We start from the raw sequence: 68242 nt of genomic DNA on the forward strand, positions 1-68242 counted from the left end.
GTTCCCCATGTGATATGTGGTCTAGTTGTTTGGAAAATTTACAAATATGAATTTCGATATTATTTGCAAAATCTCTTTGGAATTTAGTAAAATGGGCATAACTTTTGCATACGAACTCGGATTAAAAAGTTTTTATATAAAAAATCATCTACTCGAAAAGTTACATCTGAATTGAACCGGAGGAGCCCCCGTTCAAGATTTTAAGAATCCCCAAAAATCTAACAGAAGGAAAGATATGGGCCTTTTAAGATCTAGAGGGGGGGAAATGGAAAAAAATTCAAACTTAGTAGTGGCGCACCATTTGCTAGGTGCGCCACTAGTAACAGAAAAAAATGTGGTTTCAATTTTATGTTTTTATTTTTATTTTTTTCAAAATATGATACGTAATATGACCAGGAAGTTTGAAATATTTTTTCAAAATTTCATCACACTCATGAACATGAACCAAGTCCTAGACATCAATAAGGTTTAATGGGATTGATATGATAGATATATCAATAAGTGCCTGTTAAGTGAGTTGGTGCTGGGGTTGGATAGAACTGCAAAGTTAAGCGTGCTTGGGCTGGAGTAGTGTGAGGATTGGTGACCTTCCGAGAAGTTTGACTACGGAGTGCGATTTGACTTGAGATTAAGCATATTGACCTGAGATTAAGCCATAGTGACTCGAGATTAAGAAAAAAACAAAAAAATTGAATTTTTTTTGAAAATTTCTTGAAAAAAAAATCGAAACTTTTTTTTGGAAAAAATTGTTAGTAATGGCACACTTCTATGTGGTGCATCATTACTAAGTCAGATAGTAATGGCGCACTTCTAGGCATTGTAATGGCGCACCTATAGTGTGCCATTACTATTTGTTACTAGTGGTGTGGTAATAGTGGCGCACCTATAGTGCGCCATTAAGGGCAAAAATAGGTGCGCCACTAATTAGTCTTTTCCTAGTAGTGCCTCAGCCCATTCTCATCTCTCTCGCAGGTCCTTGGTAGCCCTAACCGCGCCGATGGCAGAGTCGACGACTCTGGGTCATGTCGCCACTGCCACATGTAAGCCACATCTCCGCCCGCTCCCATCTCTCTTTCGTTCGTAGTAGAAGAACCCTAGCCCACCCCCCTCCACCCCTTTGCTCGATTCTTCATTTTCGTGGGAGCTATAACAGCGCGAAAGGCAGTGTCGTGTCGGCAAGGCAAGAACTCAGCCACGCCAGGATATACCTCAGCCACACTTTTCTAGGGACGCAAAGGGTAAAGATTTTTTTTATTTTCTTTATTAATTCTTCATTTCTAATTTGATGTTGCTATTTTGATTCCTTGAAGTGAGTCATGTTGACATCCTCACATTCATTGGAACAGGTGAACAGAGATCAAAAACACCCGTGCCAATCGTGACCATCAGTCAATGTCAAATCACATTCATCATGTAGCCCAAAGGAGAGCCACATAATTGAGCATGAGGTATCACTAATGGAATCAGCTACTTTGCCATCTGCCAGCTCTTTGCCGTCAGCTAGCGGACGGCAAAGAAGCTCTTTGCCGTCCGTGGGCTCTTTGCCGTCTGCTGGCAGACGGCAAAGAATCTTTGCCGTCCGCTGGCAGACGGCAAAGAGAGAGGTGGCCCCCACCCCCCGCCCGTTTGGAAAAAACTTAACGGCCCACCTCTTTGCCGTCTGCCAGCAGACAGCAAAGAGGCAAAAGGGCGGACGGCAAAGATAGGCGGACGGCAAAGAGGACACTACCTAACGGCCCGTACCCCCCCCCGCCCGTTACTCTCTGTTCTCTCCTCGCCGACGCGCCCCGCCACCACTTCCCACCCCACCGCCGCCGCCGCCGCCCGCCGCGCGCCGCCGCCCCCACCACTCGCCGCCGCCCGGTCGCCCCACCACCCGCCGCCCCACCGGCCCCCCGCCCCGTCGCCACTGCCGCCCGGCGCCGTCGCCCCACCACCCGTCCCCCCCCCGCCCCGTCGCCCCCGCCGCCCCGTTGCCCCACCGCCCCGGCCCCCGCCACCCAACCGCCCCGTCGCCCCCCCCCCCGCCCCGGCCCCCGCCGCCCCCCCCCCCCCCCCCGCGCCCCGGCCCCCTGCCGCCCCGCGCCCCACCGCCCCGGGCCCGGCCCCCGCCGCCCCAGGCCGCCCCCGCGCCCCGGCCAGCTCCTCCACCGGGGCCTCCTCCACCGCCCTGCCCCCTCCTCCACCGGCCCTGCCCCAGGTGAGCCCCCCTCCTTTTTTTCTGTTTTTTTCCTTTTTAGTTTTAGTTTAGATTTAGTTTTAGTTTTAGGTTTAGTTTTATTTAGTTTTAGGTTTAGATTTAGTTTTTTCCTTTTTTTCTGTTTTATTAGTTTTAGGTTAATGTTTAGTTTAGATTTAGTTTTAGTTTTAGGTTTAGTTTAGTTTGAGGAAAGATGAAGAAGAAGAGAAAAAGAAGAGAGGAGGAGAAGAAGAAGAGGGAAAAGGAAAGGAAGAAGAAGAGGAGGAGGAGGAGAAGAAAAAAGAAGAAGAGGAAGAAGAAGAAGAAAAAAGAGGAGAGGAGGAGAAGAAGAAGAGGAAAAAGGAAAGGAGGAAGACGAAGAAGAAGAAGAAGAAGAAGAAGAAGAAGAAGAAGAAGAAGAAGAAGAAGAAGAAGAAGAAGAAGAAGAAGAAGAAGAAGGAAAAAAAAGGAAGAAAAGGGAAAGGAGGAAGAAGAAGAAAAGGAAAAAAACCGACCCGGCACGGTACCCGACACCCCGAGACGACACCCCGACCCCGAGACCCCGACCCCGACCCCGAGACCCCGACCCCGACATCCCGACCCCGACCCCGACCCCGACACCCCGACCCCGACACCCCGACCCTGACCCCGACACCCCGACCCCCCAAGCCTGACCCGACACCCCGACCCCGACCCCGACACCCCGACCCCGACCCGACACGGTACCCAGACCCCGACCCGGCACCCCGACATGACACCCCGACCCCGAGACCCCGACCCCGACCCCGAGACCCCGACCCCGACACCCGACCCCGACACCCCGACCCCGACACCCCGACCCCGACCCCGACACCCCGACCCCCAAGCCTGACCCGACACCCCGACCCCGACCCCGACACCCCGACCCCCCGAGCCTGACCCGACACCCCGACCCCGAGCCTGACCCGACACCCTGACCCCGACACCACACCCCGACCCCGAAACAACACCCCGACCCCGAGCCTGACCCGACACCCTGACCCCGACACCACACCCCGACCCCGAAACAACACCCCGACACCGACACCGCACTACCCCGACATCGACACGACACCCCGACCCCCGACCCCGAAACAGCACCCCGACCCCGACACGGCACCCCGACACCGACAGGACACCCCGACCACCGACACCTCCCGAAAAGGTGTTCTTTGGCCTTCCAGAGGCCGACGGGGTCATATATTTGTGAATTATTAGTTAGGTCATATATTTTTCGATTTTGTTATGAAAAACATCATATATAATTGTGTTGATCGTGTAGTTTTAAATGTGCAGTTGTTTCATCGCTGCGAGGTTTGATGATGATACACTTAAGTGATACACATATTATTATTCATGTCGGTCTTTTTTTATGTTGTACTAATTTCGTTTACTGTTTGTCATGGCAGGTGTTGAAAGATGGTGGGCGCTGGTCGGGAGCGTGGTCTGAGGTCTTCCATTCCAGACGCACCTCTCCGCCGAGCATTGCTGGACAGTATGGCCACACCGCCGGGCCCTTCTTCGTCGACCGCGGTGCCCAACAGGGGACGAGGTAGGAAGAGAGGAGGTGGGGCACGTGGTCATGGGAGAGGAGGTAGGGTGACTGCTACGGCGCCTTCCTCGCCGCCACCCCCAGCTGTTTCACCCGAGCACGTGACTGCTAGGGTGGACTCGTCCGAGGAGGAGCCTACACGGACTCCGGTCCACGAGCCTTCGGTCCACGGGTCTTGGGCCCACGAGCCTCGGGTCGACTGGCCTTCGGCCCACGAGAGTTCGGCCCACGTGACCCCGGAGGAGCACACGTCCGGATGGGGTACCTGGCCGGATCAGCCCGAGGAGCCGAGTGGCCATGCTAATGATGGCGGGGAGCCGACTGATCTTGAGGAGGAGGGGGGCACCGTCTACCAGCGTGGTGCTACACGGCTCCCGTCCGTGCCGGTGACCCGCGAGCAGAGGTGGTTGATTTTCCCTGATGGGGAGAGGTACGTAAGTGCATTTAATATTTTTGTACCTTGTGCATTCATGTTTTTTCAAATAACTAATGTGTTGGCCTTGTCATGCTGCAGGGGTTGGGACCACCATCATAGTGTCCGCCGGCCCAACTCCGTCCTTGGAGTTCTTTGCCGGCAAAACTTCCCGGGGTTTGTCACGTTGCCTGGTGAGGGTCGGCTTCCAGAGCTTGGATTGAGCTGGGAGCACTACGTGGCTGCCCCGGCCCCGCCGGATGAGATTATCGACGGTGTCGTCTGCGACACGAGGGCAGACATGGTGATCAGAAAGTTCTGGGTAATTTCTCCTTTACACATTTAAAAATCTTCAACTAGCTAGTTATTAATTGTACTAATCAATATTGTCTCATTTGATTGCAGACATTCTACAGGTGTGAGGAGGGATACGAGGAGGACGCGGCACATGTTATCGAGAACGTCTGCAAGCGCCTACTCCAGAACTTACGGCACGAGGCTCGGGTGTAGGCTGTTCGAGACTACTACGCCTTGCGTGTTATCAAGAAGACCAAGCCGGCGTGCCGCGATAAGTTCCTGAGTAAGGAGCAGTACATGAAGGTAATTCTTAAGGCCTTCTCTACTTAAGTTCCTTCATTTAGTAATTCTTAGCCGTAGCGCTCAAGTTTCTATTTGCTAACTTGGGCGCCTCCGATATGGTGTGCGGATCGGATGGATTGTTGGGAGGTGTTGGTCGATGAGTGGTGCTCAAAACAATGGCTAGCCCTCCACAACGAGGCCAAGGACAAACGTGCCCAAATGGAAGGTGTGCCACACCATCAAGGCAACTCCAACTTATATCAGTTCGGGCGCAACTGGGTATGTGGTTTGCTTCATGATTCATGCAATTCATTCATCATGCTAGCTTGGGCCCTTTAATTACTAATTTTCATTGTTTCTCTCTTTCAGGCACGCTACAATAAGGCGGATAAGGTGCCAGAGGTGTACGACCTGTATGCCATGGCCCACACTGCCTCTTTCAAGAAAGTTAAGGCTTTCTCTCAGTCTGACCTCGATGATGCAAACAACTTCACCAACATCTCCTCCCACAACAAGCTCGTGAGATATAGAGATGAGGGGAAGGCGAGGAAAGGGGAGGACTTTAACCCGAGCAAGGGTCCCATTGATCCAGAGCTGTTGATGATATCTGGTGGTGGGAGGTCCCATGGCTCCATAGCCATTGGAGATGGACTTATCCGTTGTCCTAGCACTCTCCCGGAGATCAAGGCGCGCCAGTCGAGCTCCGCTCCTGAGATAAGGCCTCGTGAACGGCCAGTGCAACTCGCCATCAAGGTTAGTGATACGTACTCAGTTATCTTTCTCCATTACATTGTGTGCGCTTCCATCAATGATTACAAATGGTCATGTGAGTGGTGTTGCAGGCTGCTATACAGAGTGAGAGAGATAGAACGGAGAAACTTCTGGCGGAGGCGGCGGAGAGGTAGCGGGAGTTGGAGGAGAGGACGACAAAGATGATGGAGGAGGAGAGGGCACGGAATGACATGCAGGCAAGGGCCATGTACGAGCTCCTTGTGGTAAGTTTCTTCTGCAGATTAGCCAAAACATTCATGTAGTGTTTGTCTCATTACTAACTAGTATGACCGAGTCATCAAAACCAAATGTGCAGTCTGTGTGCGAGAAGACAGGTCAGACCGCTCCGCCAATGCCAGTGATTGCTCCTGGGACCACGGTGAGTTTTATTTGAATGGACATTACTTGCTAGTCTTAACATTTGAGTGTCATCATGCTAACAAGACATTGGAAATGATCTTTGGTGCAGCGTAACTCCAGACAAGCATCGCACGATCCTTCTCCAGCTACCGACACGAGCCACCCCGCTCCTACACCTCCTGGATCTTGGTAAGTTTATCTAGTGTTTTGCTTAACACATGCATAAAGACCTAGACTTAGCTTTATTTCCTCCAATGCTTACCATAATGACCTAGACTTAGCTTCTTCTCCTCCAAAATGACTTAATAAGCTTACTGACCTCCAAAACCATCCATTTTACCTAAGTTAGCTCTAAAACGATCTGTACTTAGCTTACTTATGTCAAAAATTGCATAATTAGCTTACTTAGCTCATAGACGATCCATTTTACCTAAGTTAGCTCTAAAATGACCCATTTTACCTAGGTTAGCTTATAAATGATCCAGTTCATCCAAGTTAGCTCAAAAATGACCCATTTTACCTAGATTAGCTCCTAAATGATCCATTTTACCTATGTTAGCTTTAAAATGACCCATTTCACCTAGGTTAACTCCAAAATGACCCATCTTACCTAGGTTATCTCATAAACGATCCATTTCAACTAATTTAGCTCATAAACAATCCATTTCACCAAGTTAGCTAAAAAACGATCCATTTCACCTAAATTAGCTCTTAAATGATCCATTTCACCTAAGTTAGCTCAAAAAGATCCATTTCAACTAAATTAGCTCATAAATGATCCATTTCACCTAAGTTAGCTCAAAAACGATCCATTTCAACTAAGTTAGCTCATAAATGATCCATTTCACCTAAGTTAGCTAAAAACGATCCATTTCACCTTAGTTACCTCAAAAACGATCCATTTGACCTTAGTTAGCTCATAAACGACCCATTTCAACTAAGTTAGCTCATAAATGATCCATTTCACCTTAGTTAGCTCATAAATGACCCATTTCAACTTAGTTAGCTCATATATGATCCATTTCATGTAATTTAGCTCATAAATGATATACTCTTCTTGTTCTAGTCTTCTTCTTGTTCTACTCTTGTTGTTCTAGTCTTCTTCTTGTTCTACTCTTCTTGTTCTAGTCTTCTTCTTGTTCTACTCTTCTTCTTGTTCTACTCTTCTTGTTCTAACTTTCTTATTTTTCATTTTGTAGATTTCATTCACTTGACGAAAGCTTGCATAGATGGAGTGCTCCTTATCCCTTTCTCTGTTTCTTTTGTATCGTTGAACTATGCATGTATCGTTGGATGAAACTGTTGTAATATATATGGTTGGATGCCTCTATGTTGAACTTGTTATGTATGATGGAACTATGCATGTAATATATATGGTTGGATGATGAAGTTATGTGTTGGATATCTTATATGTTTGCTCTGTAATGGCCTTTTGAAATATATCTATATATGTCATATATATTTGTGATGAAAATTGTTGGATTTAATAAAAAACAGATAAAAGAGCCAATATGCAGGCTCTTTGCCGTCTGCCACCGACGGCAACGGGCTCTTTGCCGTCTGCCGCGGACGGCAAAGAAGACACGTGGCATCTAGCTATGCTTCCTGGGAGCTGACCCATTGTGACGCCCGGATAGTCAAGCTATAGTAACCTCTGCTAATGATGCCATGTCACCACTCTTACGGTTGTAAATCTCACGATGATTCAATCCCGTTCGAATTCAAAATTTAAAATCAAGTCAAACGGTAAAGTTTTCAAACATTAAAATTAAAATGTTTTAGAGGTGGCAAATAATGCTTAGGTAATTATGGTGGAGGATCACATTTTTTAAAAAATAATTAAAAGCACTAAACTAAATAAAACAGTGGCTTAAACAAATAATTAAATGCATTTTATAAAACATTAAACTATTTTATTAGGTATGAGAAATTCATGTGGCAATAGAGTATTTATAAATACTAATTTAGGGGCTAGTGGTATACTTAATAAAACTAAAATAAATAGAAACTAAGTTAGAAAGGAAAAATAGATAAAAGGAAAAAGCTCAAAACAAAAACAACACAAAAAAACAGACCCCCCCCCCCAACTGGGCCAGACGGCCCAGCTGGCCGACCCACTTGGCCCAGTCGGCCCCTCCCTCTGGCCTATAGGGCAAACCCTAGGCCGCCCCGATTCCCCACGCCCCACTCGCCCACTCCCCCCCCCCCCGCACGACGCCCACTCCCCTCGCTCCTCTCCTCCCCCTGATTCGGGATCTGGATCGGGCGACGCCCCGACCCCGCCACTCGCCCCGATCCCCTCCTCCCGCTCCCTCGCTTGATCTGACGCGCGCCCGCGGCCAAGGTGCCCGACCCCGCTGCCTCTCCCCGGCGACCGCGCCTTCCCACCCCACGACGCCGGCGCCCACCCCGGCGACGCCGGACTCCGTCAACACCGACGCCTCCTCGCCCTCGCGCCGAACTGCCCCGACGTCGCGCCGTTGCCACTCGCCGTCACCTTGTCGGCGTCGCCTTCCTGCCTCTCCCCCGACCGGCTGCCCCGAGCACGCCTTTGCACATCTACAGGGACCCTGTGAGCCCTCATCCCCTTCCTCTCCCCCTCCCGTCGCCGTAGGACGCCACCACCTATGCGCCTGAAACTCTCCGTCCGCTCCCGCGCGTGTGGCCTCGCCTGTCGTCCTCACCCCGCTCGCGCTGTTCGCCACAGCGGCTCCGCGCCTGCGCCCCAGGCCTCGTCTTCGGCCACCTCCCCGCCCGCGCTACCCAACGCGCCCCGCCGCGCCGGCTTTCATCGCCGGAAACGGCCGGCCGGCGAGCCCCGCCGTGGCCACTGCCTCGCCCCCTGCGTGATGTGCGCCTGGGTGCGCCCCGCCCCAGCGCCCGTTAGCGCACCCGCTCCAGTGGCTAGATGGGCCACTAACAGCGGGCCCCACAACCCCTTCCTTTTTACAAAAAATAGGTGTTAAAAAAGAATTAAAAAATAAATAATTAATCAATATAATTAATTAATTAACTTAATTAATTTGGTTAGTTAAACTAATTAAAGTTAATTAGCTTAATTGCCTAATTAGACCAAATTAACTAGTTAGTTAACGAAATAGTCAATGACAGGGGGACCCCACCCCCTGTTGACCAGTCAAACATTGACTGGTCAACTAGGACCCCTCGGGACCCATTGGTCAGCCCCTGGGTGCTCTATGGGTGCACTACACCGGGTGCACTTAGCATTTTTGCTATTGTAATTCGAATTAATAATAAATCCAAAATATTGTTTAAACTTTGAAAAATCATAGTAAATTAACCATAGGCCGGATCGAAAAACTTTGTACATGAAAGTTGCTCAGAACGACGAGACGAACCCGGATACGCAGCCCGTTCGTCCACCGCACACCCCTAACATATCAAACTTGCAACTTTCCCCCTCCGGCTCCTCTGCCCGAAAACACGGAACCCCGGGGATACTTTCCCGGATGTTTTCCCCCTTCGCCGGCATCACCTCATACTGCGTTAGGACACACCTAGCACCGCTCTTTGTCATGTCTTGCGTCGTCTTGCTTATGTTTGCACTGTATTTATTGTTTCTTCCCCCTCTTCTCTTCGGTAGACTACAAGACCGACGCTGCTGCTGCTGCCCAGTTCGACTACGGAGTTGACGACCCCTCTCTTTTGCCAGAACAACGCAGGCAAGCCCCCCTTGATCACCAGATATCGCCTATTCTTCTCTATACTGCTTGCATTAGAGTAGTATAGCATGTTACCGGTTCGGTTACTCCTATTCTGTTGCATAGCCTGTCATTGTTGCTACAGTCATTGATACCTTACTCGCAATCCTAAATGCTTAGTATAGGATGCTAGTTTATCATCATTGGCCCTACATTCTTGTCAGTCTGCCTCGCTATACTATGGGCCGTGATCACTCGGGAGGTGATCACGGGTATATACTATACATACATACATACTATACAGATGGTGACTAAAGTCAGGTCAGCTCGATGAGTACCCGCAAGTGATTCTGATGAGGGGGCTGAAAGGACAGGTGGCTCCATCCCGGTAGAGGTGGGCCTGGGTTCCCGACGGCCCCCGACTGTTACTTTGTGGCGGAGCGACAGGGCAGGTTGAGACCACCTAGGAGACAGGTGGGCCTGGCCCTGTTCGGGCGTTCGCGGATACTTAACACGCTTAACGAGATCTTGGTATTTGATCTGAGTCTGGCCATTTGGTCTATACGCACTAACCATCTATGTGGGAGTAGTTTATTGGTATCCTGACGTCGTGGTATCAGCCGAAGCCTTCTTGACGTCAGCGACTGAGCGGCGCGCGCCGGATTGGACTGGAACGCCACTAGGCTAGGTCTGCTTCCGGCCGCCCAGCAACGTGCAGGTGTGCTCAGGGCGATGGGCCCAGACCCCTGCGCGCATAGGTTTAGACCGGCGTGCTGACCTCTCTATTGTGCCTAGGTGGGGCTGCGACGTGTTGATCTTCCGAGGCCGGGCATGACCCAGGAAAGTGTGTCCGGCCAAATGGGATCAAGCGTGTTGGGTTATCTGGTGCACCCCTGCAGGGAAGTTAATCTATTCGAATAGCCGTGATCTCGGTAACAGGACGACTTGGAGTTGTACCTTGACCTTATGACAACTAGAACCGGATACTTAATAAAACACACCCTTCCAAGTTCCACCGACAACCCGGTGATCGCTTTTCCACAGGGCGACGAGGGGAGGATCGTCGGGTAGGATTATGCTATGATGCTACTGGAGATGCTACTTGGAGATGCTACTGGGGCTACTTGGAGATGCTACTTGGAGATGCTACTTGGAGATTTCAATCTACTCTCTTCTACATGCTGCAAGACGGAGGCTGCCAGAAGCGTAGTCTTCGATAGGACTAGCTATCCCCCTCTTATTCTGGCATTCTGCAGTTCAGTCCACTAATATGGCCTCCTTACACATATACCCATGCATATGTAGGGTAGTTCCTTGCTTGCGAGTACTTTGGATGAGTACTCACGGTTGCTTTCTTCCCCCCTTTTCCCCTTTCCTTTCTTTCTGGTTGTCGCAACCAGATGCTGGAGTCCAGGAGCCAGACGCCACCGTCGACGACGACCCTACTACACCGGAGGTGCCTACTACTACGTGCAGCCCGCTGACGACGACCAGGAGTAGTTAGGAGGATCCCAGGCAGGAGGCCTGCGCCTCTTTCGATCTGTATCCCAGTTTGTGCTAGCCTTCTTAAGGCAAACTTGTTTAACTTATGTCTGTACTCAGATATTGTTGCTTCCGCTGACTCGTCTATGATCGAGCACTTGTATTCGAGCCCTCGAGGCCCCTGGCTTGTATTATGATGCTTGTATGACTTATTTATGTTTTAGAGTTGTGTTGTGATATCTTCCCGTGAGTCCCTGATCTTGATCGTACACATTTGCGTGCATGATTAGTGTACGATTGAATCGGGGGCGTCACAAGTTGGTATCAGAGCCGACTGCCTGTAGGAACCCCCTTCCACACTCCTTGGCCGAAGTCGAGTCTAGACTTTTCAAAACTTTTACTAACATGGCTGTGCGGCCCATGGGCCCACGTCGCCATTGGGTGGTATTAGGATCTTTTACTCCTCGACCTTTACTCTGGGACTCTGATCTCTCTTCTATTCGGGTTAAATGAATTTTGCTAAATCTAACATTAGGATCTCGTTATCACTTTCACCCGGAGAGCCCCTTATTACTGATGATCGTCTGCTGCACCAGAAGACCCTGAAGATACTCTCCGCTGTTAACCCGAGAACTTGTGTTCATCGCGTTTGCAATTCCCCTTCCACCGCAACCCTTATGGATAACTACTTGCAGTTTTTATTCTTACATTCATCCCCAGTTGGTCTTGTTATTACAGGATACCCTGAAAAAAACTCGTCGTTGTTTCGATAATCCTTTGAGCTTACTGCCTCGCTGTTCTTTGTCACCTGAATACCCCTACGGTTAATTCTCGCACTTATCGAGTATCCGCTCATCCCCCAGTTGATCATGTGTTACACAAAAGTCTTCGAAATACCATTCGGTATTCCGAAAATCCTCAGCAACCTATTGCTCTGGAATTTCTTGTTTGCTTTCATTATGATTAATCCCATAAGTATAGTAGTCATATTGGAATCCTTTGTCACCATCATTTTTGCGTCCGTTGATTCAATACGTTGTGAATGTTCACAATCATCGGTTGATCCTTTTAAATTATCCTTCCGGCTCAGATGTCATTTTGAACATGAGCTGGATCTCGACCAATCAAATTACCATCGATGGTATCCCTAAGCCTACTCAACTTATCCATCCTTAAATCAGAGCGTTTTCTTCTGATCCCTTGATTTGAAAATCATAATCCCTTTGTTATTTAAACATTGAATTATTCAGATGTTCTATAAACCGATGCATTTGCATTCTTTCTTCCTCTGATTGGGTATCGATACTCACATCAGCTCCATTGTGGATCGCCATATCCACTGTTGGATTATTATCCGACAGTGTCCTTCATAATTAATCACCTTGTGAGTTCTTTCCCCTGATACATAATGCCTTTGGTACATTGTATCCTCTGCTTGACCAACCATGCTCTGCTTTCGAGCTGGTGGTATTTACTATTGAAGCTTGTGGTATATGTTTCCACGATACCCTGACGGGTTGAACCTATGCCTTCCTTTATATGTGTGAACTCGGAAGTTTTCACGAGTCATACTCATCTGGTATTTCACCAGGTAAAACTTTCAACACTAATGCCTTTATCAAAGCGAGAAGTGAATGGAAGGTTATACATTGAAGAAGTGGGAGTCGACCTTGAACCTTGCGTTCATGCCCATGGACACGATGTATAACTTATCATGGAAGCTGCTCGTAAAAATAATTACCCCTTGTTATAAGTTCATCTTGTATCCGTGGTTCGATCCTTTATGATCGTGGGTTCCGACCATGATTGTTCTCCTTTGATTCTATTTCTCGGACAAGTTAAAGTACTTGCCATCTGCAGATCAGTACGCCTTCCCAACCTCTATTTTGTTCTACCTTCGAGTATTACCCCCTGGTATCTCGAGGATATCAACCCATTGCACTTCATCTTATGAATTTCTGATGAAGTAGTACGTTTCCCCATCACAGTCACTCCACGGGTTATGGGTTGTCATCAACCGAGAACCCTGATTTGTGAATCGAATCAACACTGAGATTCGGTACCCCCAGTACTTTGTGGTTGAGAAGTTTAATACTCCATCCCGTCACTCCTAGCCTGATCGGCTACATCATTATCGTGCTAATTTTAACTGTGCTACCGGGTCCTTAATTCCGGAGCACAACATTCGACGATTGAGCTAAGCTTACGTCGGTTTCCTTGTCTTATCGTTCCATCTTGAACAACAAACTTGATCTCGGGTCTGTGTCCTACTCGTGGTTCCAACAACCTTTCGCTTCATCATTTGTTTGACTTGATGTCATCGTCGATCGATTACATCTTCGTGAAATCTCTCGACAAATGTGTCATGATCATCATCAGTATTCCGAGCTTTTCCAAGATATCAATTCAATTCGTGATGAGAAATACCATCCTTGCCCTCGATGAGTTGTGTTATCATCAGCCACTTATTGCCTTCCCTCCAACACAAACTTGTTCGTGTTTCATGTTATACCTTGAATTCCTTGCTACCCAGCATTGTTCTTCTTTACCTTGGAGTATTACCACCCTTATGTCAAGAATGCCGTGGGAATTTCACCACCTCTTTAGGATTCTTGGTATACTGATACTTCTCACCATCACCATTTTTCTTGGTCCTTGTGTTGATCCCGACCGGGGTACCAACAAGTGAACGATGCTGTTTGGATTCTGCACTTCTAGCAACCCTATTGCTTTGAAGTTAATGGTCGATATTTCCATTCTAAGTCTATTGCTTATTGAGTCATCATTCAAACATTGATCGTGCTACCTAATCCAGATTCCTGGGTGCACCCTACTATCATTGTTCAGTTGTGTATGTTTTCCCTCAAGCATACATCGTTATATCATTTGATCCGACAAATAATATTTCCTTGTTCACCTAATTGTGGAAATTCATCCCTTGGAAATCTCGATGATTTGTTGTTGAGCCTATCAGCTACCACCTTATCCCTTCATTGGTTTAATGTTGGGCTTTTGTTTCGGAACTCGCTTCCGTAGTACATCTCCCGAGAATCTTACAATGTCATCTCGACAATTTGTGTTGCACCTTTCTTCTCAGGCATCCTGAGTCTGAGGTATCCTGACACCAATCAGATCTGAATCTCGGTCAGATATGATGGTTGGAACATATTTCCAAGAGTTATAGCAACGGTCTTTATGTGACCCGGTAAGGTGATGTCGTGCCTAACACACCTGGCCGGAGGCCCTATTGTTATAGATTCCTTTTCAGCAAGGTTATCCATTCTTCCATGAGGAAATTGTAAGACTTATTCTATAAGTTGTTCCTGATGGATCCTTTTTGTTTCCAAAGTCTGATCTTTACCCAATGACCATGTCAATGCTATCTCGAAGCATGTCTGTGGTACTCCGATTTTCAATAAGAACATTCGAAGCCCAATGCTAAATGTTTCTTGCTCAATTATCCAAACACCATTGTATGGGTAATGTCATGAAATTTCTCTCCCCTTACCTAAAGGGTTTTCTACATTATCTCTTGTCGTGGATATCCTGCTCTGCTTGTCCGTGGGAAGGGTATACCCCTGGTACATGTGTCAAACACATTTTCCTTTCCATTGTTCTGTTTGATCTGATGACCACATTCTCCTTTTCCATTGATTTGTTTAACCTTCCTGGTGATCCATATGATCTAAGCAGTAATATTCTTCTGCTTATGTAAACACCTTGGCGTATAACCGTGTCATTAAGACCCTGTTGCATTTGTCGGTAGCATTCCGGTGACCACCGATGGACGAGAACTTTGCCTATTGGTCCGCCTCGTTCAACGAGCAGGAAAATAGTTCTCTTCGTCCCTCGCCCTTGGTACCGATGTTGACATTGACATAACTGACAGGCTTTCCTCTGACCTGCATTGCTATCATGATCGTGCATGATCACAACACCCTCCCTAATTTTTTTTACCCACATGGTGGGCCCATAACCCACAGTTCCACAGGATCGAAACCTGACTCTCCTGTACACCCCCTGTTTCCAAAGTTATTCCTCCCGCGTGGACTCGTATGTAATTCATGAGCCACCTTCCGATGAGATCATCAATTCTGGCATCAGACACAATAATTATTCCGTGGCTTTGAAACCATTTTCACCTTCTGTCTAGGCATTGAACGATTGCCTGGCTGCTTGAAACTTCTTATTGTACCTTCCAACTTCACTCTCGATGTGTTTTATTTGTTCAACTCGAGAGGTACTCATATGCTCCTTCATGGATTAATCCCAGATCATTACCCTTATAACATTCTGTCGTTGCTGACCTGCCTCGTTACCTATTCGTAAATACGATGAAGATCCCGAAGAAAGGATGCCGACTTCATCATGATGACCTAAAGCGGAGAAATGAAGACATCAATGTATTGGACCGATCTCTTCGAGAAGAGCAAGCCAGAATGAGAAGACCCGCTAGATTCGTTACCAAACCTTCCCCCTTTCACTACCTCTTAAATCTCGGGACGAGATTTCTTGTAGTGGAGGAGAATTGTGACGCCCGGATAATCAAGCTACAGTAACCTCTGCTAATGATGCCACGTCACCACTCTTACTGTTGTAAATCTCACGATGATTCAATCCCGTTCGAATTCAAAATTTAAAATCAAGTCAAACGGTAAAGTTTTCAAACATTAAAATTAAAATGTTCTAGAGGTGGCAAATAATGCTTAGGTAATTATGGTGGAGGATCACATTTTTTAAAAAATAATTAAAAGCACTAAACTAAATAAAACAGTGGCTTAAACAAATAATTAAATGCATTTTATAAAACATTAAACTATTTTATTAGGTATGAGAAATTCATGTGGCAATAGAGTATTTATAAATACTAATTTAGGGGCTAGTGGTATACTTAATAAAACTAAAATAAATAGAAACTAAGTTAGAAAGGAAAAATAGATAAAAGGAAAAAGCTCAAAACAAAAAGAACACAAAAAACAAACCCCCCCCTAACTGGGCCAGACGGCCCAGCTGGCCGACCCACTTGGCCCAGCCGGCCCCTCCCTCTGGCCTATAGGGCAAACCCTAGGCCGCCCCGATTCCCCACGCCCCACTCGCCCACTCCCCCCCCCCCCCCGCACGACGCCCACTCCCCTCGCTCCTCTCCTCCCCCTGATTCGGGATCTGGATCGGGCGACGCCCCGACCCCGCCACTCGCCCCGATCCCCTCCTCCCGCTCCCTCGCTTGATCTGACGCGCGCCCGCGGCCAAGGTGCCCGACCCCGCTGCCTCTCCCCGGCGACCGCGCCTTCCCACCCCACGACGCCGGCGCCCACCCCGGCGACGCCGGACTCCGTCAACACCGACGCCTCCTCGCCCTCGCGCCGAACTGCCCCGACGTCGCGCCGTTGCCACTTGCCGTCACCTTGTCGGCGTCGCCTTCCTGCCTCTCCCCCGACCGGCTGCCCCGAGCACGCCTTTGCACATCTACAGGGCCCTGTGAGCCCTCATCCCCTTCCTCTCTCCCTCCCGTCGCCGTAGGACGCCACCACCTATGCGCCTGAAACTCTCTGTCCGCTCCCGCGCGTGTGGCCTTGCCTGTCGTCCTCACCCCGCTCACGCTGTTCGCCGCAGCGGCTCGCGCCTGCGCCCCAGGCCTCGTCTTCGGCCACCTCCCCGCCCGCGCTACCCAACGCGCCCCGCCGCGCCGGCTTTCATCGCCGGAAACGGCCGGCCGACGAGCCCCGCCGTGGCCACTGCCTCGCCCCCTGCGTGATGTGCGCCTGGGTGCGCCCCGCCCCAGCGCCCGTTAGCGCACCCGCTCCAGTGGCTAGATGGGCCACTAACAGCGGGCCCCACAACCCCTTCCTTTTTACAAAAAATAGGTGTTAAAAAAGAATTAAAAAATAAATAATTAATCAATATAATTAATTAATTAACTTAATTAATTTGGTTAGTTAAACTAATTAAAGTTAATTAGCTTAATTGCCTAATTAGACCAAATTAACTAGTTAGTTAACGAAATAGTCAATGACAGGGGGACCCCACCCCCTGTTGACCAGTCAAACATTGACTGGTCAACTAGGACCCCTCGGGACCCATTGGTCAGCCCCTGGGTGCTCTATGGGTGCACTACATCGGGTGCACTTAGCATTTTTGCTATTTTAATTCGAATTAATAATAAATCCAAAATATTGTTTAAACTTTGAAAAATCATAGTAAATTAACCATAGCTCGGATCGAAAAACTTTGTACATGAAAGTTGCTCAGAACGACGAGACGAACCCGGATACGCAGCCCGTTCGTCCATCGCACACCCCTAACATATCAAACTCGCAACTTTCCCCCTCCGGCTCCTTTGCCCAAAAACGCGGAACCCCGGGGATACTTTCCCGGATGTTTTCCCCCTTCGCCGGCATCACCTCATACTGCGTTAGGACACACCTAGCACCGCTCTTTGTCATGTCTTGCGTCGTCTTGCTTATGTTTGCACTGTATTTATTGTTTCTTCCCCCTCTTCTCTTCGGTAGACTACAAGACCGACACTGCTGCTGCCCAGTTCGACTACGGAGTTGACGACCCCTCTCTCTTGCCAGAACAACCAGGCAAGCCCCCCCCCTTGATCACCAGATATCGCCTATTCTTCTCTATACTGCTTGCATTAGAGTAGTATAGCATGTTACCGTTCGGTTACTCCTATTCTGTTGCATAGCCTGTCATTGTTGCTACAGTCATTGATACCTTACCCGCAATCCTAAATGCTTAGTATAGGATGCTAGTTTATCATCATTGGCCCTACATTCTTGTCAGTCTGCCTCGCTATACTATTGGGCCGTGATCACTCGGGAGGTGATCACGGGTATATACTATACATACATACATACTATACAGATGGTGACTAAAGTCGGGTCAGCTCGATGAGTACCCGCAAGTGATTCTGATGAGGGGGCTGAAAGGACAGGTGGCTCCATCCCGGTAGAGGTGGGCCTGGGTTCCCGACGGCCCCCGACTGTTACTTTGTGGTGGAGCGACAGGGCAGGTTGAGACCACCTAGGAGACAGGTGGGCCTGGCCCTGTTCGGCGTTCGCGGATACTTAACACGCTTAACGAGATCTTGGTATTTGATCTGAGTCTGGCCATTTGGTCTATACACACTAACCATCTACGAGGGAGTAGGTATGGGTATCCCGGCGTCGTGGTATCAGCCGAAGCCTTCTAGACGTCAGCGACTGAGCGGCGCGCGCCGGATTGGAACGTAAGCCTGCTCTTGTATTAAGGGGGCTAGTTCTGCTTTCGGCCGCCCACGCAACGTGCAGGTGTGCAATGGGCGATGGGCCCAGACCCCTGCGCCATAGGAGTTAGACCGGCGTGCTGACCTCTCTGTTAGGCCTAGGTGGGGCTGCGACGTGTTGATCTTCCGAGGCCGGGCATGACCCAGGAAAGTGTGTCCGGCCAAATGGGATCGAGCGTGTTGGGTTATGTGGTGCACCCCTACAGGGAAGTTAATCTATTCGAATAGCCGTGATCTTCGGTAACAGGACGGCTTGGGGTTGTACCTTGACCTTATGACAACTAGAACCGGATACTTAATAAAACACACCCTTCCAAGTGCCAGATACAACCCGGTGATCGCTCTCTAACAGGGCGACGAGGGGAGGATCGCCGGGTAGGGCTATGCTATGCGATGTTACTGGAGATGCTACTTGGAGATACTACTTGGAGGACTTCAATCTACTCTCTTCTACATGCTGCAAGTCGGAGGCTGCCAGAAGCATAGTCTTCGATAGGACTAGCTATCCCCCTCTTATTCTGGCATTCTGCAGTTCAGTCCACTGATATGGCCCCCTTACACATATACCCATGCATATGTAGTGTAGTTCCTTGTTTGCGAGTACTTTGGATGAGTACTCACGGTTGCTTTGCTCCATCTTTTCCCTCGTTTTCCTCTTCTTCTCGGATGCCGCAACCAGACGTTGGAGTCCAGGAGCCAGACGCCACCGTCGACGACGACCCTACTACACCGGAGGTGCCTACTACTACGTGCAGCCCGCTGACGACGACCAGGAGTAGTTAGGAGGATCCCAGGCAGGAGGCCTGCGCCTCTTTCGATCTGTATCCCAGTTTGTGCTAGCCATCTTATGGCAACTTGTTTAACTTATGTCTGTACTCAGATATTGTTGCTTCCGCTGACTCGTCTATGATCGAGCACTTGTATTCGAGCCCTCGAGGCCCCTGGCTTGTATTATGATGCTTGTATGACTTATTTATGTTTTAGAGTTGTGTTGTGATATCTTCCCGTGAGTCCCTGATCTTGATCGTACACGTTTGCGTGTATGATTAGTGTACGATTGAATCGGGGGCGTCACAAGTTGGTATCAGAGCCGACTGCGTGTAGGAACCCCCCTTCCACACTCCTTGGCCGAAGTCGAGTCTAGACTTTTCAAAACTTTACTAACATGGTTGTGCGGCCCATGGGCCCACGTCGCCATTGGGTGGTATTAGGATCCTTTACTCCTCGACCTTTACTCTGGGACTCTGATCTCTCTTCTATTCGGGTTAAATGAATTTTGCTAAATCTAACATTAGGATCTCGTTATCACTTTCACCCGGAGAGCCCCTTATTACTGATGATCGTCTGCTGCACCAGAAGACCCTGAAGATACTCTCTGCTGTTAACCCGAGAACTTGTGTTCATCGCGTTTGCAATTCCCCTTCCACCGCAACCCTTATGGATAACTACTTGCAGTTGTTATTCTTACATTCATCCCCAGTTGGTCTTGTTATTACAGGATACCCTGAAAAAAACTCGTCGTTGTTTCGATAATCCTTTGAGCTTACTGCCTTGCTGTTCTTTGTCACCTGAATACCCCTACGGTTAATTCTCGCACTTATCGAGTATCCGCTCATCCCCCAGTTGATCATGTGTTACACAAAAGTCTTCGAAATACCATCCGGTATTCCGAAAATCCTCAGCAACCTATTGCTCTGGAATTTCTTGTTTGCTTTCATTATGATTAATCCCATAAGTATAGTAGTCATATTGGCATCCTTTGTCACCATCATTTTTGCGTCCGTTGGTTCAATACGTTGTGAATGTTCACAATCATCGGTTGATCCTTTTAAATTATCCTTCCGGCTCAGATGTCATTTTGAACATGAGCTGGATCTCGACCAATCAAATTACCATCGATGGTATCCCTAAGCCTACTCAACTTATCCATCCTTAAATCAGAGCATTTTCTTCTGATCCCTTGATTTGAAAATCATAATCCCTTTGTTATTTAAACATTGAATTATTCAGATGTTCTATAAACCGATGCATTTGCATTCTTTCTTCCTCTGATTGGGTATCGATACTCACATCAGCTCCATTGTGGATCGCCATATCCACTATTGGATTATTATCCGACAGTGTCCTTCATAATTAATTACCTTGTGAGTTCTTTCCCCTGATACATAATGCCTTTGGTACATTGTATCCTCTGCTTGACCAACCATGCTCTGCATTCGAGCTGGTGGTATTTACTATTGAAGCTTGTGGTATATGTTTCCACGATACCCTGACGGGTTGAACCTATGCCTTCCTTTATATGTGTGAACTCGGAAGTTTTCACGAGTCACACTCATCTGGTATTTCACCAGGTAAAACTTTCAACACTAATGCCTTTATCAAAGCGAGAAGTGAATGGAAGGTTATACATTGAAGAAGTGGGAGTCGACCTTGAACCTTGCGTTCATGCCCATGGACACGATGTATAACTTATCATGGAAGCTGCTCGTAAAAATAATTACCCCTTGTTATAAGTTCATCTTGTATCCGTGGTTCGATCCTTTATGATCGTGGGTTCCGACCATGATTGTTCTCCTTTGATTCTATTTCTCGGACAAGTTAAAGTACTTGCCATCTGCAGATCAGTACGCCTTCCCAACCTCTATTTTGTTCTACCTTCGAGTATTACCCCCTGGTATCTCGAGGATATCAACCCATTGCACTTCATCTTATGAATTTCTGATGAAGTAGTATGTTTCCCCATCACAGTCACTCCACGGGTTATGGGTTGTCATCAACCGAGAACCCTGATTTGTGAATCGAATCAACACTGAGATTCAGTACCCCCAGTACTTTGTGGTTGAGAAGTTTAATACTCCATCCCGTCACTCCTAGCCTGATAGGCTACATCATTATCGTGCTAATTTTAACTGTGCTACCGGGTCCTTAATTCCGGAGCACAACATTCGACGATTGAGCTAAGCTTACGTCAGTTTCCTTGTCTTATCGTTCCATCTTGAACAACAAACTTGATCTCGGGTCTGTGTCCTACTCGTGGTTCCAACAACCTTTCGCTTCATCATTCGTTTGACTTGATGTCATCGTCGATCGATTACATCTTCGTGAAATCTCTCGACAAATGTGTCATGATCATCATCAGTATTCCGAGCTTTTCCAAGATATCAATTCAATACGTGATGAGAAATACCATCCTTGCCCTCGATGAGTTGTGTTATCATCAGCCACTTATTGCCTTCCCTCCAACACAAACTTGTTCGTGTTTCGTGTTATACCTTGAATTCCTTGCTACCCAGCATTGTTCTTCTTTACCTTGGAGTATTACCACCCTTATGTCAAGAATGCCGTGGGAATTTCACCACCTCTTTAGGATTCTTGGTATAGTGATACTTCTCACCATCACCATTTTTCTTGGTCCTTGTGTTGATCCCGACCGGGGTACCAACAAGTGAACAATGCTGTTTGGATTCTGCACTTCTAGCAACCCTATTGCTTTGAAGTTAATGGTCGATAGTTTCATTCTAAGTCTATTGCTTATTGAGTCATCATTCGAACATTGATCGTGCTACCTAATCCAGATTCCTGGGTGCACCCTACTATCATTGTTCAGTTGTGTATGTTTTCCCTCGAGCATACATCGTTATATCATTTGATCCGACAAATGATATTTCCTTGTTCACCTAATTGTGGAAATTCATCCCTTGGAAATCTCGATGATTTGTTGTTGAGCCTATTAGCTACCACCTTATCCCTTCATTGGTTTAATGTTGGGCTTTTGTTTCGGAACTCGCTTCCGTAGTACATCTCCCGAGAATCTTACAATGTCATCTCGACAATTTGTGTTGCACCTTTCTTCTCAGGCATCCTGAGTCTGAGGTATCCTGACACCAATCAGATCTGAATCTCGGTCAGATATGATGGTTGGAACATATTTCCAAGAGTTATAGCAACGGTCTTTATGTGACCCGGTAAGGTGATGTCGTGCCTAACACACCTGGCCGGAGGCCCTATTGTAGATTCCTTTTCAGCAAGGTTATCCATTCTTCCATGAGGAAATTGTAAGACTTATTCTATAAGTTGTTCCTGATGGATCCTTTTTGTTTCCAAAGTCTGATCTTTACCCAATGACCATGTCAATGCTATCTCGAAGCATGTCTGTGGTACTCCGATTTTCAATAAGAACATTCGAAGCCCAATGCTAAATGTTTCTTGCTCAATTATCCAAACACCATTGTATGGGTAATGTCATAAAATTTCTCTCCCCTTACCTAAAGGGTTTTCTACATTATCTCTTGTCGTGGATATCCTGCTCTGCTTGTCCGTGGGAAGGGTATACCCCTGGTACATGTGTCAAACACATTTTCCTTTCCATTGTTCTGTTTGATCTGATGACCACATTCTCCTTTTCCATTGATTTGTTTAACCTTCCTGGTGATCCATATGATCTAAGCAGTAATATTCTTCTGCTTATGTAAACACCTTGGCGTATAACCGTGTCATTAAGACCCTGTTGCATTTGTCGGTAGCATTCCGGTAACCACCGATGGACGAGAACTTTGCCTATTGGTCCGCCTCGTTCAACGAGCAGGAAAATATTTCTCTTCGTCCCTCGCCCTTGGTACCGATGTTGACATTAACATAACTGACAGGCTTTCCTCTGACCTGCATTGCTATCATGATCGTGCATGATCACAACACCCTCCCTAAATTTTTTTTACCCACATGGTGGGCCCATAACTCATAGTTCCACAGGATCGAAACCTGACTCTCCTGTACACCCCCTGTTTCCAAAGTTATTCCTCCCGCGTGGACTCGTATGTAATTCATGAGCCACCTTCCGATGAGATTATCAATTCTGGCATCGGACACAATAATTATTCCGTGGCTTTGAAACCATTTTCACCTTCTGTCTAGGCATTGAACGATTGCCTGGCTGCTTGAAACTTCTTACTGTACCTTCCAACTTCACTCTCGATGTGTTTTATTTGTTCCGTCTAATTGTATTGCTTATCTCCTTACATATATGTAACTGAGGGAAAATATGACTTTGTAAGGATGTTATTTTACTGTATCTTGCAGAGAAGTTTTGTCAAGATTAGTACAGTAGTCAGTGTCATGGAATGCCATTTGGCTTCATTTTCCTTCCATGGTCACCTTTTGGCATATTGGTTGTCATAAATGCTAGGTTGTAGACTTATGATCAAATTTATGAGATTCTACAAAGATCTTGGTAGACATGAAACCAAGAGAATGGCCAATATCATCTAGAAAAAGAGAATGGCCAACATGACATGGAAATTATAGAAGATGACAGTTACCAAAAATGATCAATAGTTGGTTCGCCTACATGATGGTTGAGAAGTTCTTTCACTGAAAATAGGAATTTATTTCTTCCAGGTCTATATATTTGTAAAAATACTGGAAAAATAGACGGGCTCAGCAACGCGCGCCAATCATGATCTAGTCAAAATATCAAGATTGACCTTGTCATAGGGCTTTTCGTAATCCAACTTCAAGACCATGCTCTCTTGGTGATTACATGAAAGCAGATTGGAAAGATTCAACAATCTATTCATTAGCAGCTCTCGAAAGATGGAAATTTCCAACTCAAGAAAGAAAGAAAGAAAGATTGAAATTCCACATACTTCTTTTTGTCAAATCATATGCACGCACATGACCAAGAAATTACATGTACGCAGTTAATGGACAGGGATATATTTGTGTGTAGGCAGCTTATGGAATCTTCTGTGCCGGGGAGACACGCAACTTGCTTCCATTAATTATGTTGATATATACATACCGGTCGATGTAGTCGATCACGACCGTTACATGTACGCCGAGCTCGATGATGCATGCATGCAAGGCTGTCTTCGATCGACACCATATGATTTGGAAATCTTTTTGGACGGTACGGAAATTTACGGCTCGGAGCTGGAATTAGTGGTGCAGCCGAGCGCCGGTGGCGTCTAAGACTCTCTTCGTCCCAAATGTCTCTTTCTACTACTAGTTTTTAATATAAAATATATTAAAATTGAGATACACTTATTTTGGGACAGACCAAGTATGTAGTACACTGTTTGTATGGAGGAGGATGTATGCCCTTTGAGGTCCGTGTAAACTTAATTTTGGCAAAACACGTAAGATCGATCTTATCGATGACGAAGCAGAATTGAGATATTTTCTAGGATGTGATCGACCTTTCCCCCTACCTCCACATAGATACTCCCGGAGAAGTCTATATATATATATATATATATATGGTCGAAAAAGTTTGGAATGTCAGGCATGCGACGTTCTTAGAGCACATACAAATGGAGGACAGCATCTCCCACTACTACTCCGTCTACCTCGGCTGGGCTCTCGTCCTTGCGTCACTGGCGCTTGCACTTAGGCGCAGGAAGACGGCAAACAACGGCCTGCAGCTCCCGCCGGGGCCATGGCAGCTGCCGATCATCGGAAGCTTGCACCACCTCGTGAGGCAACTCCCGCACCGCGCCATGCGCGACCTGGCGCGGCGCCACGGGCCAGTCATGCTGCTCCGGCTCGGCTCAATGCCCACACTGGTGCTGTCGTCGCCAGACGCGGCACGCGAGGTACTCAAGAACCAGGACCTGGCGTTCGCGACGCGGCGGCTCACAGCTACCATGGGCGTCCTCACCTACGGCGGCCGGGACATGATCTTCGCGCCCTACGGTGACTACTGGCGCCAGCTCCGCAAGATCGCCGTGACGGAGGTCCTTACGGCGGGACGCGTGCGCTCCTTCAGAGCCATCCGCGAGGAGGAGGTCGCCACCATGCTGCGCGCCATCCAGTCCGCCGGTCCCGTGGTGGAGTTGCGCGCGCTGCTGTCCGCGCTCATCTCCGACGGCACGTTCCGCGCCGTCATGGGCAACCGGTGCGACTCCAAGCAGCGGGACCTGTTCCTGCGTGAGCTTGACAGAATAGTCCGCCTTGCCACCGGGCTTAACACGGCGGACCTGTGGCCGTCATCGTGGCTTGCCGGACGGCTCAGCAACGCCCTACGCCGTGCCGAGGAGATCCATGCCAGCGTGTTCGGGATCATCAAGGGCATCATCCACTAGCATCTAGAGAGGAGGGAGGAGGGCCAGGGCGGCGAGGAGGACGTGCTGGACGTGCTCCTCAAAATACACAAAGACGGTGTCATCGACATGGTTGCCGTCGAAGGCGTCATCTTTGTGAGCATCCGATCCAAATTGTATATCGCCGTGTCTTCTAACCCCTCCTTATCAATATTGATTTGACCTGCGCGCAGGACATCTTCAGCGCCGGGAGCGAGACGTCGGCGACGACACTAGAATGGGTGATGGCGGAGCTGATGAAGAACCCAGCAGCGATGGTGAAGGCGACGGCGGAGGTACGGCGAGCCTTCGAGGGTGATGGCACGGTCGATGAGGGCAAGCTCGGGGAGCTCCCATACATGCGCCTGGTCATCCGGGAGACGTTCCGTCTGCACCCGCCGCTGCCGCTGATGCTCCCGCGCGAGTGCCGGGAACCATGCAAAGTTCTGGGCTTCGACGTGCTCAAGGGCACGCAGGTGATCGTCAATACCTGGGCACTAGGCCGTGATGAGCGATCCTGGGGGCCCGACGCGGCCGAGTTCCGGCCGGAGCGCTTCGAGTCTGGCGCTGGGGTTGACGTGGACTTTAGGGGGACAGATTTCCGTTCGGCGCTGGGCGGAGAATGTGCCCCGGGATGGCGTTCGGCCTGGCCAGCGTGGAGCTCCCGCTTGCTAGCATGCTGCTCCACTTTGACTGGGAGGCGCCCAACATCTCAAACCCGGCCGAGTTCGACATGACAGAGCAATTCGGTGTCACCGCTCGGCGGAAGGCCAACCTCCTGCTGCGCCCTTCGCTTCGCGTGCCACTGCCAACCTCTCCACCTCTTTAAGACCCTTCTGAGTCTGCATGTACTAAGCGTAGAAGTAATAGAGGGGAGATTGGTGAAACTGATGTTTTACTGCTTGAGCCTTGTGGGCGTACATATAGGCAGGGGCGGAGCTGGGCAAATGTCGTTACCTAATGCACCACTCTAACAAGGCATAAATTTTTTATGCAACGATGCATTGCATAAAGATGTATTTCATTACTTGTAGCATACATTATTGAATATAATATAATTGAAGGTGATTTGTAAACACAAAATTTATGTTAGAAATTTAGGGTTTGCGGTCTACCCCCTAATTTCTCTGCGCTTATCCATGGTGCCGCTCACAATTCACATATCTGAGGCTAGAGGGTAGGGACCTTCTTATACTGTCTTTCCAAAGAGTTCATCTCTTATACAGATAAGATTCCTAGTCTTTCCAACTAGTTTTCCGGATAGAGTCCAGATCAAATTACCAACCACGATCAAATTTGTCTGTCAACGAATTCTACCCGTTGTGTCCCCGGAGCACGCGCTTGTGAGCAACGCGCCATAACACAGTGTAAATTCCTCTAATTACGTAGATCAACATTAGGGTTGTAATCTAACTGTACGATCTAGCTCCTTTCAATCATCAGTGTACCCGGGTAGTCTTTCCAATATAAATAGTATATTGTATTCCACTGATAATCGACCAGCTTAATTAACCATATATTACTTAAGTACATTCCAACAAGTAACAACTCCATGCTAAACATGTAAAGCAATTCCATGTATAAATACATGTATAATTCCATACGAGGTATTCCGAATATTAATAATTCTAAGTAATTTGAATATAGTTGCAGGACACATAATTCCAACAATTTAGCCATCAAAATGCTTACAATATTGATAAAACAAGGGACATAATTATTTGAAAGAATGTCTCACATTTCCAAATTCCAACATACATTGTCGGACAACAAGGTTCAGTAACCTACAAGATACAAATTGAATAAAACGTACTAATAGAACATAATAAACTGCCCAAATAAAAGTAATAAATGGCTAAAAATATGGAAATTACCTTAAATATGTGCTGGAGTATAATGTCCAGCCCTCTGCCATGGTTCGGACCTTTGGATGAGTTGGATGGAGCATGACTTCAATATGGTATTAAAGCAGAGAGGTTTTGAGTTTAATACCCTGCCAACACAGTATTATAAAAATGATTTTTTATTGAACTACATCAAACCCACATCTAAGGAATAAAATAGTCTAGACTTGAGGATGAGTGTTGAAATATATTGCCCACCTCACTCCGTCAGTTCAGACTAATGGGTGAACCGGTTAGGTGCATAACCTTGAAACGAAGAGGTTCAGGGTTCGAAACCCAGTAAACGCAATTAATAATCAACCACTTGAGCATTGGTGACCAGTTTCATAGCAAAATACACCTTAAGACTAGTCACAGTGGGAAGTAACTTAGAGTAGTAACATGCATATGTTAGTAGTCTATGTTAGTACCTCCACAGTGGGTAGTAACATATGTGTTGTGTCATGCATCACTTCATTTATTAGGTTGTAGACTCATCTTTTTTCTTGATATGTATGATGTTATTGTAACTAGCTATGTTACCACATGCCTCTCTTTCTTCATTAATTACATGCCACATTATCTATTTTGTCTAAATAAGTGTGATGTTATCATCATCTATGTTACTCTCATTGTGGATATTCTAAGTAAAGTTATAACCGTAAAAAATGCGCCGGGGCACTAGTGCTGCCACCTGTTTACGCGGCGGCGATGCATATGGTATACTCCCTCCTTCCATCTATATAGGGCCTAATGCATTTTTAAGACAATGTTTGACTATTGATAAGATTAATAATACATAAGATGTATAATGTGAAAATTATATCATTGGAATTTCCTTTCACATACTCCCTCCTTCCATCTATATAGGGTCTAATGCAGCAGCTCCCGAAGCGATTGACTCTCGATCTCCCGAAATAATTAAACGCGTGGGTTCGTAGTATGAACAGGCGCGAGGAGAATCCAGGCGTTTCGCTCCATCATCTTCTCGGTGCTATATATTCACTGGCGTGCGACACCACTTGCATTCAGCTGTTGCAGATTCATCAATCCATCATGTTCTTCGCGGGTGAATCGGTCATCTACTGCGATATAGGCTGACCTCATGGGTCCTTCCCACCGTCCCCACCAATGTGCACGACACCGACAGCGGGTACCACTTGCTCGTCGTCGAAGCATTCTCGTTCTTTCCCTATGCCAATGCAAAACCCGTCGAGTCTCGCCACTTTACCATCGGAGGCCATTGCTGGTGCATCGCCTACAATCGCGATGCCATTGACGAATGCATATCATTTCGTCTTTTCCTCGCCAAGGATGCCACTTCGAATCCAGTAAGAGCGCACTGTGAGTTTAGTTTAGTTGACGAGACTGAGAGGCATGTGTCGTTCACGCCGGCGGCACGTATCCATCGACGCAAAATACACGAGTTCCGAGGCCGGGACGGAGGCTGTGAAAAGTTCGTCAAAAGACAGTTCATCAATGACAATATCAGGGGTGACAGTTTCACCTTCCGGAGTGACGTCTGGGTGGCCCCGGGGATGTGATAAAAACCATCGCTTCTTCGTTCATGGCGGTGCCTCCATCCGACATGCAACAAAACTTCAGCAGCCTTCTCCAATCCCGGGAGGGCACTGACGTTGTTTTTCGTGTCCGTGGTGCGACGTTCGCCGCTCATCGGTGCGTCCTGGCGGCCCGCTCTAGTGTGTTCAGATCATTGGTCTTCGGCCCAAAGAAGGAAGGCCCGTCCTCGACTGCCTCTGACGTGCAGATAGAGGAGGTGTTCGAGGCGATGCTCGGGTTCATCTACGGCGACTTGCTGACCATGCCGTCGGTGGTGAAGGATGAGGGCGTCCTGGTGCAGCACCTGCTTGTCGCGGCAGACAGGTATGATCTCCGGAGGCTTAAGTTGATGTGCGCGAACAAACTGTGTGCGCACATCGGCATGGACACGGCGAAAACTATCTTGGCCCTCGCCGAGAAGCATGGCTGCGACGGTCTGCAGAACTCGTGGGACTTCGATCATCTCTGCAGAAGTTGTCCCTCCGTTATGAAGTGCATCGTCCTTGCCATGCTGCCGGCTAAGTAGTAGCTCATCTTTGATGCAATGGCTATTTATTCTGTATTTCGTTAACTCCGCTGGTGAATTGCAATATCCAGAAATACTTCCATCGTGTTGTTACGATGCAGCCATATTGATGTAGTAATCTGCAATAAAAAAGATTGAAGCTTAGCAATCAACAGTGCCAACAAAAAAACACTGGGGAACATAGCACCAGTCTGCAGTCTGATCAGTAGGGACATCATGGAAATAATCATACAGAAAAAAAAAACATTAAGCTGGTGATTCATCTCATCGCAGGCCGGCCCATCGCAGGCGCTTCATGTGCCTGTTTGCAAAACCATTAGTAATAGCCGCCTGAAGCAGCTTGACGACACAGTTTGGGCCGGCCCATGATCTCCACGCGGCTCATTTATTTTCTGTTACTTTTTTTCTTGTTTTGTTTCGGTTTCCATATATTTTGTTTCCTTTTTCCTTTTTTTCCTTTTCTTTCTTTTTATTTCCTGTTTCGTGTCTTATGCAATGTTCATTGCGTGTATTAGAAATTGTTCAGCGAATATACAAATTTTCACTGTGTTGTTTGAATTTGTACTGTGCATATCACAACACAAAATTTTCAATGTGTATTCAAGAATTATCCAACATATTTAAAAAGTTGTTCAATGGGTATTAAAAAATTGTTCAATGCATATGTTCATATTTTATTTCAAATATGTTCATGTTATTAAAAATGTTCGTCGTACATTACTAAAATGTTCAACGGATTTTCGATAATTTTCACTACGAGGATGCCGCCGCTACACCATCCTTGCTTGGACAGCTGGTTTCCAAACCCATCCCAACCATAGGACCAATGGCCTCATCAGAGAAGGATTCGAAGAATCTTTATTAATCGTCATCATCGTCGATGCCAAAACCAAGAGGATGAACAGCCTAGAAACCTAGACCACGAGGGAGTAAATTCATCATTCCTCTTTTTGTATAATGTGTGTGGTATAGATGAGGAGAGTATATGTACACAATTTCCTATAGACAACGACCGCATGTGCTACCGCCTCGCGTGCTTGATTCTAACATGTGATCTAGCAGCAAGCCCTTGTGACCTATCTATTGAGTTTGAGCACCGCTTATGATACTTTGAGTTAAATATACTGCAGCTGCCCTAACTTGTCTGACACGGTTAGTTTGGGGCCCAAACATGAAAGATAGAAACAAAAATATTGGTGTCATAACTTGTCCGGACATTCAAATACAATGCCTCTGCACGTATTTCGCCTTATCGAGTGCCTTTGTGGCATTCCAGCGTGTCCTTGGGCAACATGACAGTGGGTGCGGGCGCAGGACATGCTCTGTGAGCTGTTCGTGCTGCTTTTGTACGGAAACACCCCTGGACTTTAATTAATTGCCTCAAAAAATACCCATGAAGCCATGGTGGAGGGAATTTGAACCAGGGATCTTCTCATAGCCTGACAATTAAGCGGACCACATGGCCGACCTTTGGTTTGCGTTTAACTACCAGCAAGCAGTTTATATAGTTATTTTCTAATTTTCTTTGAGTGAACTTTCTGTTTAGTTTTAATGATACATAAGTTTTTCCATATGAAAAGAATAAAATGATTATCAATATGAAATTACTGTTTATTTTATATCTTTATTCTATTGTAATTATTGTGTACTTTGAAAAGACAAATATGAACTTTTTCTAAAATTTATGTGGATTAAAAAGTTGAGCATATATTAAAAACACGGTGAGCATTTGTTTTGAAGTACACGTTCAAGTTCATTTTCAGATTATTTTAGAAAATTCTTATCGTATTTTTAGAAAGTGTTGAACTTGTATTAGAAAATTATTCTTAGATTTCTACAAACACGATTAACATGTTTGTAAAATTCTAGAATTTATTATTGTTACACAATAATGTTTAATACATGTTGAGTAGTTTTCAAAAATACAATATTGTCAATTTTTTATAATTTCATATTTTAAAAATACAATGAAGATACACAATAACTGTGCGTGCTTGTGGTCCTGAATGAAGATATATAAATTTACACAATAATTTTTCGTATACTTTCAACTTTTAAAATACACATAAATTTTTGAAAAAGTTCATGTTTATCTCTTCAAGTTACACAATAATGAACATAGAATAAAGATATAAAATAAAAATATGTATATTGAGAATCATTTTACTTTTTTTCATATGGGAAATTTTATGTATCATGAAATAGAAAAAGAAACTTCACTAGAAAAAACAAAGTGGTACTTGAAAAAAAACTGGTAGAAAACATGTGTAGAACGATAGATGGAATCGTCCATATAAATTGCTAGCTAGTACAATTACAACGCATGGCCAGTTGGTCCGCTGGTTTGTTAGGCAACCAGGAAGTCCCTGGTTTGAATCTCGCTGCCGATTTGTTAGGTGTTCGTTTTTGCGAGAATCTATTAAAGTCTAGGGGCATTATTGTAAAAAAACCAAAGCCCACAACCACTGACATGTGGCCCAGCGACACGCTGGCATGCCACCCGGGCACTCAATACGTCGGCATATGTCTAGAGGCATTGTATTTGAATGCCCGGGCAAGTTAGAACAACATTTTTGTGTATTTTTCAATTTAGGCATCAAACTGATTGTGTGATTCATGCCGGACAAGTTAGGACACCTGCAATGTATTTCACTCCGATACTTTCTATCGGATTTCTGTACGACACGTGTTAATAGCCATCCATCGCTTTAGTTCCATGTGTTGCGGCCATCGACCACAACTTTGTACGAGAATTGGGCGCGACATTGTCGAAAGCGTGGTGACTTCCCGATCTCTTGGCGTGACGCTTCAAGTGGAAAGGGGATGCCATAAAAGTGGAGTCTGTGATGTTGGCTCGCTCCTCCTTCTCCTCGATCCCTTCTCCGACGTTGGATGTGGAAGCCGAAGTCGAAGGCCAAAAAGTGGAGTAGACGAGTAGACACGTAACGCAGCAGCTCCCGATGGAAGAGACTTTCGATCTCCTATAACATTTTTTGAGTAACAATAACTAATAACTAATTAAACGTGCGTGCGTCCAGCTAGGAGGTGTGAACACGAAGGAGAATCTGAGGCGCCACGCTCCATCATTTCTCACTGGTACTGCTACGGTATATATTTACTGGCCTGCCACAGGATGCATGGGCTCATCCATCACTTGTAGACTAGTCCATCTTGTCCTTCGCTGGTGTGTCGGTCGTCACCAACGGCAAGCTCCATGACGGTTCCACCATGAACGCCGGCGCGGCCAGCGGGTACCATTTGCTCGTTGTTGAAGGCCACATGGGTACGCAGCAATTAATCAGGTCTCGCTACTTCACAGTAGGAGGCCATCGCTGGTGCATCTACTGCTACCCCGACGGCCTATCACTTCAGATTTGCCTCTACGAGGAAATGTTAACTACTGCAGAGCCCGTGAGGGCACAGTTCGAGTTCAGTCTCGTCGATGACACCGACAAGTAAGAGTCCGCACGTATCCATGGCAACAAAATATTCGAGTTCCGTGGCTACTCCCACCACGGGTACGACAGGTTCATGACGAGGGAGGAATTGAAGAAACACCTAAAGGACAAGGACAACAGCTTCACCATCCGGTGCGACATCGTGGTCAAAAATCCGACGTGGAACACGTCTCCATTCATCCTAGTACCGCCGCCCGACATGCCACGGAACATCTCCGACTTCCTCCTCGCAGGGGAGGGCACCGACGTGGTCTGCCGTGTAGGTGATGAGACGTTCGCTGCCCACCGATGTGTTCTTGCGGCCCGCTCGACAGTCTTCAGGGCAGCGCTCTTCGGCCCGATGAAAGAAGGCACGTCGTCCACAGCTGCCGTCGTGCAGATAGATGACATGCATGCAGCGGTGTTCAAGGCGTTGCTAGGGTTCATCTACGGCGACTCGCTGCCAGTGCCGACACAGGATGAGAATGAGGGCGATCTGCTGCAGCACCTGCTCGTCGCGGCGGATCGATATGATATCCCGAGACTGAAGGCGATGTGCGAGAAGAATCTGTGCGAGCACATCGACGTGAGCACGGTGGCAACCATCCTGGCGCTCGCCGACCAGCACCGCTGCGATGGTCTGAAACAGACGTGCTATCAATATCCCCGCTGCCCGGCGAACCTGAGCGCGTTCGTGGCAACCGACGGCTTTGATCATCTCTACAGGAGCTGCCCCGCTCTTATGAAGGACATGATGCTGGCCATGCTGCCGCCTAAGTAGGAGCAGTTAAACGTGATGCATTTGCGTGCTCTTCTATATATTATTTGTATCCTTGATTGAGACATGGAAAAGTGATGTCGCCTGTTTAAGCAGTTCATCTTAATGCAATTGCTCCTCTCTTATATATACTATTTTGTTATCTTTTGTTTTTACCCTTGATTGTGAAATATAAAAATGTCCTTATTTGGTCTACATAAAAACATTTCATATAAAATCAGACGCACTACTTCCATAGATTTGCTGCGACGCTATCATGATGACATAATCTGAATATAAAAATTCCTCTGAAACTTACTTGCTAATCTTATGACAAAGGGAAATATTATTAAGTTACTAAAACGTTGGATTCTTTCTTTTACCAGTTCAATTTGATCATGCAGCAGATTCAATTCTTTCCATTATTTACCACTTGAATTCATTCACGTACCAGATTAAGTTATTTGCATAGAAGGCGTTTGGATGTACCTGGAGGCAGTGGTTAGTTTTTATTGTCCACACCTAATTTTCTACAACATCGTTTTTTATCTTGTTGCAAACAATAAAATCTTTTGGATGTGTTAATGTTTATCTTCCCCCAAATTCCATTGTGAATGATAGGAGTTTTTTTTTTTCTGAATGATGCTTGTGCCATTCCTCTCGTTTATCTTGATCTGCTATTCAAATAACAAGAATTATGTGGAATTGCACTTCTCTTCAGGCTTTGTTTGCTAGGCATGCCATATTGCAACAAATCCAGCAAAAGGAAGTTACCATGTTTATTCTCCCCATTTTCCCTACCTAATAGTTTTATCTTGTAGTATGTTGCTTGAGCATGGTACTGATTTACTAAATGTTCGAGATCGTATGAATGTTTATGACAGAATTCGCCACTAGAAGACAGGCCGGTCGATGATGGCGGCCAAAGTGGCCGACGCACAGGGCCCTCAAAATTGTGGGGCCCCCGATCAGGGAGAAAACCAGAGAAAAACTTCGTCCGCTCTATCGCGCATGCCTGTCTGCTAATGCCTGATTCTGACGCTATCACCTGGAATCTCTACAGTCTGAGCCCTAGGGTCGCAGGCCCGCAGACCTCCCCTAGTTTCGCCGCCTCCACACCGAACCCCAGTCGCGCGCAAAGCACGCTTGCGCCGCCTCTAGCCATCTCCCATCACGTTCTCTGCTGCAATCGGCCGCCGCTCTCCCCCAATCCAGCACGGCATGCTAGATGCTCTTTGCTAAGAGCGTGTTTGGTTCATGACCTGGTCCCGGCGCCAGGCAAAAATAGATGCCTGACCTATGCCTGAAAGGCGAACGATTTTTGCCTAACCAGGCTGCCTGAGCTGAAGGCGTTTGGTTTCCTCCCTTGACGTGAAAAAATATTTAACTAGTACTATGCTGCGTCAGAGCTCTTTAATTACTGCAACCCCTTGTTTGCATTCGCCAGGCACCTTGATTTATGTGTCCAGGCTTACCTTCCCGATCGCCTGTGTTAGGCTGGTTGTAGTGGGAGTATCATACGTATAGTATCATGCATGCCAACTAGACATTTTGGATGATGTGGCACACAATTAATTGAGGAAATAGAGGATGTAGTATTATATCAAGATACCGTATCATATTAAATGCTCCGCTAGTTTGTGTCATGCATGACAATTAATAAGGCAATCTAAGATACTAACTTATGATACTATGCATTACGGAGGTAGTATCACACACTAATATCATGTGCATGATACTAGTATATGATACTCCCTATTACAACCAGCCTTAGGCTAATTGTGTGCCCGCATGTTGGCCAGGCTAATCACCCTTATACATCCATCCAGGCCAGGCTAGCAAAGAAAATACCAGGCCAACAACCAAACAAGGTCCAGGCAGCCTTGAGGGACCCCTCCAGGCCAGGCACCTTTGTGCGAGGACTGCAACCAAACACACTCTAAATCCCCAGCAACCAAACGGGCACCCATGCAGCGTCATCCTCGCCATTGATGTGATCCCCTAGTAAATTCCAAATGTGGACCCTATGTACACGCTGGCATAGAGGCGCTACGGTGCCCTCGACCTCTCTATCATTTGAGCAGCGGACCAAGTAGTCAGGGCCCCACTATCTCAACGGCAAAAGAATGGGCAATGGACAAATAAGGAGCTGGAGATCCACTATCTCGACGAGAAGGGGAAGGGGAAACTATCACCACCCATAACCTCTTAGTTGTAGATGTTAAAAGAGAGTAAATCATGACTCCTTAAAGATATGTGCCATTGCACGCTAAATACGAGAACCTAAGGAGAAAACATTCAAAATGGGAAAAACATCTAAAACCTAATAAACAAAAATCTATCTGAAATATAGATATTTGGTTAATATTGCGTGGATACAACCAGCGTTGCCACCGGACAAAAATATATTATACACACTCAATTCTTCTAATCAATAATGTGTAACTTGACAGAATATGGTTTTCATTCATAGAGTGAAAAGTATTCACTATCACCCGCTTCTTTTTGCGCCGCAGGTGTGGCATTGATACCCTTTATTGCCCTAACAGTCTAACAAACTGCCCGTGCAATTGACACACATGCAGCAGCAACATTAGCGTTGATGATTATATATATATATATATATATATATATATATATATATATATATATATATATATAAACCAATGCAAACGGACACGAGTGCACAATTTAATTTGTAGCACGCCTGCACGTTTAACATGCCAGTGTCATCAGAAAAAGAAGACCCACTTAATCCATGAAAAAAAGGCCCACTTAAGATCTTGACCTCCTCCGATCCGTTTCTACAGTCCTACGCCCTAAAGTTATTAAAAGGCGATTAGCGTAATTCTCCTACAGTCAAGCTAACTAGCCACCCAAAGTTCATTGATCGCTGGCAGTGAGTTGCAGATTAGTCTACCATGTCGTTCGCTGGTGTATCTGTCATCGCCAACGGTGAGCTCCTCGGCTCTGACAGCTCGCCTACCTGCCCCAGCGCCAGCAGGTACCACTTGCTTGTCGTCCAAGGCCACTCGCGCATGCGCGAATCCAACATATCTCACTGTTTCTCCGTCGGAGGCTACCGCCGGCAAATTGTGTATAACCCCGCGCTCGATGACCTGGGCAAAGACAGCATCGTAGTACTTTGTGTTTTTCTCGACGAGAAACTAGACACCACTACAGGGCCCATGAAGACGCACATCAAGTTTAGCTTCGTTGACGAGACCGACAAGCAAGAGCCGACACGTATCCATGGTAGCAAAATACTAGAGCTACGAGGCCAGTGCACTGATGCATTTAAGTATATCAAGAGCGCAGTCTTGGACAAACATCTCAAGAACGTCAGTTTCACCATCCGGTGCGACGTCGTGGTCCTAAATCGAACATGGGAGACCGCCTTCGTCACGGTGCCGCCGTCCGACATGCATCAGAACTTCGCCGACTTTCTCCTGGCAGGGGACGGCACCGACGTGGTCTTCCATGTGGGCCGCGAGACAGTCGCCGCTCATAGCTGTATTCTCGTGGCCAGGTCTACGGTCTTCAGCGCAGCTCTCTTTGGCCCCATGAAGGAAGGAACGTCCACGGCCGCCACTGTGCATATAGACGATATGTACGCTACAGTATTCAAGGCCATGCTGCAGCACTTGCTCGTCGCGGCAGACAGGTACAACCTCCCAAGACTCAGGGCGATGTGCGAGAAGAAGCTTTGTGAGCACATCGACGTGAGCACGGTGACCACCATACTAGGGCTTGCCGAGCAGCATGGCTGTGACGGGTTGAAGAAGGCGTGTTGCAAGTTCCTCCGGTGTGCGGACAACCTTAGGGCAGTGGTGGCCATGGACGGCTTTGATGATTTGTGCAGGAGCTGCCCCACTCTTATGAAGGGCATGATCCTTGGCGTTCTACCAGCAAAGTAGGACTTCACCATATTAGTGTTAGCTCTTCATATATTCCGTCAATTTTTTTCACCTGCCTTATTTACTCCCTTTGTCATTGCAGGAGGAAAAGGAAAAAGGGAATGAAGGCTCTTCGACTTTGATCTAGAAGACTATTGAACACAGTAGCCTATGTGTTTTGCAGGGGTGGACGCCCTTCGATCACTCATGGATGGCATCATCTGCTTTTGCAACGAATTTCTTTCTTTAGTTTCATACCTTCGTTGATGGCTACGTTGTAGCATGTGTGCGGATGATTCATAGAAGTTTCCTGCAAAAGGGGATCTTCGTATCCTCCAGGATGTTGCTATTTCTTTACATGCTGCATTTTCGGAACTTTGTGCAAACATATAGTGATTTCCTTAATTAAATTGGGAGAGTGATCGCTTTTATTTAAGAAAAAGTAGAAGAAAAGTTGTTTTCACATTGTTTTTGCCTCTTGCCGTGTTTGTTAGTTCATTGCATGCACAGTGTAGTTCCGAAGTTATGACCGTATGAGTTCCTTATCCTTACGCAAGTTCGCTGAGCAATGCTACATCAACCTAAGGTTTACATGAGTTCACAGGGCTAGGGCGATGTGGGCTGTTGTGATTGGCAATTAGGGGACACAGGCCCACCCAGATTAGTTAGGGGTGAAAGGTAAGTTCGTTGGTTGCTTAAACCACATCCGTGTGTCCAGCATTTCTGCAAGTTCATTCGATAATACCGTTATACAATTTTATTTTAACGGATTGCTTGAGATGATTAGCTAACGATCGACTGCGGTGAAGTACTAATTGTGATTTGTTCATGACTCTATTAGTAGTTTTTGTTACATGTGCAATGCTGATGTGCATGTTTTCCAGTTCATCTAGTATGCTAGATTGTTGCATGTTACTTAGTCACGAGTTATATACTGAAATTAATCATGAATTTCCCTAATATTCCAACCAAACATAGCAATTGATCACACCGAAAGATCGCGGTAGTCGCGGTAACGGAGGGTTTCATCTTTTGTGCTGGAGATGGCATGATCCTTGTCCTACTGGCCCCGAGGTAGTTTATCTTCATGCATCCATGGGTAGCTAAAATCCAATTAATTATTATACATTTCACGAAAATATAGATTGTATCAAACATGTAAAATTGTTTTCTTTTTTCTTTTTCAAACACGAAAAAGAAGAAGAATTTTTTTTATGGGTATATGTCAGTATGATTCTAGAATGAGTGACTGACTAGCTTGGCAAACTTTGCGGTCATGTGCAAACTATAATTGACAGAGAAAATTAATTTTAACATGGATTCTCTTGTATTAGTTTGATGTGCTCATTGTAAAAAAAAGTGTGATTATTTGCCGAGGACTAAAATTATAGTCGATGGACCTTGTCATGGCAGGTGCAAAATTATGGGATAGCAATGCCATTTCTGGCAATTTAGATAAGAGGCAGTTAGCCCTGAGATTTTTCATCCGCAATAGCGGCACAATTGTAGCCAAATCGTGGGAGATTTATAGCTTTCCTGTGTGCTCACATTAGATAAAGGGATGGATCATAAATTCAAAATACTAAATCGAATCTCTCGGTTAGATCTCTCTATGATTATCCAATAGCTAATCAAAATGGCCTGGAAGTATACTAGGTATCCAAACATATATGATTAACAATCCACTTTATCTAACAACCGATTCATGCACCCTTCATTGTGTGGGTACTAGAAATGCAATCATGCATATGTAAGAATAGAAGATAACAGAATATAGAATAGTGCTAGGCATGGCTGTATTAAGAGGAGCTACTTATTTAGACTAGGGCAGCATCCTAAGGATAATGTCCTTCATAAGATGGGGGCAGCTCCTCTGCAGATGTTCAAACCCTTCAGTCTGCACGACAGCCTTCAGGTTCGCGGGACAGCCGAGGAAACCATAGCACGCCGTCTTCAACTTGTCACAGCCATGCTGGTCGGCGAGCACCAGAATGGTTGCTGCCGTGCTCACGCCAATGTGCTTGCACAGCATCTCCTCGCACCTTGCCCTAAAAGCGTGTTTGGCAGCTTGAGGGATTAGGAATGGGAGTTTAGGAGGGGGAGTTTATGAAGGGAATGGACTTGGGAAGTAGACTATTAGTCCCAATCCCATGCTTGGTGTGTGGTGGGAATTATTAGTGGGAAATCAACAGGGAGTTATTTTCCTTTGTTTGGTTCGTAGTTATAGGAATGGGAATTATTCTATGAGCTGGGCAAATGAGTGTTACCGTTAATCAGGTCTGCAATAAGAAAATACTCATATTTTGACTTTATTTGCTCCACGCCTAAGAAAGAGAGAAAATGTTGATAGCAACAATTTTGCATTTGATCAATAGACTTGCATACATACAACATATCAGATGATACCAGGTCAAGAAGGAGATACCAGATAATAGGTGTCATGCTTGCTGGATGTATTGAATAGTCCATCAAGCAAATCATCAACAGTCAATCCCAGCAAATGAGAGCAAAGACATGAAGCAAGTATTTTAACTAGCAGATGAACATATGAAAGTATCCTTTCCAAGAGTATAAGACGAGATTATATAAAAAAATAAATGAAGGCACTGAGTGTTGCAAGTGATGAGTTGAAAGAAAACAACTACAAGTCCTGAGCAGAAAAGAATATATGAGCTGCTAATCTGGAAGTTCAAATCTGGGTATTCGCTTATTTTTTGGCCGCCTCAAGCTCCTGGCGAACAAATAGTACTTTGAAATCATCACACAACTTTATGAAAAGCTCGGTCTTTCCAGCGTCACCACCAATAACACGAACAGCCATAACAACTTCTTCTTTACTGAGATCTTTAAGATTCTGCAGAATATCAAGTAACTTGGTTCTGTTGGCTGATGCTTGCTCATGAACTTCAGCTTCATGCATAAACGCCCTCTGTAAACCGTTCATGGTTTTTGCATTGTCCTGTTCTGCTTCCAAGAACTTTGCAATTGTGTTGGACACACTTATAAGGCCTGATTCTAGTGCATCATCATCAGGGTATGTTCTCTTACGACCAGGCCTAGAACCACCAGATGGGTTGGTGTTCTCATGTGCTTAAGGAGAATTCTCCTTGGCCGGTTGGCTAGTAGGTTCTGCATCTGCTGTTTCTTCAACTTCTACAACTTCCTCTTCTTCGGGACCTTTAGCACTGCCTCCTTTAGCCAAATCGCTAGCATAAACCTCACATAGCTTGTCAAAATTAACCATAGGCTTCATGTACAGAGGACCTGCTCCTTCACGGGACTACAAAGAGAGCATGACTTTCCATTAGAAAACAAATTATAATGCACAAAAAATGAAACATAACAGATAACTTTGTCTATTTATTTGACATAGTGTACCTTTGCCCAACCCATATATGTCTCTCTATCTCCGATTACCATCTTCTTCTCATCATCCCATCCAAATTCACTACCATTTTGCATAATTTCCAGAACATAGGGAAGTTGTTTCTTCAAAATCTTAACTTTTGACCTGATATGTGGATCAGCTTTGAGATCAGCATGTGGGAGTACTTCAGCCATTTTCTTCTCAATATATGTAAGATAGCCGGACTTGTGACCCGTGTCTACTTTCCAAGATGAATCATTCATGTCATATAGAATGTCAATAAGTAACTTTTCCTCCTCCGCTGTCCATGTCCTCTTGTCTCTCTTTTTGGATGTCAATTTGCTCTCCTTTGGCTTGGTATTCTGCTAGATTTTAATAGGACAATAAAAATGTATATACAAAGGATAAAGAATATAGATGGTCATAAATGAAATATGATGTTCATACATTAATCAATATCTCCTATCACAGAAAAGTGAATAAAAAGAAACATAAGCAACTACGACATATGGGACGAAACAAATATTGATGAAGAATGTTTGGACACTCATAGGTTGCTGAATAAACAATTAAGATCCTCCACCTAACATCTAGTAGCGTGTATCAGTGATCACGTCTTTTCTCTGTCCAAACTTTCCACATTTCATCAGCTAATTTATCTCTTTTCTCAGTCCATTCTGATGATGTTTCGGTGGACTGAATGACATCCTCATTTACTTGTTGTTGTTGAAGGCGTAGCATGTACTCATCTAGATACTGTTCGCAGGGATCAACACGCATTTGTTGTCGTATCAGATTGTGAATATAGCAGCATGCTAAAATTATGTCAACTTGTGTATCAAAAGGATAATAAGAGGGATTCCTAATGATAGCCCATCGCATCTTGAATAATCCGAAAGTCCTCTCAATCACATTTCTTGCTGACGAATGCCGCATGTTAAACAATTCCTCTTTTTTGTTGGGGGATTTTTCCAATCATTGAGATGGTACCGCTGTCCTCTGTATGGAGCAAGAAATCCTTCACAGTTCTTGTATCCAGCATCGACTAGATAATAGCACCCTATGCAATAGGAACATGTGTATGGGTTTGTTAACTATGTATACAATATATACATTTAACTAGGATGGACCATTTTAATATTATCTCTTACCACGAGGAACCTTAAGGCCATTTGATCTTGACAAAGCATCTCGAAGCACCCTCCCATCAGCTGCTGATCCTTCCCAACCCGGTAACACATAAATGAATTGCATGTCCGGCGCACATACACCAAGAACATTTGTTGCAACTTCATTCTTTCGTGAACGGAATCTTGGTTTGTCAGTTTGGGGCACATGAACTTCTACATACGTCCCATCTAAGGCGCCTAAACAATTCTATAGTAAGAACAAAATGTGTTAGACCGTGAACAAAACTGGACCTACAACTCTTTTCTATGTTGAAATATTACTTTGGTACCTTAAACCACTTCCACCTTCCATCCGTGCAGTTGGCCGGAATTGACCGAGGCTTCTTAAGTAACACTTTCCAGAGTTTTAAAACTGCGCCTAGAACTTGATGAAATTTCCGACTTACTGATTCAGGCGAACGCTGGAAATCATGATGGATTGCTCGATTTTTCTCATCATGTGCAAGTATGTGAAGGAACATGGCAACCGATTCCTCGACACTCATGTGCCTAGTATCTTTTAACCCGCCTATTTCTCTTACCAAAGAAAATAATACTCTAAAACAACGCCTATCCATCCAAAGTTGGAAAATGCATTCTGTGTCGCTTACTCGTATCTTGTTGTTCAAGGTTTGTGCTCGAGTAATTGGGTCATACCAAGAAGGTTGCCAAATTTGACGAATCCTACATCGACTCCTCCTAAGTAACATTATCAATATTTGCAACAACAGATATAAGATTATGAGTATTTTCACTCTTCGTCGCCTCATTGCGTGCCATAAGATTATGGTTTCCCGGTTTGTTGGTGGACGTGCCATGTCTGTGAACAAAATTAGATGATAATGTCGCACAATTAGAATATTTTCATGATTCAAGATGGTTATGTACAAGCATCAGCTATAAGAAAGAAGATAGGATGCGATAAACACCACACAACCAAACAACAAGCAATCAGCAAGTCACACATGAGCACCCAAGAAAAATAATGCATGCAGAAAAATAACTTTTTTTGGTGAAGTACCTCCGCTGGAAGTTTCTTGTTACTGTCCGGACGAGGTCTTGGATTTGGATTAGCAGAAGCACTTTCATGGCCTTTATGATTAACATAGATTTCTGCAAAGTTGTGTTTCTTTGCGAAGTTCAACATCTTACGAACAGAATTATCATCGTGAACTAGATCAATTCCTTCATCAAGGCTACACCCAGGAACTGTATAATATAACTCATCGCCATCTTTGAAACCTACATCTTTAGCCATGCGAACTAGACGAAAATAGAATGTACGCTCACTGTCACAATCTCGAAAAATAGATACTTCGCCTCCATCATAAGTAAGTGGACCTTCCATTGAAAAAGAACCCCCGTGATGCATTTTGATATGGATGAAATCCCTCTCCATTCTGTATATATAAGGCATTTAAAGACATATTTCAAATCCATGGTTATTACTTAAACTATTATTGTTATTTGAGTTCTGCTACAGTACCAAGGGATTTTTGTACACAAGTAAATTGAGAGACAAATTATGCACATGCGAGCTAGCAGCTTGTTTAACCTTTGTTACAAGATAATCAAAGGAGGTTCTGATGTGATGAAGTGACTTAGCCGAAGAAGCGATGCCCAATACCCAGGAATGGAATTTGACATGAATGTACTTCCTACTTTTATATTATATATATTCCCCCCAATATGAAACAATATTGTGAGTACATCATGGAAAATATGCAATGTCTGTATGACTGAAAGCTGGGACTTGGAAGTCATTGAAATCTGTAGCAGCTATCAAGACTTTTTTGTGTGTACATTTGACACTTAATTTCGTATGTAGAACTGAACTTAGAAAGTACAGGAAGCATGAAGCAGGCAGGTACACAAAGGCAAGTGCTATATGGCATATACATATCGTTCCCTACATGCAGCCACAACGTCAAGTTAGCAGCTATTGTGGTTTGCCCTTTTTCATGTATATGTCAGGTGGCATCACGAACAATCTTGGTTCTCTACATGTACAAATAGCAGCCACAACAGCAAGCCAGTGATGACCAACAACTACAGCCGAAGACTAGCAAATACATTTATACAAGAACAAGAGATTGCATCCAGTAATTAGTCACATCCATGTCCCATCTATGCTTCTAAAAAGGATATCAAGAACTAATCAAGAAAGAGACCTCTGTACAGTATTTCTATGAATCAAATAAGGGGGCAAATGAAATACTAAATCGATGTAGTAATCCACACCTCTGGCCTTTTGGTGACTCTTGCTCCTGAACTGCAAGGGGGGGGGGGGACCGAAGTGATGGAACAAATCTGTGACCTGTGAATCAGGGGGAAAAATAGAAAGAAGAATAGATATGCATCAGTTTGTAATAGGAAAAGAAACGAATCCAACTTTGTTAGCCAAACCAGATGGGATACAGCTAGATTTGTAGGTATGGATTGGCAGGAAAATCTCCACGAATTCAAGATGGAAAGGGGGAAAACGGGTTACCTCAGCTCCTGTTCGTGCTTGCCGCCAGCTCTGGAGGAGATTGGGGAGAAGTTAGCGGCCGCCGATTCGTTTGGAGGACTAATGGTGGCGCTGCTAAATAGGGGTCATTAGCTAGAATTTTACCGCGCTTTCGGATTTTCGCACCTATCCGCCGCGACGAACAGGTGTTGCATAAGGACGCCCTCATTCTCATCCGGCAGAGAGTCGCCGTACATAAACCCAAGCATCGCCTTGAATACTGCAGCATCCATGTCGTCTATTTGCACGACAGAGGTGGTCGACGGCGTGCCTTCCTTCATGGGGCTGAAGAGTAACGCCCTAAAGACGGCAGAGCGGGCCGCAAGTACGCACCGGTGGGCGGCGAACGTCTCAGCCACCGACCCCGAACACAATGTCCGTGCCCAACCCAGAAAGTAGAAGTTCAGTGAAATTCTCCTGCATGGACGGCGGTTCTCCGACGACCACGACATCGCACCGGATGATGAAACAGTCGTCCTTGACGTACTTCTCCGAGACCTCTCTTTTCAGAACCTTTTTATGGTGGTCGTACCGGCCCCGGAACTCAAATATTTCACCATGGATGCGTGAACGTGCCAGTTCTTTCTTATTTTTTTCTTCAACGAAAGTGAACTCGAACTGTGCCTTCACGGGATCTACGCTGCCCTCTAAGAGGCAAAGCTGAAGTGTTATGAGTCCGCCGTCGGCGTGGGGGTAGTAGTAGATGAACCAATGTTGGCCGCCGATGATGAAAATGCGAGAGCAGATGGATCCTCGGCAGCGCGAGTGGCCTTCAACGACAAGATAGTGGTACCCACTGGTCGCGCCGGCGTTGATGATGGGGGTGGCGTCGTCGTCGAGGAGCTTGCCGCCGGTGAAGATGGATTCACCTGTGGAAGACATGATTTATGGATCTGATGTGATAGGTACCAGCCAGATCGAATTTTGACATGGGGAGCACTAGCGAGATATCTGCTTCCCAAATCACGTCGTCGTATGAGGAGCGTTCTGCGTCCGGTCCCTTAGGGTCAGGCAGGTCAGGTGCCTCCGAGGAGGCGCGTCCGGCCACTTGATTTGTTTCCATAACTACCCCGTGCGTAAATGACGTCGTATATCCCATTCTTTAACTGTTCTTTCCACATCACGTGGTTTTATTCCTTATAACTAGGTGGGAAGATAGTCTCGTTTCCATTTTTCTTCAAACAAAAAGAAAGAAAGACTGCGGATCAAGTGGGGGTGGAGCCAACCTCATCCATGAGATGAGATGAGATCAGCACGTCTTTTATTACCTCTGCTCCGTGCGCGTCCACACGCTTGTCTCTCTCTCCCTCGGGATTTTTTTTAAAACGTAAACAAAATTCCAAATTCCAAATATTTTCAAAAAAGCAAAGAATTTTTTAAAACATATTTTTTTTTCGAATTTCGAGGTTTTTTTGACACGTAAGCAAATTTTTAAATTACATTTTTATTGGAAAAGCATACGATTTTTGAAAACCGGAAGAAAATTTCGAATTTTGGGCCGTTTTATGGATAGATGATGAAATTTCGAAATTCCAATTGTCTTTTGGAAAACATGAGCATCCATGAATTAATCTTGAAATTTTGAAAAAAATTTGAAAGCCAGATATTTTTTAAAATTCCTAACTTTTTTTGGAAATTTTTGAAGACGTTATTGTGTCTTAGAATTTTAATATATTTTTGAAAAAAAACTGATTTTTTGTATGTGTTAAACATTATTTAAAATTATGGGTTTTTATAAAAACAATAATGAAATGAAAAAAGAAACAGAAAAAACGAAAATTTAGAGAGAAAAAACATGTTCCTGAACCTTCTAGATGGTTCGCAAACTGGTTAAAGCCGGCATGGACCTTATAGAAGGTTCCAAAACCAGGATCTGTAATTAAACGGGCCGGCGCATGTTACATGGCCTCGCTAGAGTCTGTGCGAATCAGCATCGTCCTATGCCCTAGAGGACTCTGCCGGCCGCCTCTCCGCTGCCTCCTGCCCTCCCTTTTGTCGATCGAACACGACGCCGGCGTCGCGAGGCGTCCAGTAGGCTACACCCAGCAAATCTTCTGCGGCCCTGGTAACTAGGCAAGGTTAGCACTAATTGTTATCATCACTCATCTCTCTCAGACGTTTATCTTATACGTATAGAAATTGTACTTCCAATTCAGTTTAATTCTTTCTATTCGATTGTGAGATCCGTGAGGAGTAATATGTTTGATCTAATTCTTTACGGGAATATTTCTAGTCATATTGACAACTGTAGTGTCAATCTTAATCTTATTTAATGCTGCTTGGGCTACAGATTTTTTAGCACGTGCGTTCATCGTTTTTTAATCTGATCGATCTCGTGGACTAATATCCAACATATTACAGATTATTCTGCCATGTCTTTCGCCGGTGTATCTGTCATCGCCAAGGGCAGGCGCCTCGGCATTGACACCTCAACTGCAACCGCCAGTGTCAGCGGGTACCACTTGCTTGTCGTCCAAAACCACTCGCGCATGCGCCAACCCTTGCTATCTCACGGTTTCGCCATCGGTGGACACTGCTGGAAAATCTTGTATAAGCCCGACAGCCACTAGTGCAGAACCGGGCAATAGCACCGGTTGGTAAGGCCTTTTAGTGCCGGCTTCATAACCGGCACTAAAGTGTGGTCACTAAATCCCCTCTCCTTAGTATCGGTTCAGCACGAACCGGTGCTAAAAGGAAACCACGTGGCACGAGCCAGCTCCGGGGACCGGGAGCCCTTTAGTACCGGTTGGTAACACCAACCGGTACTAAATGTTTGTGGGTTTTTGTTTTATTTTGTATTTTTTAATTAAATTTGTGTTATCAATTTAATTTAGGATTGTTTTACGTTATAATAAGTTGTAGTCGTCGTCATCATCATCATCATCATCGCATATTAATAAATAAATAAACTCTAGCTAGCTAAAAATCATTGTAATCGTCTAATTACCACTATTTAATCATCATAGTCATTACCGCTAACTATCTAATCATCACCAACACTGGCTAGCTTAAAGAGGAAACATTCACTTTCTAACAGAAGCAAAGATATCATCGAGTTCAACATAATCATCACCAACATCGAAGTTCAGGACACGGACATGAGACACTAATTAAGAGCATGAACTAGTGCTGCTCCCTCTCAGGTAGAATCCATAGAACATGTATAGCTCTCCTAATTCATCATACTGGAGCATGCAGATGAATCTGTCTCCTAATCTTGGGTTGCGCTTCTCCTTGCTGCCCCCTAGTACTTCTCTGCGATTGTTAACATTTTGCTCCAATCTTTCACTATTAAGCATTCTTCGCTTTCAGAAATCCTGAATGCACTCATGTGCAATGTAGGATATCTTGGCCGTAAGCTAACCATTGACATGTCACCTTTAGTCTCGATTCACTGAGGCATAACTGTCATCGGAAGTCCCTGTTGAAGAACATCGTATAGTAATTAATATACTAAGCAATGAAAGTTTAGCTTTAAAAATAATGTATGCAAAATATGCACTAATTAAGGACAAATAGTAAATTTTTTACCATCTTTCGATTATAGATGTGACCGTAGTTCAATACGATCACCATTGGTCGCACGTTTTGAGTACTAACATTTCTAAGTTCAGGAAAAAAATTTGTCTTGACAGTATTAAGATCCTCAAGCCATGAAACATAATGACTTATCTCCTCGCAGTTTAGTTGAGCCCCGGGGCAGTAGTAGGTCATGTATACCAAGCGCCGGACATGTTTGCTTGAACCGAAATAAGCTGACAATACAAATTAGTTGTCAACTATTTTTGAATAAACTGTATCAAAGACATAAACATATGCATGCATGGTTGAGAAAAACTCACATAATGGTAGAATTGGAAGTGTTTGCACATCGACCCAGATGTCTATATTACCTTCAATATCATCTTCCGGACGAATATCAAAGGTGACAACCATATCAGGCTCAAATGCATAAGCCTTGCATAGTGCTTGCCAAGTTTTGCATTCAAAATGGGTGTATGTGTCTCCATTATATAATTTGATGTTGAAAGTATACCCATGCTCCGTCTTCAAGTAAACTCTTTTTACCTCCATATCATCTATAGCACTAAAACGTATCTTATTCAAGACAAAAATTCTTGCATGGCAGGGGATGCGCTAGTAGAATAGTGAAAATTTAAATTTATAAGTTGAAGCAAATGAAGCATAAGTCATGCTTTAAAATTATAAGTTGAAGCAAATGAAGCATAAGTTTTGCATTCAAATAATAATTGCCGTTGTGACTTACTGTATCCACTTCGAATGTCTCATCCAGCTTGATGCTGAAGCGCCTACCATCAACAAGGAAATTTCTGTCGCACAGGCCGCGCTTGTCTTCACAGTGTTCGCACATAATGAAGTCTTTTTCATCGTCAGATGACATTTTCTATATATGTTCATATAGGTGAAACATTAAACACTTATTACTATCTAACATTAATTAATATCTAGCCAAATATATATTCATCTAACATTTGACATTAATATATCTAACTATATTCATCTTTAACAATTGACATTAGTATATACTTAACTTTTCTATCTAATTCATCTAACATTCGACATTAATCTAACATTTATATAAACTTAAAATATATAAAAAATTAAATAAACAGAAAAACTCATTAACAAATAATATTTTAATTAGATCATCAAATCTCAGATACCTAAATTTTCTTACTAAAAAAACTAGTTATATTAATTATTCAACTAGTTCAAATCTCATAAAACTAAATAAACTAGTTTGACAATTTTCTTACTAAAAATAAATTAGTTATATTAATTATTCAACTAGTTCAAATCTCTAGTTCGATAATTTTCTATCTAGCTAATTCATCTAACATTCGACATTAATCTAACATTCGATCATCTAATTAACTTTTTTTAAAAACAGAAAACAGAAAATAAGTAAAAAAAATGTGTGTGTGTGTGTGTATGTATATGTACGTATATATGTATGTGTATGTGTGTGTCTGTGTACATATACGTACATACACTGCAGTGCGGCCCCGTACGCCGCCGCCCCGTACGTACGAGCGGGGGCGCCGGCGTACGGGGCGGGGGCGCCGGCGTACGGGCCGGGTGCGACGACGACGGACGGCGCGCGGGTACGTGAGAGCGAGAGATGTACGGGACCGCGGTGCGACGACGACGGACGGCGGCGCGCGGTGTTCGGGGCGGCGGCGCGAGACGATGACGACGACGGGCAGCGGCGGGGACAGCGAGGACGACGACGGACGACGGGCGGCGACGAGACGGGTTCGAGCGGCGCGCGGCGATGTCGCGAGAGGTTGGAGACGAAAGTGGGGAGATGTAACTGAAATTTTCGTAAGTGCTGCTTATATAGGATGTGCCTTTAGTACTGGTTGGAGCCACCAACCGGTACTAAAGGCCCAACTGGTACTAAAGGTCAACTTTGGCCAGGCCAAGAGGCGGAAAGAGCAGGCCTTTAGTACCGGTTGGTGGCTCTAACCGGTACTAAAGGGTGGTCTTTAGTACTGGTTGGAGCCACCAACCGGTACTAAAGGCCTCGCGCTGCCACCCCAAAGTTTAGTCCCACCTCGCCCGGCGAAGGGCAGCTGCACTGGTTTATAAACCCAGCCGCGGCTACCTCTTCGAACTCCTCTATATAGCAGGTTTCTGGGCCTAATTAATTAGGGCGCGCTACCCTGTGAGTCTGCTGGCCCTTCTGGGCCTGCATTTGCACACCCTAGGTCTGGCAGGCCCACTGGGCAGCGCGCCAACAAATTTTTTTATATAGTTTTTTCTTTTCTGCATTACTTATTTTCTTCTATTTATTTTTGAGTAGTTTTTTATATAGTTTTTTCTTTTCTGCATTATTTATTTTCTTCTATTTATTTTTGAGTAATTTTTTGGTATAGTTTTTTTTATTTTCTGCATTATTTCTTTTCTTCTATTTATTTTCTTCTGGAAATTGAATGCTGCATACTGAACAATTAGGTAAATGACCGAAAAACAACAAATGATGTCAGAACATGTTGAAAACTATTTATTTTTGAGTAATTTTTTAGTATATTTTTTTATTTTCTGCATTATTTCTTTTCTTCTATTTATTTTCTTCTGGAAATTGAATGCTGCATACTGAATAGGTAAATGACCGAAAAACAACAAGTGATGTTAGAACATGTTGGAAATTAATGACGTCGCTTTGAATGCTGCATACTGAACATAAAAAAGTCCGGAGTTCAGATAAGTTTAAAAAACATTGAAGTGGCCGTGTAACAGATGAGTTCTCGTCCGAAACCCTGATACCCTGAAAGAGTTTGTCCAGTTTGTACATGAAATGCGTCCAGTTTTTGCCGTGACCCTCTTTACTCTTTCGCGCATGCTATGCGGGTGATATGATGATACCATGCCAAGTTTCAACATTTTCAGGATTCATTTTGTAGTGATTTTCAATTTCGCGGTCATTTAGCTCTCTAAAACAATTAGGTAAATGACCGAAAAACAAGAAATGATGTCAGAACATGTTGGAAATCGATGACGTCGCTTTGAATGCTGCATACTGAACACAAAAAAGTCCGAAGTTCAAATAAGTTTAAAAAACATTGAAGTGGCCGTGTAACAGATGAGTTCTCGTCCGAAACCCTGATACTCCGAAAGAGTATGTCTATTTTGTACACGAAGTGCATCCAGTTTTTGCCGTGACCCTCTCTACTCTTTCGCGCATACTATGCGGGTGATATGATGATACCATGACAAGTTTCAACATTTTCAGGATTCATTTTGTAGTGATTTTTAATTTCACGGTCATTTAGCTCTCTAAAACAATTAGGTAAATGATCAAAAAACAACAAATGATGTCAGAACATGTTGGAAATTGATGACGTCGCTTTGAATGCTGCATACTGAACACAAAAGAAGTCCGGAGTTTAAATAAGTTATTAAAAATAAAAAAGTGGTGCAATGCTGGTTAATTTGCTTTAAGCCATTCGGAATAGTGTAGTTAGTACATGCGTTAAATGACCGAAAAACAACAAATGATGTCAGAACATGTTGAAAATTGATGACGTCGCTTTGAGTGCTGCATACTGAACACAAAAGAAGTCCGGAGTTCAAATAAGTTATTAAAAATAAAAAAGAGGTGCAATGCTGGTTAATTTGCTTCAAGCCATTCGGAATAGTGTAGACTGCACTGCATATAGCTCAGTGCAATCTATGCTATTCCGCAAGGCTTGAAGCTAATCAACATGTAGGTGAGCATTGCAACTCTTCGTAATTGTCTGTACACTCACGGCTTATAAACCGCTCATACTGCCTCTCTCTTGGCGAGGTGAGACTAAAAATCAGCTTACAAAGAAACTCTAGTACCGGTTCATGGCATGAACCGGTACTAAAGGTCTTTGTGGGGGCCCCAGACCGACGATAGCCTGACACAGCCTCATTAGTACCGGTTCGTGGCATGAACCGGTACTAAAGGTTACCCACGAACCGGTACTAATGATGCCCGCCCGCCTAGACGTTCGAACCGGCACTAATGGTCACATTAGTGCCGGCTCAAATTCAAACCGGCACTAATGTACTTCACATTTGACCCTTTTTCTGCTAGTGAGCTATTACCAGGATGAAGACGGCTATATACTACTTTGTGTTTTCCTCAACGAGGAAAATGATACCACTGCAGATCCCGTGAAGGCGCAAGTCGTGTTTAGCTTCGTTGACGAGACCTACGAGCAAGAGCTGGCACATATCCATGGTAGGAAAATATTAGAGCTACGAGGCCAACACACTCATGCGATTAAGTACATCAAGAGAGCAGTCTTGGACAAACATCTCAAGAACGACAGTCTCACCATCCGGTGCGACGTCGTAGTCCTAAATCCAACATGCGACACCGCGTTCATCAAGGTGCCTCTGTCTGACATGCAACAGAACTTCACCGAATTTCTCCTGGCAGGGGAGGGCACCGACGTGGTCTTCCAGGTGGGTGGTGAGACCTTCGCTGCCCATCGCCGTGTTCTCGCGGCCCGGTCTATGGTCTTTAGAGCAGCTCTCTTTGGGCCCATGAAGGAAGGCACATCGACGGACACCACCGTGCAGATAGAGGACATGGACGCTATGGTGTTCAACGCGATGCTTGGGTTCATCTACAGTGACTCATTTCATGCGTTGGTGGCGGATGAAAACGAGGTCGACCTGCTGCAGCACCTGCTCGTTGTGACGGACATGTACAACCTCACAAGACTCCAGGCAATGTGCGAGAGGAAGCTGTGCGAGCACATCGAAGTGGGTACGGCGACCACCATCCTAGTGCTCGCCGAGCAGCACGGCTGCAATGGGCTGAGGAAGGCGTGCTACAAATTCCTCCAGCGTCCGGACAACCTGAGGGCAGTGGTTGACATGGACGGCTTTGATCAGTTGTGCAGGAGCTGCCCCTCTCTTATGAAAGACATGATCCTTGGCCTGCTACCCCCAAAGTAGGACTTCATATTAATGCAAGCTCTACATATTCCGGCGATTTTCCCACTTCCCTCGTTTACTCTTTTGTCATTGCAGAAGGAAAAGAGAATGAAGGCTCTTCGACTTAGATCTAGAAAACTATTGGATCCAACAGCCGAGTTTTTTAACATGTCTGAGGGGTGGGTGCCATTGGATCACTAATGGATGACGTTGTCTAGCTTGCGACAATTTGCTATATCTTCAGTTTCGTTCATCCCTTGCGGGCGACAGTGTAGCATGTGTCCTTGTGGGCGGATGTACCTTAGTTAATTATCCTGCAAGAGTTTCAGTTTCATATTGCTATCCTTGAATCCTCCAGGACTGTTGCTATTTCTTTACATGCGACCTTTTGGAACATTGTGCAAACCCCTAGTAATTTCCTTAATTAAAACAATCGGCAAGAGCCGCAAACAGAAGCGAAAAATAAATAGAAAAGACTGCCGCATGGCGCTATTCTCGTCGAATAGTTGTCGTTTCCTCATATGGTTGGTACACCCGCAGTGGCGGAGCCAAGAAAATCAAATTAGGAGGGCCAAACGTTGCTAAACCTTGTTTGGGAGGGTCAGATTATTAAAATGCATTGTTTTAACAGCTTAAAAGTCAATGTTTACACTAGTATTAGGCATAAACCAGTGACACTAGGGGGGCCAGGGCCCCTGCTGGTCCGCCCCTTACACCCGTCAGAGTTTTTTCACCAAGCAACGTCATTGCAGGCCAGGACTTGACACCTCCGATGCATGCATGTTTTGTGCCCTCCTCGAAACAGTCAAGCATGCTCTTCCTCTCGACCGTGATGGTTGTTCCCTCGTTACATTCGACTGTAATTAGTTGTAGTTGAACTATGGAATTGTAACGCCCTTTGGTGCAACAGAACCATTTTTCAAGAAAGAGAATTGTAACGCCCTTTGATGTGCAACCTTTCATTTAGTAGTACATTGTTATCTGTCTAGATCAGTATTTTCCTCGTATCTAGCAGCGTTTCAAACGATCAAATGAATGTCCTGATCTCTTTGGCACTCTTAATCTCTAAGTTTCAGTGGACTTTTAGCATGCAAACACGATAGAAATATTTTCATCAGTAGACTAGTAGTAGTTAGTAGTAGTACACTTTTTTCAGAAGATAGCCAGTAGTAGTAATTTGTATCTCTCTACAAGTGAAAATTGCATATTGCAGTTGACCAGCAGTCCTTTCCTATGAAAATTGAAGCATGGCAAGGATCACGTCCTTCATAACAGTGGGGCAGCTCCTGCAGAGATGATCGAAGCCGTCCGTGGCCAACGCCTCCCTCAGGTTATCCCGAAACCGGAGGAAATCGTAGCATGCCTTCTTCAGGCCATTGCATCCATGCTGCTCAGCAAGTGCCAAGATGGTCATCGCCGTACTCACGCAAATGTTCTCGCATAGCTTCTTCTCACACAACAACCGGAGCCTCGGGACATCGTACCGATCCGCCGCGACGAGCAGGTGCTGTAGCATGACTCCCTCGTTCTCATGGTCCGCCGGCACCGGCAGAGATTCACCACAAATGAACCCAAGCATCGCCTCGAACGCCGTGGCGTCCATGTCATCTACATGTACCACCGTCGACGTGCCTTCCTTCTTCATGGGGCCTAAGAGCAATGCCCTGAAGACGGTAGAGCGGGCCGCGAGGATACAACGGTGGGCGGCGAACGTCTCGCCGCCGACCTCGAAAACCACGTCGGTGCCCTCTCTAGACTGAAGAAGGTCGGTGAAGTTCTGTTGCATATCGGATGACGGCACCTCGCCCAACTTATTCTCGCACATCTCCCTTAGCCTCGGGAGGTCGTACCGATGTACCACGACGAGCAGCTGCCGCAGTAGGACACCCTCGTTATCATCGTCGGCCGACACAAGCAGCAAGTCGCCGTAGATGAACCCAAGCAACGCCTTGAACGCCGACGCATCCATGTCGTCTACCTGCTGGACTATAGTGGCCGTCGTCGTCAGCGACGTCCTCTCTTTGATGGGGTCGAAGAGCGACGCCTTGAAGACAGTAGAGCGGGCTGCGAGAACGCAGCGGTGGGCGGCAACCATCTCGCTGCCGACCTCGAAGACAATGTCGGTGCCCTCCCGGTCAGGAGAAAGTTAGTGAAATTTTAGCGCATGTCGGACGGCGGCACCACGATGATGGGAGGAGGGGCGGCGGCAGTGTCATCGTCCAGCACCATGATGTCGCACCGTATGGTGAAACTGTTGTGCTTGATGTTTTCCTTTAGGGCCAATACTTCGCTAATGTTGATACGCGCAGGATCTTGCTTGTCGGTGTCTTGGGCGAAGCTGAACTCGAATTGTGCCTTGACGGGACATGAAGTGATGTCCATGAGGCAAAGCTCAAGCGATATGACGTCGGCGATGTCCAGGTGGTTGCCGCCGGGGTTGTAGTAGATGCCCCATCATTGGCCGCCGACGGTGAAACTGCGAGACCAGATGGGTTTGTGGGTTGGCGAGTAGCCTTCCACAACGAGCAAGTGGTACCCGCTGGCCGCGCCGTCGTCGATGCGTGGCGAGGTAGAACCGCCCACGAGCTTGCCATCGGGGATCACAGATACACCCGCGTATGACATGGTGGATAGATCGACGAGTCTGCTGTCAAAATAATTGTTGTCCGTGATACACAGATTAGGTGTTAGGATCCGATCTATCTCTCCCTAATAATAAAGCACGGATTGGGTCTCCGGATTCACCGTCGCGCCCTTTTTCCAAAATAGTTCCTGTTGTTTTAGGTATTCAACCCGCACTCACGTCCCTAAGTGAAATAACGATAACGATTCGCGATAGAAAAAAAAAGGTCCCGAACAGGTGCTGCATAGCCCCTACCGCTTCGCCTCGATTGGCACTGGCGCAGGCCACCCTGCCGCTCGACCTCGCCTCGCACCGGAGGTGACCACCACCATCCTCCCCGCTCCCTCCCCTCCCCCAACCAGATATAGATGCCTAACCCGCGGGAACGGGCAGGCGGCCGGCGGGCGACGTGAGGCGCGGTGGCGGCGCGAGGAAGACGGGCAGATCTGGGCGCGGCGTCGACTGGCGGCTGGTGCGGCGGCTTGTTCCGGTGCCAGCGGCGTCCTGCTCATCCAGAGAAGGAGAGATAAGGGCCTCAGGGAGAGAGGAAACAGAGGAAGAAAGGAGAAGGAGAAGGGGCGCAAGGTGAGGGAGGGATCTGGCGGGTGGTGCGAGGGCTTGCTCCGGTGGCGGCGGCGGCCTGCTCATCCAGAGAAAGAGATGGGCAGGGGCGTGGGGGAGAGAGGAAGCAAGGAGAAGGAGAAGGGGCACATGGTGAGGAAGGCGGTCGCCGGCTGTGGTGCCTCCGGTGACCGACCGGCGGCACGGTGGCGAGTTCCTGTTGAGGCCACATACAACTAGCACCGTCAGCACCACAAGACCACACCAGGAGGGTGTCTGGTCATCCGCGTGGTCTCCCTCCAGCCGGCGCGTCTGACCACAGCCAATGGTGTCTGGAGTTCTGGACACCTGCTCGAGCTACCCTGCTGCTGCTACTTCTGTCCTCACGCCTCTGCTGCTGCTCCTTCTACTTCTCAGATGCCCCTGCTTGCTCTGAACTCTCCCACTCTCTGCTGTTGCATCTGAGTGCGGCCACGGTGCTGATCTAAGCAGCAACAGAGTGGTGTTCGAGGCGATGGGTGCCTGGAGGGGCATGCTGGGCGATGCTGCTGTAGAGGATGAGAGAGAGCAGAGAGATGAGAGGTAGAGAGAGCAGAGAGAGGCGTTGATTGCTGCAGCTACTGATCTGGTCCTGCGGAGAAAAAAGAGATAGGTGAGGAAGAGAGAGAGAGAGAGAGAGAGCAGAGAGATAGAGACAGCAGTGAGAGATGCGCACATCACTGAACCCTTTCGATTCTATTGCAATGTCAAATACAGTAGTTTTTTGTGTTCTAACTCTCTTGGAGAATCTGCAACCTCGGCCACGAGCCCATGATCTCAACTTGAGCTTGTCGAGGCGGATGTTTTGCGAGCTGCTGGCGCGCGTGTGCAGCCCCAGCGCCAACGATAGCCCGATCATCCCAGCGGCCGAGGTAGCCAACCGGCTTGGCCTTTGCCCTCGCTGCACCGCCGTTGGAGTGCGCGGCCGCAGTGGAGTAGCTCTATAGGGCGACTGCACAGAGACAGGCAGAAGCTTGTGAAGAGCCATGACTGTGATCGATGGCAGCAATCTCTGAATTCTTCTTTTGTTTCCCTTTGAGTTGATGGGGGCTAGATGTACTTTAGACAAGGCTTCAACAAGGAAGAGCGGAAAACCACTAATACTTTTTAGTATTGGATGATGTAGTGCACTATCTATCTATCCATTCAAGAAAATTGATGGCGATGGAATCCGCGTGTGTGCGTGTGTGGCTGTGCCTCTGGTCGCTCGATGGTTTTTTAGGTTCCGTAAAGTATGAAACTGCTGGTCCTATTCTGAATTCTAATAATGTTGATCACCAGGGAGAAAGAGATCAGAGGACGGATGGAAGGGATGGCGACAACGTCATATTCGAAAGGGAATAACGCTGGAATACCTTGTTGTTGCTACCTGTCAGAGTTCATAATTATGAACTAAATTACTTGGCACTTCTTAGTTGCCAAACTTAACAGTTGCTAAGACCTTCTGTCGACAAGATACACAAACATACAATTGCATGGTAAGTTAACGTCTTCTGATGGATTTTGTTTGCCTTTCTTGACAAGAAAACTATAACTATCTGCTTACAGTTTATCAAAGGTAATCTGCCAGCGACATGGGAAGTATGTTCATTGATTTCATGTGGACTAACTTACTGGATGATTTTATTAATTTCTTATAGCTTCACTCCAATAATTCTCCCTATATTTTTGGGTAATTCATTTCATCCAATAGTTGATAGTTGCTTCATTATTACAAAAATTGATCAGACCAGGAAAAGAGATCTTATGATAGTTTTTTCGTTATTACGAAAAATTCATTGGAGAGAAAAATAAATCTTATCTGATAGTTTGATCTTTTTCCCCATTATCTGAGAAAAGTTCTCCCTAGATCGTGGATGCAATCGTGGCATGAGATTGTTAAGAGTGAAGACATGCATATGGGTACTTTCCACTGGCACATCACTAATGAAAAGAATAGCATCATATTTTATTTACCCAACTATTGTTCTCCAAAACTAATCATATTATTTGCTTTCTACAGGTACTATGTAGAGTATTCGAAGAGGTCATCTTCATGAAACTAGCAGAGGATAGACATTAGGAAAAATGAGAGATGAGGTGAGTTTTTGTTGTTCACCATCCAATTCAAGCATCACACAAATTAAGCATTACTATTCAAAGGATGCATAGTTAATCTGTTCATCCTTTCTAGAGGAATTAATAAGTTATTAAAATGTGTGTCCCGTTGCAACGCACGGGCTCACACAGATTAGGTGTTAGGATCCGATCTATATTATACAAGGACCCCACGGTGGTAAACCATAATGTATAGGCACGCAAGCATATATATACAAGGCAAGATCTCACGGTTGTATTCATTGTGCGAGACCGAATTTCAATCCACCTTATAATTTGATATGATATATATAATGAGAACCGTGTCTAATAAGATCCGATCTTGCCAACCGGTGGGTAAATTCAATAGATATTTGTGTTATATTCTTGCATTGTGTAGTCCTTGCCCTATCCCTGATTGATTTTCATCCAACAAATAAAAATTGACGACCGCTAGTACTCCCGGTGGCTCAAGATCAATATCATCTATATCTATACCTTACTAATAAAAGAAATATGTATTCTTAGTCCGTCATGCTATTTTATAGAAAACATCCTGATGTGTCTGACATTAAACCCGTAAGTATGTATAATTTTTTTAAAATACTCATATCTTCTAAATTGTAACTACATGTTATATATGAAATTTGACTAGAAAAATATATAGAATCTGAATATGATGTTATTTTACCTGTTAACCATTTAAACTAGCTAAGGGTGCAATCTTAATCAAAGTGCATTATCCGACGTTCTTTCATATCGATACTGATCCAAATTGTGGATGAACATGTCAGCAAAATCAGGATTGGAGACGAAATTGAAGATCACTTTCCATTTTCTTTGTATGTATTAAATTTACATGCAAGCCGTGTTTGAATAGAAGACAAGTGAAATCTTGAACTTGCGCTTTTGTAGGCAAGACCATCTTTGTTTGGGCCACTTTTTGTAAATTAAGAATGTCTAGTATTCTTTTCTCCCGTCGCAACGCACGGGCCCTTTTGCTAGTGCAGACCTTAATAGTTCTAGATGGAACAAGAATTTGCAAAAAAACAAAAAAAACATTATACACATATTTTTATGGTCGTCTCTATTAGTACATGCTAGGCTAGCTTAAAATAAGACTGTCATATCAATCAGACCTAAATAGCTGTAGCCGTTCCACGAGCCCCGTGCCGGCTCCCAGGAAGGTGGCGGAAGGGCGCTTCGGCTGGCCTGGATCCATGCCATGCACCCCCCCTTTCCCGTTGGCTTCCGCCGCGCACCGGCGCCGGCATGCTTCCCCCCTCCCCCCCTCGGGGCCTCACCCGATGGCGGCACGAAGCACCCCTGCTACCACTAGTGCCGGATCCTGGGAGGAAGGGGCACGGGCTTCTAGGCTGGGCTGGGCAGCCCTAGGGGTGCCGCGGTGGCGCTCTTCCCCGGGCTGCGGCCATGGCTCTGTGGCGGCGGTTCATCTCGGTGGTCCTCGGTGGTTGTCCGGCAGTGGCTGCCTCCTCCAGCGTGCTGGCCGGGTGTCGAGCACGCCTGCAAGCTTCCTTCGTCCCCCTACCATGCGCGTGCGGCTTCGGCCCCGGTAGCCATGGACCTGCGCCCTCCTCCAGTGTCCATGGTTTATGGGTCCGGCTCCAGATCCGACGCTTCCCGCGATCGAGTTGCGTCTATCTCAGGCTCATCCAGCTTGTCGGTGTCTCGGTAGCTCGGCAAGCACCCCCTACAGGCGTCCTTGGTCGGTCGACATCCACCCTGATGTGGGTTATACACCACTGTGCTTCTGGAGCTGCGCCCCCTTCCAGCTCCTTCGGCTCGTCGGGCGTTCCTGCTGCTCTGGTCTCATTGGACCGGACCTGCGCTCCTCTCCGGATCTTGACTCGTTCGGGTCTTCGGCCACCGTCGCAACCCTCCCCTCGTTTTCCCGCCCCGCTGCCCAACCCCACCAACCTCCAAGCTCCATCCTCCCTTCCGCATGTTCGCTAGCTCGTTCTTCCGGCAACGCCTTATGCCTCTTTTGACAGCAAGCATTGCTTCCCTTCCTGCAATGGTGGTTCCGACCTCCGACCCGACTTCCTCCTCCTCGACTATTGCTCCAGCGACATGGGATTGCTAAGACTCGGCTAGGGAGAAATCCTTGCTCGACCTTTTGATGCAGGCAGCGGTGACTCCTATGGGTGTCGTTTCCCTCCTTGGAGGCGCTGCCATGGTCGCTTTATGTGTCCTCGGCGGTAGTTTTGATGATGTTGGTCATCTTGTTGGTTTGGTTTGGGCTGTGTCCCAGGGTGGCGAGTTTAGCCATGTTACTTTTCTGTTTGGACGGTCGTCGAGGATCTCATCACGGAGCTCGCTGACATATTTTCTACCATGACGTGCATATTGTGTTATTGCTCTTCATGGCGCGCGGCGGCATCAGCGCGTGTGGTGGTGAAGATGACCTGACCCTCGGAGTCCTTCTAGGACGCATTGCACCGGACTCCTCGTTCATGATCAGAATGCCAGCCGCTCGCAACGTGTCCTCCCCCGCCGCCGCTGAAGCCACCTCTACTTTCCTTTGCCTCTCGCCGCTCCGGTCGGCGGTCGCATCGGGTGGGTGGCTCCGTTCGCTAGCGCCCATGGGGAAGCAGAGGAGGAGGAGCGGGCTGGCGATGGCGATTTTTCAGGACAGAGATTGGATTGGGGTGTTGATGTATGTGTGCGGGGATGCGGAGCGCTAGCACTGATTGGCAGACTACGGCGTCTGCTCGGCAGAACATCGATCCGAGAAATTGATTCAGGTGACAGACCATTAACTTAATATAGACGGTAGAATATGTTTTAACTGATTTGATTGGATGGTCCTGATTATCTTGTGTGCATTTTGCTTCGTGGCTTTAGGAGAATTTATGTTTGCTTTTCTAATAGTAGGATAGACTTTCTATCGGATTTGTGTACCACACATGTCAACAGCCATCCAGCCATCGGTTTTCATTCCACGGCTTGCAGCCATAGCTCACAGATTCGTACGAAAATCGGAAGCCAGGTTGTGGAAAGTGTAGCGATCTCTTGGCGTGACGCTTGAAGTGGAAGTGGATGCCATAAAAGTGGAGCAGTACACAAGTAGGCACCCGAGGAGACTTCCGATCACACAAGTAAATAAATTAATTAAGGGAAACTGAATCCTCGTCCTTGGAAGTGGAAGTGGAAATCATAAAAGCTGCATGCATGTAGCAGCTCTTCAAGTGATTGACTCTCGATCTCCTAACTAATTAAACGCGTGCGCGTACAGCTATCAACATATACGAGGAGAATCGAGGGGTTGCGCTCCTTCATTTCTTGGTGCTATATACATTCACTCGTGCTAGTATGCGACATATACTTGCAGTCACTTGCAGATTCATCCACCATGCACTTCGTGGGTGAATCCGTCATCACCGACGGCAAGCTGGTCTCATGGGTCATTCCCACTATCCCCACCAACGTCTACGACGCCGCCAGTGGGTACTACTTGCTCGCCCCCAAAGCTTCTCAAGCTCGCTCTACTACGGGAACGGACCTGTCGAGTCTCGCCATTTCACGGTCCGAGGCCGTTCTTGGTGCATCTCCTACAACCCCAAGGCCTCTGACGACTGCGTATCGCTTCGTCTTTTCCTCGCCGAGGATCCCACAGCAAAGCCCGTGACGGCGTACTTACAGTTCAGTTTAGTCGACGAGACCGAGAAGTTCATCAGGTTCGGGCCGGTGGCGCGCACTGGTAGAAAAAGGGCCTATAGTCCCGGTTCGTAAGCGCCTTTAGTCCCGGTTCAGGAACCGGGACTAAAGTGTCGGTACTAATACCTCCCCCTTTAATCCCGGTTCAATCTAGAATCGGGACTAAAGGCCCTCCACGTGGACAGTGCGCAGAGCCCAGTCAGGAGACCCTTTGGTCCCGGTTGGTGGCATCAACCGGGACCAATAGGCATCCACGCGTCAGCACTTCTATGGCTGGGGGTTTTTATTTTTATTTTGAAGGGGGGGGGGTGGGTTTTGGGTGTTAATTTAGGTGTTTCATATATTGTGTTAGCTAGTTATAATTAATAGAGAGAAGTGTCCTCTGTTATGTCCGTGCTTGGTCGACGCTACGTACTGTACATACGTATATAAAGAGGACTAGACACGCTAGCTAGCTAGTAAGCAAACGAAGGAAACAGAAGATCGTCATGAACATATATGCATATATACAGAGAGAAGTGATATCGACCACCTCTCCTTCTCCGAGAGATTGGTCGAACAACGAGTTCTCGTATATCTATCTGACACTACCGGCTACATATATACAATAATTATCTCTTACAAATATAATCATACGGACTCAGAGTCCACATAGAATTCTCCGTCTTCAGGGATCACATGGTCAAGAAAGAATGCCGCCAATTCCTCTTGAATTGCTCGCATGCGAGCTGGTGCTAGGAGTTCATCCCGCTTCCGAAACATCTAATTTGAAGAAGGGGGTCAATACATATATATATATATAAATGAATGAAACTCAACACAAATGATGGTAATAAAATAAAATTGTGAATGTTGTTATTTACGTACTTCATATTGTTCGTTAGAGTACCCGCCCCGCTCATAGGCCGTGTGGCGGATGGACTCGCAGATGTAGTATCCACAGAAATCATTCACTTGTTCCTGCCACAACCACTTTACAAGAAATGGAGGTCAATCAAACTGATAAGCAAGAATGCTAAATGGTATTGATGAAACTAGCGCTTGAATCACTAGGAGATGCGCGGAACATGCTACTATAGTACTTACTTTCGGGTGTCTAAATTCTAGCTCCTTCGGCAGTCCCGGAACTGTTTTGGTGAATTTTCTCCAAACCCTGCCGGACAAAGAAAACAATCACTTGATATCAGGAAATGAACAAAGTTGCTGATATGGTAGATAATGATTGATTTAACTTACTTCTTGAGGATTTTAGTCATGTCCGCATACTCCTTGGGATCTTTTCGTTTAGAGTCCAAGACGGTTACTACTCCCTGCTCAAGCTTAATCTCTAGGAGAATATAGTGGAAACTGCACACACATGCATAACTCATGAATTACATTACTATAACCTTGACTAATATATAAGGGAAACCGAATACGCACAAGACAGTAACACTCACCTGAAGTTGTAAGGAAAGAGTATTATATCTTTGTTTTGACTTATTACGAACGATCGTAGCAAGCTGGCCTCGGTAGCTGCGGCATGAAGTTTAACCTGAGTTGCATCTATGAGATATGTGTTAATGAACCCAATATCACCGACTTGTCTTTTCTTCAATTCGGCGATCTTCAATCTGCATAATATAGTGAGGATGATTATAAATACATGCAATGAAAGAGCTAAGCTATATAGAGAAACTTAATGACAGAAGTAGTACTACTTACAGACAGTAGCAGGCGACCGTTGTTTTATCGAGGGCCAATTGATTGAAAAACTGATAGAACTCCTCAAATGGAACAGGCAACAGATCAATTCCAACGAGGTCATGCTCCTTTTTAACTTTCACATACAAAGTACTCCTCCCCCAGAGTCTCTGCAGATTTTCAAGTACCAATCATGCAATCTTCGCATCATCGTTGATAGAGATCTTTCATCTTTGACGAGAGGCTTCCCGTACTCGTATCTTTGTATCTACACCTCCATGGGTTCATAATGTACTTCGTCGGGCAGGTAATCTGCAAGATTGCTATAACCGGGCACCATCCTCGGATCATTATCGACGTTGTGCCTAGGCACCTTGAGCGGGGGGCACGATTGCTTCGCTTGTTCGCCGAGCTGGGCAATTTGTTTCCCAGCTCGTCGTTCTTTCAGCCTTTGATCACTGACAGTACTTCCCGACCGCTCCGCTTCGGCAAATTCCTTTCCAATAATGCGGTCATAGTTTCCTTTCGGCGGATCAGACTTCGGTGGTTTTGTCAGGGCAGCCAGAGTGCGCTTCACTTTCATCCGATCTACCTTCTCCTCCGGAGGTGGATGTTTCTTTGCTTTCACCGCTTCAAAGAAGCTCCTCACTTCTTCTCGCGCGATCTCGGCGTTCTCCTCCAGGGTCCTCTCATATGGTAACTTCTCTAGAGTCTTCAGAGAAGGACCGAATCTGTATGTCCTCCCGCCTCTGGTTGTACTGCTAGACGCCGACCGAGCAGACGTAGCGGTTGTCTTCTTTACTTGCTTAAGAGGCGGAGGAGAAGGACTACGATGCACCGGAGCAGCTGGAGCGGCGGCAGGTCTCTTCCGCCCTTGCTGACGAGGCGGAGAAGGAGGAGGCTGGCTGCTCGGGCACGTCGGCGCAGGCGGAGAAGGAGGCGGAGTGCCGCCACGCGCCGAAGAAGGAGCCGGCCGAGGGCCCTGATCGTCACTCGCCGGAGGAGGAGGCGGTGGAGGCGGAGTGCCCTGACTCGCCGGAGGAGGAGGAGGAGGCGGTGGCGTCCAGTTCGGAAGGTTGATGAGCTCCTTCCGCCATAGGCATGGAGTCTTCAGAGCAGACCCCAGCCGAGTCTCCCCTTCACCGGTAGGGTGGTCAAGCTGGAGGTCCTCAAATCCCTCCGTTATCTCATCCACCATCACCCTAGCATATCCTTCTGAAATCGGCCGGCAGTGAAAAGTTGCGCCGGGTTCAGTAGGAAAAACAGAGCCAACAGCCGCCTTGACCTTCAAATTCATCCATTGCGTCATAAGGTGGCAATTTTGAGACTCCGTTATAGCATCCACGGGATAGCTGGCAGGAGCCGTCAAGGCATGCTCCGGCTGAAGCAGCTCGGTGGAAGCCACGCTGCTTCTGCGCCGAGATGGTGGGGTAGCTTCGGGGGAGGCTTCGGCAGTACGTTTGCTGCGATTTGCTTCTCGTTCCTCTATCGCGTCTACCCTTGCTTGCAGCGCCTGCATTTGGGTCTGCTGCACTTTTTTCCTCCTCTCATGGGATTTATAACCGCCTGCGTCCGGAAACCCAACCTTTCACGAAATGGAGCCTGGCGTGCCTCGTGTCCGTCCAGGGTGCTCAGGATTCCCGAGGGCCATTGTGAGCTCGTCGTTCTCTCTGTCTGGAAAGAACGTCCCTTCCTGCGCTACTTCGATATACTGGTTAAGCTTACTGACTGGTATGTCCATTTGATCGTTCGTCCAAATGCACTTCCCTGCTATAGGGTCCAGTGTTCCGCCAGCCCCAAAGAACCAAGTCCGGCAACGGTCTGGCCAGTTAATTGTCTCTGGTTCGATCCTTTTATGAACCAGATCATTCTCAGTCTTGGACCACTTAGGTCGGGCTACGAGGTAGCCACCTGACCCTGTGCGATGGTGAAGCTTCTTCTTCGTGGCATTTTGCTTGTTTGTCGCCGACATCTTCTTACTCTTTTCCGATGTCTTGTGGGCCACAAATGCGGGCCAGTGATCTCTGATATTCTCATATCTGCCCTTGAATTCTGGTGTCTCATTATTTTCGACAAACTTATTCAGCTCTTTCTTCCACCTCCTGAATAGTTCTGCCATCCTCTTCAGAGCAAAAGACTTGATTAATTTCTCTTTAACTGGGTTCTCTGGATTATCCTCAGGCGGTAGGGTGAAATTTGACTTCAGCTCAGTCCAAAGATCATTTTTCTGCATATCATTGACATAAGAGACCTCAGGGTCTTCTGTAGCCGGCTTAAACCATTACTGGATGCTTATCGGGATCTTGTCCCTAACCAGAACCCCGCACTGAGCAACAAATGCGCTCTTTGTCCGGAGGCGTTCAATAGGTTGGCCGTCGGGCGCGATTGCTATGATCTCAAACTTTTCATCCGAGCTCAACTTTTTCTTCGGGCCTCGTCTCTTTACCAAAGTTGTGCTCGATCCGGAGGGCTAGAAAAAAGAACAAAGACTTAATTAATATGTGTACATACCAAAACAATGAATGCATCAATCAGCTAGTCAGCATAGGCTTAACTAATATATATACCTGGCCGGACTCGGTTCGGTCACCGGAGCCGTCATCACGGTCTCCTTCTTGCACCGGCATTGGGTCACCGGAGCCGTCCTCATGTTCTTCTTCTTGCACCGGCATTAGGTCACCGTAGCCAGCTTGTTCACCCTCTCCTTCCAGACCATCGGTTTCGTTGAGAAACAACGAGATGGCATCACTTCCTTCTGCGATTATGTCCCTCAACAACGCTTCTTTTGTTACTTCGTCTAGGGCGGTGTCCATAGTTTCTACAAATATTTACAACATGGCAATTATTATTCAAACATGACAGATGGATATATTAGTGACAAACGTAGAACTAGCTACCTAATCATAGTAAGCTATCGGGAGGGGGTATATATCGACAACGACGACACTACATCTATGTCCCTCGACGACCCTCGTTCCCGGTAAAAAAAAGAGGAGGAAGAAGAAAAAAAAGAGGAGAAGAAAGAATAAAGGAGATATCTTCTCCTTTATTCTTTCTTCTCCTCTTTTTTTTCTTCTTCCTCTTCTTTTTTTATCCTCTTCTTCCTCTCATGTTCGATAGGATCGCCGAGGGGTCGGGAGGTTGCCTAGTGTCAAGGGATTCAACAAAACCATGTCTTCATCATTAGGCGAAAGTAACATGTGCATGATGGTACGAAGCTCTTCAAAGTTGTTCTGGAACGGAGTCCCAAATAGGATAATTCGCTTTTTGGTACAAAGTTCAGCAAGAGCCTTCCTAATATCGCTATTTGGAAGGCCTTTGCTGAATTCGTACCAAAAGGCGGATTATTCTATCCGGGACTCCATTCCAAAACAACTTTGCAGAACTTCGTACCAACATGCCCTGGTTACTTCCGGCTAATGATGAAGGCATGGATTTCTTCAATACTTTGACACTAGGAAACCTCTCTCTACTTCCGGCTAATAAGAATAAGAAGAAGAATAAGAAAAAGAAGAAGAAAAAGAAAAGAAGAAAAAAAAGAGGAGAAGAAGAAAGGAATAGTGGAGAAGAAGAGAAAATAGAATATTTCTATTTTCTCTTCTTCTCCACTATTCCTTTCTTCTTCTCCTCTTTTTTTTTCTTCTTTTCTTCTTCTTCTTATTTATTTCTCCTCTTCTTTTCGGTAGAGGAAACCCTAAATAGCTAGCAAGTATCGTGGGTGTGAGATACATGTGGCTTTCGGTGTCAGACACTACATCCACGTCCCACAAGTGACGTGGGCGTCGAAGCCCGCGCCACTTGTGGGATGTGGGTGTAGTGTCCGACACCGACGGTACATGTATCTCACACCGACGATACTTTCTATTTAGGGTTTCTCCTCTACCGCTCCTCGACCTCTCGACAACCCTCGTTCCCGATAAAATAAAGAGGAAGAAGAAGAAGAAAAAAGAAGAAAAGAAAGAATAGAGAAGAAGACTTCCTCTTCTTCCTCTCCTCTTCTTCTCCCTCTTCTTCCCCTTCTTCCTCGCCTCTCTCATGAATGTCCGACGTTCTCGACCCCCCCCCATGTGTCGAAGAAAAAAAAGAAGAAAAAAAGAAGAGAAGAAGAAAGGAATAGAGGAGAAAAGAGAAAATAGAATATATATTCTAATTTTCTCTTCTTCTCCTCTATTCCTTTCTTCTTCTCCTCTTCCTTTTCTTCCTCTCCTCGTCTTCTCCTTCTTCTTCTCCTTCTTTCTCTACTTATTTTCCTTTTCCTTATTTTACTTTTTCCTCTCCACTAACATCATCATATATATGAAAAAATGCATATATGAAAAAAAACATCATCATATATATCATCATCATATATATCATCTATCATCTATGAACAAAAATATTCCTAGATACATAAAAAATTTCTACAAATGAAAATAACCTAAAAAAAATCATATGATCATCTATGAACAAAAAAAACATCATTTGATCATCTATCATCTATGAACAAAAAAATCATCATTTGATCATCTATCATCTATGAACAAAAATATTCATCATTTGATCATCTATCATCTATAAACAAAAATATTCCTAGATACATAAAAAATTCTACAAATGAAAATAACCTAAAAAATCATATGATCATCTATGAACAAAAAAAACATCATTTGATCATCTATCATGCATCTATGAACAAAAA

The 68242-nt window shown here is 45.9% G+C and overlaps 3 protein-coding genes and 3 pseudogenes across 3 annotated transcripts; 4 read left to right on the forward strand and 2 right to left on the reverse strand.

Moving 5' to 3' along the window:
* The first annotated feature begins 24555 nt into the window (after nucleotides 1–24555).
* On the forward strand, nucleotides 24556–26586 carry LOC123149760 (desmethyl-deoxy-podophyllotoxin synthase-like; annotated as a pseudogene).
* A 5972-nt stretch (nucleotides 26587–32558) lies between these two features.
* Nucleotides 32559–33548, forward strand: LOC123153895 (BTB/POZ and MATH domain-containing protein 1-like; annotated as a pseudogene).
* A 2897-nt stretch (nucleotides 33549–36445) lies between these two features.
* Nucleotides 36446–37441, forward strand: LOC123153896 (BTB/POZ and MATH domain-containing protein 2-like). Its single transcript, XM_044572789.1, has one exon. It carries the CDS (start codon nucleotides 36446–36448, stop codon nucleotides 37439–37441), a length of 996 nt encoding a protein of 331 aa, XP_044428724.1.
* Nucleotides 37442–44247: 6806 nt separating this feature from the next.
* LOC123147142 (BTB/POZ and MATH domain-containing protein 2-like) lies at nucleotides 44248–45413 on the reverse strand (annotated as a pseudogene).
* Nucleotides 45414–49608: 4195 nt separating this feature from the next.
* On the forward strand, nucleotides 49609–52925 carry LOC123153897 (BTB/POZ and MATH domain-containing protein 2-like). The gene is made up of 2 exons (XM_044572790.1): nucleotides 49609–49623; nucleotides 52068–52925. Exons 1-2 carry the CDS (start codon nucleotides 49609–49611, stop codon nucleotides 52923–52925), a joined length of 873 nt encoding a protein of 290 aa, XP_044428725.1.
* A 1210-nt stretch (nucleotides 52926–54135) lies between these two features.
* On the reverse strand, nucleotides 54136–55209 carry LOC123153898 (BTB/POZ and MATH domain-containing protein 2-like). The gene has a single exon (XM_044572791.1). The coding sequence runs from the start codon at nucleotides 54997–54999 to the stop codon at nucleotides 54136–54138; it is 864 nt and encodes a 287-aa protein (XP_044428726.1). The 5' UTR covers nucleotides 55000–55209.
* Nucleotides 55210–68242: the final 13033 nt, after the last annotated feature.

This window comes from Triticum aestivum, chromosome 7A (genome assembly GCF_018294505.1).
Source record: "Triticum aestivum cultivar Chinese Spring chromosome 7A, IWGSC CS RefSeq v2.1, whole genome shotgun sequence".
NCBI lineage: Eukaryota > Viridiplantae > Streptophyta > Magnoliopsida > Poales > Poaceae > Triticum > Triticum aestivum.

What these genes read in the sequence shown, in the direction of transcription:
- LOC123153896 (XM_044572789.1), top strand. Translation starts at nt 36,446, where the DNA reads ATGTCGTTCGCTGGTGTATCTGTCATCGCCAACGGTGAGCTCCTCGGC.
- LOC123153898 (XM_044572791.1), bottom strand. Translation starts at nt 54,999, where the DNA reads ATGGTTGCCGCCCACCGCTGCGTTCTCGCAGCCCGCTCTACTGTCTTC.